The following is a 72,089-nucleotide window of genomic DNA, read 5'->3' as shown; positions in this document are numbered from 1 at the left end:
ACCCTCTCCTCACACTTGGTGGGCAGGAGTGGGTGGGGGGTGGCGTGGAGCAGCAAATGAAGTTGTTAGAGATGGGAAGGGACCCCAGTGTTTGCCTAAGAGGTTATCCTGCCTGAGGCAACTGGCAGGAAAAAACCTCTGTGCTGGGGTGATGTGCCGGCCCCGGCTGCGGGTGCACCCAGCATGGTGGCCATCTGTGTGTAAAAAAAAAAAAAGAAACACTGTGCAGGAGTGTGGAGCTGTGCACAGGCTAAGCACGGCCAGGTGTTTAAGTGGGAAAGCCAGTCTCGAAGATCAAAGGCAAGTCGATTGTAAAAGAGAACATCTTGCCCACCAAACCGAGGCCCGCCGAATGGGAGAGGGCGACATCTGAATAGACCAGATGTTAGCAGCCAAGGGCCCCAGAGAGCGTAGAATAGACTCATGTACACAGCTCTGTGGCATCAAAACCTCATTATCTGCCCGGCCAACTGCTAAACACAAACACAGGTTCTAGAAGCAGATGTGAAGAAGTCCTCGGAAGCCCCCAGCTGTCCCTGTGGTAAAGGGGCAGGAATTAATTAGAGGACAGACGCTGAAGCCCAAAAAACTAAGTTCTCTTTTGCGGATGAGAAGGGAGTGTAGTTTTCGGAAAAAGCTGTGTGAGCACTTTGTACCCACCAGTCTCTGGGGTCGGGAAAAGCGCTGTCCCCTGCAGGCCTGGGATGGACGGGCAGGTTATTTTTGTCCCAAAGACTGTCTGGTTCTGGCTCGGAAGCTCCCACCCCCTTGTGCCCGGACTTCAGATCAGGTACCAGGACCCTGTCCCTCCACCAGCAAGCCAGCGGCATCTCAGGGACGTGGGCATCTCAACAGCTTGTGAACTTCCTACAAGTACAAGCTGGTCTCCTCTTAATTGCCCCCATGGAGATTTTCATAAATACGTTTAAAGAGAATAATTATTATTGTTATTTTACTTTCTTCTTCTAGATGGCAACTTTCCTTCAAGCAGCTCAAGGAACTATTCTGAAATTATCCAATTAATCTTTGCAAAATTCCTGAGAGGAAGCAGGGTGGCGGTTTCTCTCCACTGTGGAGGAGGGGGGCACATAGGGAGGTCGAAGGGCCCAGGGTATACCAGGGGATGGCACAGGAATGGAAACGGGGCTCCCAAACCCCATTCTCCTAGACAGTGCTCTCAAGTCCAGCATCGTCAAAGACATCACTGCCCAGGCCAGGGCCCTCAGCATGAAGTTTATATCCCGGTCCTGGTGCCACCCCTCAGTAAGACACCTGGAAGCGTCCTCGTGCAAGTGACAACTTCCCTGGGCCTCAGCTGCCCCGTTTGTTCTAGTGCGTCAACGACACACCGCAGCGAGATGCTGTGTAGGGAGGACCGCTCGGTGCTCAGGGCAGGGCTCTACACAGCCGCTGGCCCCCTCTTTCTGTCCTGAGGAGCACAGCGTGTGGAGTCTGTCCCCCAATGGGCTCTTCGTCGTTTTATGCACTGCAGTGCAAACGGCTTCTTTTGGCATGAAATGGAGCAGAGGCTCCGAGATCAGACTTTGGAGATGGACAGCCTGGTTCAGATCTTGACTCCAATTCTTCGTAAGTCTTAGGACTTGGGCACTGAACCTCTGTTTTATCATCTATAAAATGGGGATGGTGACGAGTCCAGGAGATAGTGCAGAGATGTCTGGCATTACTGCGTGCTCAGTAAAGGTTACATGGAGAGAGGCGTTAGGAGGAGCCTGCCGTCCTGACTGCCTGGGTTTGAATCCTGCCTCACCACCTCTCACTAAGTGACCTGAGGCAGGCGAGTCACCTCACCTCACTGGATAAGGAAGATTTAACCAAGGTTAAACCTTGGTGAGGTTTAACCAAGTTCATCCATGTAATTTATAACAGATTCGGGCACAGAGCTTGATAAATGTTATGAATCCTATTATGATTATCACTTATCTTCTTGTTTCTATTTTATTTGGGGAGCTGTGAAGACTGGCCTCTACCCCAAGGAAAGAGATTCCTCCACAGTGGAGAGCCAGGTGGAGGGGCAAAGAGCTCAGGATTAGACCACTTTACCTCAGGAATGGGAGGAAGGGTCTCTGAGCTGGACAGCGCCCCTGTCTGGAATCAGAGGGGCCGCAGGCTGCCACTCACTGGCTAAGTGACACTAAGCAAGTCCTTGCATCTCTCTCTCAACTCATCTGCAAAATAATGGTAAGATGCTAGCCACCTTGATTTGTTAGAAAGTTGCCTGGAGCTCACGTCCACCAAAGCCCTTTGTTCACTCTTACATGCCGCATATATTTCAATGGTTATGAATTCAGAAACACACACTTATACTTGAAAAGCACACACAGGTCTGAATTTTCACTTGGACGAGGGGAAACGAAACACTTTTCTCTGTGTGCTTTTATTTTTCATTCCTTCGAATGATAAAAAAGAATTTTGTCTTTAAAGCTCCTGTCTCAGGTAGAAGAATGAAGACATTTTAATTTCCGGCAGTGCCAGCGCCTTGGATTCGGGCTACCCCCTCCAGCTGCTCTCAAGCCAAACCAAACCAACAATGTGTCCACCCACCCGGGAGACTCAGAGTAACTCTGGATTTGTCTGTGCCGAGTTTCCTGTGGGTACTTCAAAGCCTGGAGACTTTGCAGATGTCTTGCTGGTGATTTCCCTTTAGCAAACACATGGGAAATACTCCAGTAAGAGAGAGACCAGCTCCACGAGAGGAAATTTGGCGGCAGAAAGAGAGGGAGGACAGCTTGCAAGCCGAACTGATGAGCACGGTTGCCTACAATCATTTCTCAGACAAGCGTCTTCTGCAGCTACGTTGCAAACACGTATCTGTGGCGGGGGTCTAATCCCTCAGCTCACCTCCAGCAGGCACAGGAGGGTTGCCTTTCCCGCCTGTGAGCAGTCAAAACCCAACCTGACCAGAAAGAAACACGTTCAATGCCTCATCATTGGCAAGACCCTCCCTGCAAGCCGCCACCCCCATGGGAAGATGAGAACAGTAGCCTCTTCCACTTGGAAAGGGGGAGGGGGCGGCCGGCAGAGGGCGGGGCCCACGCCCCTTGTGCGATTTCCGAATTTGTGTTCGTCCGACATTTTTTATTCTCCTTCCAAAGCAAATTTCCCCTAACATAGAGTCAGGGCCATTTTTTACTTGGAGCAGCCCTAAAGCTTTAACCCAGAAAGTAAATCTTTACTTTCAGGAAAGTTCTTTTGTGGATTAAAATCTGCTTCTGGAATCAAGCAGCAGATCACCCTTTCCAAATAAGACCTGATTACAAAGGAGCACAGCCTGTAAACCTGGACACGGAGTGTTAAGCGTCTGCTCCCAGGCTACTGGCCGGGCCCCGGGCTTTGTTCCAACGTGGGGGTGCCGTGGGGGTGGAAGTGCCCACTCCGCGCCCAGCACTGTCCCTGGGCATCTGTAGGGTGCCGTGCAAGGCACATGGTCTAGATCTGGAGGGAAGACTGAAGCTACAGGTCAGAGTGAAGCCCCCTCATTTACCATCTCTTTCACCTGCCGGCCCAGTGTTCTCCCCTGGTTGTTCTATACACCAACACCTGTGATGAGCAAGGCATGGTGGCCTCCTGAGTGCCCATCATGCTCCCTGTCCTCATCGAGTCTAGTGAGTGGGATAGGCAGGCAATCTCCACAGAGCAGCTGTGAGCTCTGGGGAGAGGGGCTGCGGTGGCGGGGGGTAGGGGGGGGTGGTGCTCTAAGGCGAACACAGAGGAGGGGGCGGGGAGAGTGCCTCCAGGGCACGTGGGGAGGTCACTCACCCCCTGCGAGGCACTGCAGGGGTGGGGAGAGACAATGGGAGTGGATCCAGGAAGGGCTGGAGACTGAGCTCCCTGTGGGCTAATCAAGGACTCAGGATTTTATCCACATGGCAACTGGGAGCCACCACTTCACCCAGCCCCAGCCCCAGCCCCAGCCCCCTGGCTTCTTAGCTTGTGCTGTTGGCTAAAATTTACTGAGCCTGACAACATACCCGTTGCTGCGGTGAAGCCCTGGCAGTTCCGTCATCCAGTGTTCATACCCGCCTCCCGCCCCGTCTGGGGAACCACTGCCATGATTTCACTCCTGCTTTAGGGATGGGTGTGGGACTTCAGCCTGGCCTGCTACCGCATGGCTATGTCCTGTCCACAGTAACTGACTCAGGAATGAGGAGAACGAGTTAGAGTCAATGGTACACAAGCTTGAGATTTACTGGAACTCCCGAGAGGGAAAGAAAGGAGCCCAGTCTGTCTTTTTGGACGTAAAACTGGGAGGATGTAGGTTTAGAACTGGAGAATGAAGACAACAGAAAAATAAGAATTAAAGCATGCGTTCTCCTGGATCAAAGTCTGCCTGAAGCCATTGCTCCACAACTTTTCAATTATGTCATTCATAATTTTTTTTCCCTTAAGACAGTCTCAGGTGGCTTTTCTGTCACTTGCAGTGAAGTAGCCTTCATGCAATGGTGCTTATGGTGACCCTCTCTCATTGTACTGCTAAGGTTTTTAAGCTACTGAAATTCATGTGGTGTTTTGCTTAATTCTTATACTAAAAGAAGTTTTTCCCCCTCTGAAAATTTCAAGCATGAAATAAAAAGAATTCAAAACACAAAGGCAGAACAGGGAAGTGTTATTTAAACAACTGCAAAATTATAGTTGTACAGGGAAAAGGGAACTGATGTGGAGTGAGGGGGAGTGAGGTACACATCCTGCTCTGAGGTCACTAGCTCTGTGACCTTGGGCAAGGGACCCTTCCTCTCTAAACTTCAGTACCCTCAACTATGACATAAGGGAGTGTCACTAGAGGCGACCCTGACTCAGGTCAGTGACTGCTTTGGAGGCTGCTCTTGAATCATCAAGAGCACCAGCACAGGTTTAGGAAGCCCAGTTGTATCCAAATGTAAATGGCAGTTTATCTTCCTTCTAAGAAAATATTCGTCTCTGGCAGGTGCAGCTGAGAAAGGTGCATCACTGCGCTTGTACTCAGAGAAGTGGACCATGTAACTGACAACCCCCAGAGGACCTAACTTGTACCAGATCTTGGAAATGGCAAATGGCAGCCCTGGGAGACAGTTTCCAGCCTGGCTTGAGTCCTACTGGACTCAGGAGACAACACCTCATCACCTAGCTGGCTGAGAGAGAGGACTTACCCGAGCTACCTGTCCACCACCGTGAACTCTCTAGAGCAAACCCTTACGAGTCTCCAAGGCACAGCTGGTCTTGGTTGTCTCTTAATGACTCCAGCCAGTGAACCGGGAGGAGGCCGGCAGGGATCTCAAGGAAACCACACTGGTTAGCTCATAAAGCTTGACACTGGCGGGTTACACATGGGTAGTGACTTTGAATGACTGGGTGCTTTATTTACGTATCCTGCTAAAAATTAACCTTAGAATTTCTACAGCTTTTAAAAATAGACACTCTTCACCTATTACGAAATTCATACAATGAAGAAAGTATCTCTAAGAACTGGAGATACGAAGTCAGTCACTATAATCAACTTCAAACACAAACTGCATTCAAAACCTGTGTTCTGTCCCAGGTAAATACATTTTGTCCTCCAACAGTTCAATCTAGGAATTAATCAGGTGTTTCTGTCTGTAGTGTGAGATTTAAAATTTTGTTTTGTGAAAAATAAAATATACAAATGGATATGTGGAATGGCTACAGAGATGTGTTAGAACAAGGGTATGTTGTAACCAGGACTCTCTGAGGCCTTTTCACAGGCAGGAATCATCTCGGCTCAGACAACACCAAGGCGCACACTCATATTCAGTCCTGGTGAAGTCCTTACATGATTTTGACCTTTGCCGTCGCATTTGAATGACATTCTAGGGCTGCCCTATCTGGGGGCTCCCCGTGGGCAAAGAGACATCATAAACCGTTCAAAAGAACAAAAAAAGGAGAAGACCAACCTAACTTGCATTTTTATACTCTTGGAATTTGACACCTTCTCCAACTCTAGCCAAACATCCAGTAGATACAACGAACAGTGCACAACTCTTGTCACGGTGACTATGATTCAGCCACATTAACACATGAAGCATAAGCCCCTCCTGAAGACAAGATGATACAACACGGACAAGAAAAAGAATTAGATATAAACCCACAAACCTCCACTGAAGTTTCTTCAGGGCCAACCATTTCTGCCCCTTGATGGGAAGAGAATGCATACTTGTCGATCAAGGTGAGTGATGACTTCATTACTAAGGGGGAGCATTTTCTAAACTCTTGAAAAGTCCGAGGGGGCTCTTGTGGGTTTTTCCTGCCTTCAAGCACCACCGCCAGGAGCGGACTTAAGAGAGTCCTACAGGTGTGGGGCCCACACAAATGAAGCGTAATGGCTATGTTTCCTTTAAAGACTTTCTTAAACACGGGGAGGAGACAGGTGTTATTAATAAATTACTTTTTAGTACCACCTGGGGTAAGGCAGGTGCTTCTCCACAAGGCTCACGGCATTTCTTTGGTCCCTCCTTTTTCCTATTCAGAGTTCCTTACTTCCCTCACATCTCCTCTGCCACTCACCCCTCACCCCAACCCTAGCCCTACACAGCCCAATTTTCTTGCTTATCTTCAGATATCCACAAACACTGTTATTTCCCACTAATCATTTAGGAATAAAAAAATGATTTCGAGGGGGAGGGGACAGCCTGCTATTATTATGATTGTTCTCATTTGATAAAATGAGCGTGTATTAACTTTAATCCTAAAAAATGTTTTTTCATAAAATTAAAAGGTTTCTGAACATGACTTTAAAATGTGATTTTGAAGCAACCAGCCAAGTATCTAAAAAAGGCAAAAACCAGGCCTACCTTGCCCAAAACACTACAGTACCATGAGGCATTAACATCAAGATCTACCCAAGAATGGTGCTTAACAATTTGTCATGGGTCTTCATGCACCATTTTCTCATTTACTCCTTCCACCCAAATGATGGGGGCATTCATTCTTTCTGTTACCCAGAGGAGCCAAAGGAAACTCAGAGGAGTCAGGCAGCTCATTTAAGGTCACAAAACAAGCTGGTGGGGGTGCAGGGAGGTAGGAACCAGTCTTCTCACTCAAAACACAGTGCACTTTCCGTTTTGTAAGTAAGTTCATTTCTGCCATTGATTTAGATTCCACATATAAGCAATATCATATAGAAACAAACTTGTGGTTACCAGGGGGAAAAGGTGGGGGGGAGGGATAAATTAAGAGTTTGGGATTTGCACATTCTAACTGCTGAACACAAAGTAGATAACCAACAAGGTCCTCCTGCATAGCACAGGGAACTATATTCCACATCTTGTAATAACTTATAACGAAAAAGAATATAAATATATAGATGTATAACTGAATCATTATGCTGTACACCAGAAACTAACACAACATTGTAAATCAACTATACTTCAGTAAACCAACCAACCAACCAACTTCAGTGCTCTTTCCAGCCGCAAAAAAATCCCCTCCCCGCCCCCACCCCCGGAGTGGTGCATGGGTTTCTTAAGACAGGATCTCTCTGATGGGCTGGTGGCAATGTCGCTCCTCCGCTCAACCCACAGCAGAGTCTCTGTGTGAGACAGTGTGACAAGGCCAGGGAACCCCAAGTTAGTGCCACCCTTACAAATGAACGAACACACACACACAGACACACACACAGACACACACAGACACACACACACACACAGACACACACACAGACACACAGGAGAATGAGCCTAGGGCCGCAGGGAGTTCAAAGAAATTCAAGTGTCTCCTAGATTCCAAGGAAGGAGGGCGCCACGCAGGCTGGGAAGTTCAGAACAGGCTTCCCGGGGAAGGGGGCCTTGGCTTACCCGGAGAGCACAGGAAAGGGGTGAGCCGGCCGGGCTGGGGTCGCGAAGGCTCGGAGGCCGCGGCGGGAGCCCATGTGTCCGCGCAGGACGCCCGCGCCAGTTCTCGGGGCGGCAGAACTCTCGCGATAGTCTGCTCAGGGCCGGCCTCCCCAGTACAGCTTTACGGTACGAGGGGGGCCTGGAAGGCTACGCGCGTTTTGAAACTCCCTGTCAGGATCAGAAAGATACTTGGTTGGGACGCTTCAGACCGAGTGTCACAATTTGGGCCCGTGTGACCCCACTTCGCTCCACTCGGGTTGACCAGCCATCAGTCACGGATGGCTCCCAGCGTGCAGATAGATGTGTGCGTTTTGCCTACTTTATTAAAGGGGATGGTGGAGAGCCTTCTGGAACTTCTTTCCAAAATTGGCAGTCTCAAGGTATGAACCCTTCATCTCGTGAAGGCGTTTTGGGAAAAGCGTAAAGCTCGCCCGGGACAGTCAGGGGACCATGTTTCGTGCAACAGCAATTCTTCTAAATACAGAAGGGAGAGCCGTCACAAGAAGGATGCGAGCGGTGTCCTCGGATGCCCCACAGAACAGGCGGATGACAAAGATGCTAAGAGGGTTTTGCATTGAAATCCTGCGTTCCCCGATTTAGCAGAAGGCTTCCTTCGCTCAGTTCCCAGGAGTGGGTCGCCGGAGCAGACCCACAGCAATTGCATTTTGAAACCTATTACTTCACCTCGTTGTAGGCCTGCCTTAACAGGTACATAAATCCCCCAGACTCAGGGACTTTCCTTTAAACCAGGTAGAAGTCAATTTCCTCATCCAAACCCAGGGCTATCTCTAACGATTGCCAGATATCACAGACCGATTTCTTTTCTTTCTTTTAACATCATCTTCACAGCAGAAACATAAAAGGGGAGATCTATAAACATTTCAGATTCGTAATATACTACTTCCTCTCGGTCCTTCTAAGTGGAAACTTTGCTCTTGAGTAAAGGTGGGCACCTACTAAGAAGTAATTTTCTCTGTCAGGAGGGCTCGCCATGCACTCGGTCGCAGCTGAAATGTGTTTTAATGTGTTTCTCCTTTACATGCTGGGCTGGCTTTCAGCTCAGTCCCACAGCCGAGCAGGGAGGAAGATGGCTCTCAGATATCCTTTTGTTACTCTAATCAGAGCCAGAAGGGCCGTATTGACTTTCGGGCCTCAGGGAGTTGTAGTTCTTTTGTATCCATCTCATCCAAGAAATCAAGTTTGATTAATTTGTCATCAAGGAAAATGTGTGATCCGCTCAGAACCAGGCCTTTGAAGTGGGAGGATGAACTTGGGCTTGCAAAAGCTCAGGTCAGCGGCAGAATCAGCAGTGGTGCCGAATCCAGCGAGTTCCTCTCTGTAGAGCTGCCTGTTCTCATTTTAAAACACTTCAAAACAAAACAAAACAAAACAACAAACGTTTTCCACACAAGCGTTCGGGGTTGGATTGCTCCCTGTCCAGGGTCTCCTTTTGTTTACTTTAATTTTGAAAATAGAGTTATCAGGGCGACAAAGCAGGACCCAGGGAACAACATTTAGCCATGCCACAAAGCACGGGGGTGGGAGGATTTGACCTCCTGCCAATCTTAAGACCACTGAGAGTGGGAGAGGCGAGAGGGCTGAACTCGGTGTCAGCACGTGCTTCTGGAGTGAATAATCGGAGAGGTCTCCAGCTGGGTCACAGGACAGATGCTCATTTATGACGCTCTGGTCTTGTTAACCTGCACTTAGTGGAGTTCCCAAACTGCTGAAAATGCATAAGGTAGCAGCCCCCAGATATTATTTAATCCTAGACCTAGTGTCATATTTCTTGTTCAAATGCTATATATGCTGTATAAGGAATTGCAGGGCTTTCAAAAATGACAGAGTAAGCAATCTTTAGACATTCCACAGCGTAAGAATCCCCACATTTAACATGTTGGTGCACAGGCCGTTTTATGATGGTTACCCCTCAGGTAGAGAAACAAAGACACAGTGAATTACTGAGCAAAAGTCAAGGGCTCGCTTGGCTTTGAAAGATGTTTGAAAAGCACCAACAAATTATAAGCAGCCTTTGTGGTTACTGAATTCATTGTCAAAACTATTATTAGAGAATTTTAAAACAATCCTGAGATTAGTGAAAACACTCAGCTTTAGAAATCTAAGGTTATTTTGACTTAAAAAAAAAAAAAACACCCACCTCTGCTTACGATAACACTCAAGCATGCATTGGGTTTGCAGTATGTGTAGGCGTATGGAACTTAAAGATGTTTAAGATCTACTTCCTGTCTTTTTTTTACAGTCTAGTAGTTCAGAAGTTTTCATGATATTTACCAATCCCCGGAACTGTAAGCTCCATGAAGCAGGGATGTCTTATTTCTGTACCCCTAGTACCTAGCACCTCACAGTTGTTCAATGCTTACTTGCTGAATGTGAGTCGATAGCCCATATAATCCTTATCTCAACTGTATTAACGCCTATCAACCTTCCCTTCAGGTGTCCAGGATTAAAAGAATATGCCTGTAATTCAGGGAATTTTTGGGAGCCTCCTGGTCTTCATCCAGCATCACATCTGCTACAATCCACAGTGGACAGTACGGGACTCAGGCTTCGACATGAGTTTGCTCAGCCTGGAAAACATTTCCATCAGCAGAACTTCTTTCTTATGTTCCTGAGTAATGATGACAATCACATCCTTAGAAAATAATTAAATGGCAGGTTCATTCAGCTTTTAAACTGGTTCACGGCAAATGGACTCAGAAGTCAGATGCACAGAGCTCCAGGGAAGCAGGCCGATGTCTTTTGCCCAGTATGGTGTGTGATGGGGTAGAAAGATGAGTAAACACACAGTCAGGAGACGAGGGGGTGTGACCAGCGTCGCCACCAACAACTTCCAGGACCTCGAACAAGCCCCTCCAGGGGAAAGTGCGAAAGTTTCACTGGATTGATTTTTCTCTTTACCAGGCGTACTTCATGGACACAGCCAACACTGAGAGGACCATTTACTCACTCTCTACATGCGCCAAGCACTGAGCCAGGTGCCTAAATATGCCATTTGCCTTAAAGAAGCTCCGCCTTCTTCCCTTCTAAAGACGAGGAGACTGGGGCTCAGAGAAGTCGAGGGACTTGCTCAAGGCACAAACTAACAGGATTTCAACCCAATAACGAAAATTCCAAACTAAGCTCTCTGCATTATGGCAGTTCACTTCCCTTCTGACGGCTCACCCCCCAGGCTAAGCCAGGCATCCGTCAGGAGTTCAACCCAGAGAGAATCTCAGTCTCCCACCAAAACCTCCAAACCTCTCACCAGGGCACCTAATCCTCTGGTCAAGAAATCACATTCCACCTTCTCTGTTCTTCTCCTTTGCAATCTCTGGTAGCAGCATTTGCAAACAAATAGTTAAAGGTCACCAGGAAGATGTAGAAGGGGAATTTTGCATGAACCATCTGTGCTGCGATAATCCAGAATTGGCCGTGAATATGTTGAAGGGCCTACATGACACCAGGAATTCTTTTTCACCTGCCATCCACACCAGTCGAATGTGTTATTCTTGTACACTCTTCGGAGAAGAGTGTGAGGCACGTGCATCTACAGATTGGGCACTCAATAAGGGAGGTGGAAAATTTTTTTAATTCCCAGTTAAAACCTTGAGCAAATAAGCAAGGGAGTGGTGTGTCCTAGTTTATCCACTGGTTTCAAGTCAGATCTGCTCGTGTGGAAAGGATGCAAAGAAGCAGATTAGAAAATGAGTATTTTTTTTCCACCTAAGGTAAGGAATGAAGGGAAGATCACTGGTTTTAACAGCTGGCGGATTTGGGGATCTGCCTACAACTTTGCCACTGACTCTTGGTGTGACTTTAAGCACATTCTTTATGCCCTAGGGGTCATTTCGTCATTTGTAAAGTGAAAAGGTTGAATGAGGCCAGCAATTTTTCCATCTTTTTCTTAAAGCTGTAGACCCTTTCCTCTAGAAACAAACTCTTACAGGGAATCTCAAAATTCTTGTACATTGAAATCCTCAAATTCCTAGCATGGGGAGAACAGGCTGGAGCCATTACCAGGGATATAACTCAGCTCTGAGATTAACTGCCAGTAATTAACACATTACCATCACCTCTCTGAACCTCAGTATCCACATACAGAAAATGGAGCCAACAGTAAGAGGAGCTACAGTCCTAGGGTTTTGGAGAGAAGTAAATGAATTAATCCATGAGCTTGGAGGGCATGGAACTCCACATACAGTAGCTACTATTACTAATGATATTACTGCTACGACCAGAGCAGCGTAGCTCAGCAGAAGCACATCAAACTCTGTCCAACTGCTGATTTGTGGGGCCAGCAACTGTTTACAGAGTGTCATTGTGCACCGCTTATTCAAAAGGCTTTTCCGAACTCAACTTCTCTAAGTAGAGGAGCTTGTCCATAAAAAGATAACAGTGATGTTTATCACTTGAGTGATAAAACCAGAAAGAAATGCAAGGAAGAGCTTACTGTAAGTCAGGGTAATGGTTCTGTTAATGGGGAGCATGGGGGCTGAGATTGGTAGGAGACCCATGAATGGGGCTCCCGAGGTAGTTGGCACAGTCCTCGTCCTCGACCTGGGTGCTGTTATAAGAATGTTCTTATAATAATTTGTTTTGGGTGGTTTTCTATATCTTTGTTTTATTTCACAATTAAAAAAAAGTCTTAAAAGTGATGTTTCATAAAACAAAATCAATGAGTACATAAACTATGATTACTGGCTTCCAAAATGTTAACATTTTGCCACACAGTGCACATCAGTATGGATGTGTTATTGTTTCACTACACTTTTAAAAATATATTTTACAATAGGAGCTTTGCAGTATCTAAAACGATTTCTGTAGAACCAGCCACCTGGGGAACACTCTTTGAAAGCCACGGGACTTCTGTTAAAACTTTATTTATGATTCCATTATGTTGTTGTCGTTTTTTTAAAAAGGCACATTCTAAAAATCAAAGTCTTGTCCTTCAGAACTTGACTATCTTCATGAAACACCAATTATTGTTGCCTCCAGTAAGAGTGAGTCACAAAACCCCAAACTTCCCTAAGACCTGAAAACTTCCCCTTGGTCTGTGCTTTCTCGAATTCTACATGTGCAAAAAAACAAATGATTTAAGTTTCCTGAGTGCAAGAGGAAATTGGGGAGTAAGAGCTTGTCCACATCTCTGAGGCTGGGAGGAGAACACACATTTAACCATACCATCTGTACAAATGGTACCAGCGTTCAGCATGCTTACAACTAGAAGGGCTTATGATTTATGCTTGCTAGTTAAATGTGCTTATGATTTAAACGTATTTTCTCTGGCAAGAAATAAGCTAGTCAGCACCATAGCGTAGCCAGATGATGGGAAATAGATACATATTTCAATGATACACATTTTAACTTGAGGAGCCTTATAAATGCTACTGTTTTCTTTTTATAACAAAAGAGTTATCTTCCTGGAGGACTCCAGAGATTTTTCTTTTAATACATTCATTAGTAAAAGCAGTTAAAAGTTCTTTAACAGCAGTTATTATGCGAAAACGATCACTGATGTTGGCCTCGAAAAAAACTACATTTAGGCAGCACCTAATGCTATAAAACAACCAAGAACACATTCCAAAAGTGCATTGATAACCACCAGATGATAAAGTACACACAGAATACGTGGAAGCAGTAATCAGACTCAAATACGAGGAGACATTAGGAAATCTTACAGCCTCCAGAGTGTTATGCCCCATCCAGTAAAGATTTCATTAAATTCACTGAGTTAAAATTAATTAGGTATCATATACATAATCTTGAATTGCTTGAAGAGGGAGAGATGGGAAAGTCTGCAGACGAAGGGAAGAAGTAAGAGTTTGTTGGTATCTTGTTTGTTTGTAAAGGGATATATTAGCTAGAAAGGAAAAGTCAATCTCCTTGGCTTGGATAAATAAGGGGCAACTGAATCTTAGGGGCAAATTGGAGGACAAAAGAGAAACAAGCGTGAATGGCTTATTCTGAAATGAAATCATTCTTAGTGAGGGGTAAAGAGAATGAGTGAAAATAAGGAAAATGCGTTTTCTAAGACACCAGGATGGTTTGACATATCACCAAATATGTTCAACAGAGGAACAGAAGAAACAGAAATAGCTCCTTCCTGCCAGTGGACCACGGACAACCTACTAGGTGTCAGACACGGGGCAAGGAGCTTCACGCGCGTTCCAACAGGTGGACAGAAAGTTCAAGAGGTGCCAGAATAAACACGGTTTGATAATCACCACACATATCCCTGGACCCTCCTTAAGATGAAGCAATGCGGTTAATAAAATTGTATGAAATTCTAAAACTGAGGGAGTAGACCGACATTTCTGTACTACAGGACCCAATTACAGAGTGAGAATCAGTGGCAACAGATTAGGGAAGGTCTCAACATAAAGTCCTACAAATGAATAAACCCTTAAACAACCACCTCCCGATGTTATAACTTAAAAAAAAAAAAAGGAAGGAACACAAATTCATAGCAATCTAGTCCCAAACTAGAAAACAGCAAGAACTTTTGCATGAAAAGTCTAAACATGTGCACCAAACACATAAATCATATTTTCAAGTAAGAAAAGGACAGTCTAGTCTTACCTTATTGCTGCAAAAGGCTGGAATGAAAATTACTGACTTAGAGAAGCAACTTTCACGTGTATCTGAACATCAAACACAACACACAATATAAAATAAAAAATAACTAGAACCGAAAAGTTTTCAGTCCGACCTTAAAAATGCTGAGCAAATCACTAGATGAAGCCAGATCAAAAGGAAGGCCATTACCCCAGCTTGTAGCCATATGTGAAAGGGCCCCAAATGCACAGGGCACAGATGGTATACGATGGGGAGGAGGGGGCACAGGCCGATCCAAAACGTAAGGCAAATAAACCTGCTGCAACTTACACAGGTAGGTTAGTTCGAAAGAATGAAGAAGTCTAAATGCAACTAAGATTTTAAATTGGGGACAAATGGTGCTGGATGTCCCAAGCTACAGTGTGCTTACTGGTTTAAGCTCTGAAAGCCTTTTGTGGCACCAGCTCAATGAAACTGAAATGTCAGTGAGGAGACATACAAAGGGATGGTGACATTATTAGCCGATTACTGACAAGACAGTTAAAGTTTTTTAAAACCCATACAATGGCTATAAGCCATATTACCTGATTAAGGTCTAAGAAATTTGGGTGGGGGGGATTTCATATCTGCTTACAAAATTAATAGCTCTATTTGAAAGTAGAAAACCTATAACTTTACTAAGATGCTCCAAGTCCTTTAATATTCCCCATTCATCATTAATGTAAAGTGCTAAAATTAAAACTGTCACCTCCTGAAACCTTCATTAAAAGTCACTACTTCGTATGTAAAAAAAAAAAAAAAAAAATTCTATACAAAAGTCAGATATGCCCATATTTACTTCATGCTGTCCCTCTAATGCAAAGTTGTCAGTTTAATAAATCTCAAAACAATTGTTCCAAAGTAAAAGTTTAAGAAAAATTCTCTGGCTTCAACATTAGAAGCTGATATTGTCATACAGAAATCACACACTTCATTAAATGAGCTGATCACGTTTTTTCAGGCAGCAACCAAATCCAGAACAGTTTCAACAGAGATTTCTTCAACCTTATGATTTCGGAAGGACACAAGAGCATAGAATATCCAAAAGGCAATTTTATTGGATATTCTAATAAGGTACATTCAACACACACATATATGATGGGACTCTAAATTTTAGTAGCAATGATGAACAAAATAGTATCGACTGCACAATGACTTTTGCTTATCAGTCATCTGGTTTAGGGAATACTTACTTGATTTTTTGATACTTCTATGTATTAAGGAATCCTTCCAGTTTAGTAACAGCTTTGCTGAGCTACGTCTAGGAGTGACAATTAATTTTAGTGGAAATTCATTCCCAGGCTACTCAGATAGTCATTTGAACAGTTTTGCGTTATTTTACATCCAATTTTATAGGTCTATAACGTTCATTTAATCTTGTTCAATGAGGCTGAACCCCAGATGCCGTAAGACATTATAGAAAAGTAGTTACTGCACATATGGGGTAACTACTTTTTCTGAACATTAATTTCTTTTCTCTTAACAGGCTGAAATGGTATTTAGAAAAGAGAAAAGCCACCACTCTGTATTAAAGATTTTATATTATGCACTTCTGGAGATGGGCAAGCTATTACTGCTTGTGGTCCTGGCCATCAAGTTCTTACTTACGAGCATCATCTTCTCAAGTCTTAGAAATAATGGCTTTCTCCAGCCTTCAGAAGGTTGTGGGTATTACACATTCAAATCCGGTCACCTGAGAGAGCTTGGGGGGAGGTGGTGGGAGGGGCTCCTCGCTTGTCCTACCTGGGGATTGGAGATAATCAGGGGTTCTCAAAGTGGGGGGTCTGAGGAAAAACCACATCAAAGCCACTGGGGCACTTGCAGGGAGTAAAGAAGGCAGGTCTCTAGCCCTCCCACACCTACCAAATTGGAAACTCTAGGTTTGGGATGGAGAAATCTGCATATTAAGCAAGCACCCCGGTGATTCTCCTGCACTGGTGGATGATCTCGAAGGTCCCTTCCACTCTAAAACTCTCACGAGCCTGTGAGTTTTCTTTTAAAAGCCGTCATGTCAGCCAGATCTATAAAGCAAGAGTGCTTTGAGCCTGAATGGGTTCACCTAGATAAGATGTGTTCTTAGATTCTGACGCATATGTACAAGTAGATGGCAGAGACAGAACACTCTAATCAGATGTGTAAAGGACTATTTGGGGCTTTTTCCCCTCACAGGGAGATGTAGAGGGAGACCCCGCTCTAACCCAGGAGAATGGGTTCAAAGGGGTTTTTCACTGCACTCCCGTTCCCGTCTGTCCTCTTCGCTGTCTTGACTCCTCTCTGCTGCTACGCATTTACCATCCTGAGTCACCAAACTCTTAAATAACTTCCTATTAGTCTGCACATACTTTTAAGAAATAAAACTACCATCACTTCTTGGCCTTTTGGCTAAGATCAAGTGAAGAAATAAACTACTTACAGGCAGTCCTCTACTTTCATTTGTAATGAGTGAAATGTGACAGCAACATCGATACATGAAAGGTGAACAGGAGACTTAACATTTTTAAAAGGGAGTTTCATATTTAGAAAGCTAAAAAAAAAAAAGAAAAGAATCACACTCTAATTTTACATCTCCCTTTGGGCACAGTATTTGCCTAATTTGATGAAATATTTCTGGTATTTCCTATATGTTAGTTTATTTCATTCCTTCTTTTCATAAAGCGCTTGGAGGCTCAATGAGCGCCTAAGACTTGAGACTTTTTAAAGCACATCCAGAGTGTTCTCTCTTTGACACATTTTTATTAGGTAGGAGAACTAAACTCCTACTGGTGGTATCTCATCAAATTTTTATAAAACCGCAAGAGCAATATGCAGGAGAATCTTAAAGTAATTACACAAACATAACTGGATGAATTACACTGCTGAGTCAGAACCTTTGGCTGGAAGGCAGCGCCACCATGTGATGGCTCCACGTGCCGTCAGTTCTGTGTAAGTACAGAAGTTGGGGTCCTCTAAGAGTTGGGTACCTTATAGCAAAGACCCACTTCTTGTAATAAGGTGATTTTCAAACGCTAAACTGTGACACTGCTTCAGTCACTGAGGATGAGAGGGAGAAAATGGGAACTGTTTATAACAAGGACACCCAAGTATGTAGAGGTAGACCAGGGGCCAGATCGGATCAGACATTTCATGCTTGACTGGGGTGACCTATTCTGGGGTTAGAGTGACAGACTGAGTGTTCCCTGTTTAAGGGAGCCTGGGCTGGGCTGCAGCCTGCAGGCTTCAATGCCTGCCTCTGTCATGCTGCCTAGTCCCATGTCCTTTCACTAAAGACAGTCTCTCTGTTGGTGGAGTATACATTGTGTCTAGTGGACCCAATTACACGCAAAGTTTCTCTTAAGAACAAAGTCTTGTGACTGTGTGTATGACGCAGACATGAGCTAAATTCAAGAGAGTAGAGGAAGTTAGAGTTCAGTTAAAGTCACTTCAAGTTTACTAGAATTGTGTTTTCGTGTTTTTTCTCAGACCGCTGTATCATGAATTGAATACACACAGTCTATTCAATGGACATGTTCTCTGTAAAGTATGCCCTCACTGCAGAATGTGGAGAAGTGATGGGGGCAGAGGAGGAAATATTAAAATGGAATAAGTGAGCACTTCAGAAGGCACTTAGAAAACTGAAATACAGACAAGTTACTTTAAGTGGGTATTATCTGTCCTTATTTAAGGGGTATAACTTCCCTGATGTAAGCAAGCATGTGAGATCTGGCAGCCTGGAGACGAATGGGAGGAGAAAAAGCGTACTGAGTTCAGTCAGAGCCCTGGCTCTGCATCACAGACCTTGAGGAATGACAAAGCCCAGAAATGGAGCGCTCTGGCTTCCGGATGGCTCTCTGCAGAGTCTGGCTACACCTGCAAGGACTGGGCTGAAAGACACGTGCATTCCACTGCAAGGGCCCGCTCTCCCCAGCAGTGGCCGAGGCGGGGACGCTGCCCTAACACAGAAGTCACATGCTCCCACAAAATATTTCCTTGTATCTCGAAAGAGTATTAGCTTCTTTAATCCAAAAAGGTAATGAGAGGCTTTTAAACTGATTAAATCAGCTTAGTTCATACACTGTCTTATGAACTAAATATTCAATTAAAACAATTTCCAAACCAAAATCTGACAAAATCCTCTCTTAGAGTCATTTGGGTGATAGGTCCTTAACTGAGGCAACTTAAATCCTTCTCACAGTTGGTATTTTCCACAGGGTCATAAAGAGTTGCACAAGGTCTCTGGGACAAAAATCTTACTTTGTGTATTAAGCCATGTTTCATGATCATAAACAACAGAAACTAGAAAACATTACTGGGAGCCTAACATTCCTATTTCTTTCATTTTATTTTTTACTTCACAGGCTACATACATGCAAAAGTTGAACACGTCATCACAATCCTTTAAATAAAGTTCAAAAATAAAAATACTTCAAAATCCATTTACTTATGGAAATATATATGACAATCATAATGAAGATAAGTCAATTATATCCTTTTTTCTAATCTATCAGAAAAATACTTATATTATAAAAAAAGAATTTAAATTCATGTCCAGAATACTTTTTTAAAAATCCTTGATGAATAATTTAAAAACAAGCTGGGTGTTAGTACAATGTTTAAAGAGACACGTTCTAGGCTTTTGAAAAATGGATCTGATAGCCTTATATCTCATTATGAAATCACTGAAGAAACTCAAGTTTAGAAACAAAGCATTTTCAAAAAAAAAATAAAAAACTATGATCACTGTTATTATGGTTGATGTGGTTAGTAACACAAGTGAAGGGCACAACTTTTATAAACAGATATTGTTTGAAGTCCTTTAAAATATTTGAATGGAGAATTTTATATACAAACACAGGTTAGAGGCTGAAAGGAGCCCCACCTCTCTCTGCTGGTCCGTACTGCAAGAGGAATTAAAAATCCTGGGTACGATGAAGTTCTGAGCGCACCGCCCTTTTGTGAAGTGTGTAAGCATGCCCAAGCTCCCCTGACACCAGAAAAAAGCCAGCGGGAGGCAGTGTCTTCAACTGGCCCTGCCTTTTTCAGGTAAAAGCGGTAAGAGGCGTGGGCAGAATGGAGAGAGGGAAACTGGAACATTCGGAGCGTTCCAGAGGGTGGTCATTTCCTTCTACTAAAACCAGTATTTATTTGGTAACATAATACAACATAGCTCAACAATTCCAAAAATTAGTATGTACAGAATGCATTCAGAGTTCAACTTTGTGAACGTTCACATTCATCTTGAAATGAGATTTAACTTGGGTTCCTACACGGAAAAGGCAGGGGGGAAAGCTGGCCAGGCTGGAGGATGATCGAGAATTGGAAACGACATACAATGTGAGCAGGAAAAGGGGGTCATTTAACAAAACATGTCTGCATTGATTTGGAAAGCCCCGAGTGGTACGCACATCCAAAATTCAGAAGCAGCTTAATTCAAACAATTAAAATATCACTTCCACTTTAAATAGGAAATTATAAGGTTTCCTATTGAGACAAACACCTTGCTACTACTCTAAGTCTTCTTTTTGCAAAGGCCAAATTGAAATTCTGGTTAGAAAATATTTCCACGGAGGGTCCAAAGATCTAGGGTTTGATTTATATCCTCATACTCAACTGTGATTATAGTTTTCATGTTTGGCAACCCAACTATTATTTTCCTTTCATCTCTTAAAAAAAAAAAACACTTCTTAAAAAGGAGAGAAAAAAAAAAGATGTGTGTGCTGTCAGTACAAAATCAGATTAAGTGTGGTTTTTCTTTTCCCTGGGACAGAAAAAACAATGCCCGTTGCAGAGTGTGTAGAAATGTGTCACAACAAATAATCAAAAGACAGGTTTCACCAAGCTAGTATTCCTCCGAGTACAGTGTGGTTTTCAAAAGCAGTATTGTCAAGATTATGCATATACTCGTTAACTAGGTACAGCAGAGCTACTTAAAGGGAAACCCATTTCTTGTGCCTCAATGAAAGAGGAGTATAGAAAACAATAATTAGACTGAATGAGGAATTTAAAAGGGCAAAAAAAAAAAAAAAGGGAGCGAAAAGAACAGAGAATTCAGAAAGCCAAAAAAACCAAAAAAACAAAAAAAACCACCAAGTAATGTGACGGCAGAAACCCACACGACCCCCCCAACCCCACCTGCCACTTTGAGTCCTAATTGCTCAAACTGCAAGGACAGAAACCCACTCTAAATTGACCAGCATCGGGCTTCGGCAAGTCTTCTCTTCACTCTCCCTCCTGTTAAGACCGTTTCCAAAACCAATCAGCAAAGGACAAAGAATTCTTTACAGAGTGCAATTAGTGTTTTCCACGTCCACCTTCAAAAGCATGGTGCTCTTCATGGGCTAAAGGACAGAAAAAAAACAAAAAAGAAAAAAAGGAAAGAAAACTTTAAGCAAAGGATGGGGCAACCCTCCTCTAAGGCATCTCATTCAGTTTCCCCAAACGTTGGCAAGAACTCAAATACCTTTTTGTGCCAGTAACTGTTAGCTAAGGCGTGCATTTCCTGAGAAACGTAATAATGAAAATTAAAACAAGGAATAAACAAGCAATGGGCACGCTGCCTGTTTCTGCTTGCTGTGCCGGAGAGGATGAGTAATCCGGACAGGCTGTTGGGGGGTGGGTGGGGGGGAGCCGGGCTGCGAGCAAATGCTGCCGCAGGGAAAACGTGCCCCACGGGGTGCATGGGGGGAGGGGCCTCGCAGACGGAGACAGGACCATTCACAGGCCTAGCTTTATAAAAATCAAAGAAACAAAAGGAAAACAAAAGGAAGAACAACACAAGGGTGGTAGCAGTTCTCTTATGTCCCCCGACCTGTAAACACCCTCTGTGGGAAGTGACATTTCATGAAACGGATGGGTCTTTTATTTTTCCCAATCATGATTTTTTTTTTCTTTCTTTTTTCCAGCCCTACTGCCTGGCTTGCAAAATGACTCATTACAACTAGGAACCCTAGAATAAAAAATGATGCTACCAAAAATATTTTCGAAAGACTTAAATTTTTATAAAGTGGAAGTGGGAACTGGGAGACCTGTGAAATGCATACTATTTCCTCCAAGGCAAAAGGCCAAGTTTGAAAATCCACTTCCAGGACTTGGTGAACCCTCATCACTGAGCAAGGGCAGATCCTCTTCTTCCAAGTGGGAAAGTCATTGTGACTTGGGTCTGATAAAGCCGAGGGCCACTCAGGATCCCCGTGCTCTGTCCTCCCCACCCCTCACTGGCAGTGAAGGACGTCCTAGGAAAGCACACATGGGCTGGACCATTTCACCGCCGAAGCCCCTCCCAAGTCTGTATTTTTAAGATGAACTAAATTCCTCAGACTAGTATGGGCGTGGTACGGGGTTGGGTGGGGGAACAAAACCATTTTCCATTCAGGGTCATCCTGGATGCTCACCCAAACTTGCTCTCCACCTAGATAAAACCCTGGGAGAAGCACAGTTTATGGCTCTCGAGGTTTCCTTGAGTTGACCAAAGGCCTAAGGGTGGCCAGTCATCCGAATTGACTGAATCGAACATTTCTCACATGTGGAGCTTTAACCAATATTTCACTTATTATATGTATATTTAAAAAAAATCTTTTAAAGAAAGATTTTTAGAGCCAACATCAAAGAACATCGTGGCCAGCTCTGCAATAAAAAACACGGTGTGGCTGGGTCAAGCGGGGAGCCACAGACCTCTTGGTGACGCTGGGCTCGCGACTCTTAATCAGGAGATGGGAACTGGCCACAGAGTTTTATCACTTCTAAGGGTGAGGAGACAGTTTGGGGTGGTCACTGTTGAGACAGCACGATTCTGCTGGGTTATAGAGATACCACAGAACATTCAGAATTGGGAGAAACAAGAGAAAGTCCTGTTGGTCTTGGTCAGCCCCGGTTGAAGGGGAATACAGAAACGTTCAAAGCCAGGAGTCAGCAAACTTTTTTTCTGGGAAAGGGCATAGAATAAATATCTTAGGCTTTGTGGGCCACAGGGTCTCCTCCCAACTCTTAACTTTGCCCTTGCAACATTAAAGCCGCCCAGAGGAAGTGCACCCAAATGGGCATCGCTGGGGGCCAACACACCTTATATATATGTATACACTGAAATTTGGATTTCATACAACGTACGTGTATTACAAAATGTAGTTTTTCTTGTGATTTTTTTTCTAACTGTTTAAAAATGTGAAAGCATTCTTAGCTGCAGCCCCTACAAAAACAGGTGGGAAGGGGGCAGATTTGTCTTGACAGTGTAGTTTGCCAACCTCTGCTCGAAACAATTCTCACATCAAAGACATTTGTCATTCAGCTGCTCTGAAGAACCTAACAGAATTTGTGGGGGAGGGGGGGTCCCTGTTCATTTAAGTTTCTCAGTCAAAAAACCAATCTGTATCCAACTCACAGAGAACTTAACAGCCGGATGCTCATAACCCCCCCACAGCCCCCCTCCCCGGCTGGAGGCCCTGCTCAAATTCGCCAGGGCTCCTTCTACAAGGGAAAATCTGCCGGGCCCCGCGGCTCCTGTACACCTGTGAATACTTACACCAGGATCTTACTAACGAGACAGAGGAATAGCGTGAGGTTGGTGATCTCTAACCTAGCTCTCCCAGAAATTGTATTCAGGCTGTGAATACAATTTCTGCCCAAACCTCATTTTCCCAAATCAATTCTGTAGCATATGGTGTATAACCCTACTGAGTAAAGGACTGCCTGCTTTAAGGAAAATAAAGAGAATTGCTTGTTTTTTCCAATTCCAATTTTTATTTGAATGATCTTTATTTAAGTGCTCATGTATGCCATTCAAACAAGGATTTCCACTGAGACCCCTGGCTAGTTCTGCCTTGCTCACAGAGGTCACAATGGCATCACACTTCAGGGTATCCATTCTGTGAGCTGCAACCTTCCCCTGTCTCACTTTGGTGCTTTTCTCCCCCCCTCCCCTATCCCGCATCACAACAAGGCAATGACTCATCCCTGCTTGCTCTTACCTGATTATTGCCACACCGCCCTAGAAACTAGCCCCACTGCTCTGTGGCCTAATTATCTCTGTGGCTGCCACTCTCCTATTATGCTGAGGCTGCTGGTAACCAACGTGTTACCCAGAAATTTTAATCAGAGAATTTTGAAGCAGAAGGGACCTTGGAGATCATTTAAGACCAACCTCCTCAATATTTAGACAAGAAAGTGAAACTATGAGAAACTATCACTTGCTCGAGGTCACACTGTTGAAATGGGACCAAAATCCAGAGCGAGTGCCTGACTTAAAGAGATTCCAAATTGCTTTTGTCCTCTTTGGAGTCAAATGTGGAGCTGGGGCAAAGGCGATCAACGACGTGTGAGCCCCGTTTGTAAACGGCGGTGAAACACACTTCCTGTCGGAGAGCTTCTGCTGGAGTTAGTCTCGTACAGCAGAAAAAAGTAAAAGACCCTCAGCGACCTTTCAATTAATACCTGGGCTGAAAATACAATGAGGGTTCCCAAAGGAATCAAAATTGCATCTACAGACGTGCAATTTTCGCACTGCATGACCAGTAAGCGACCTCCTCCGCAGTGCCACCTTCCTGTCTCTTTTATTTAAACTTTCATTTAAAATTCAGAAGCTAAGCACCTCCTGCATATCTGTAGTAGCAGATCAGTCCCACTGCTTAAAATCTCAATCACTGGGCCTGGGGCTTTATGACTCCTTAGAGGGAGGCCTTAGTTTTCATATCATACTAAGACGATCGCATAACAAAGTTTGATTTTTTTTTTCCTTCTCCTCTTTGGCAAGGGGTTTGGAAAGTGAAGCTATAATGGGGTGTTATTTCAGCAATTCTAAGATGCGCTCCTGACTCCCCACTGCACGTCTGGAGACCCCTGGACTCAAGAATGTGTCACAGTTTAATTAGGAGCGTTTTTATCTTTCTTTCTTAGAAATCCTAAAATAATACTTATCGTCAAGGGCATCTTAGATTCAATGAAATACCGCAGTTAAAAAAAATTTGGTTATTGACTCTTGGGATGGTTTGGGAAATAGGAAATCTATCACCTATGTGTAGGGCTGTCAGTCCTTTCCTGGAACTCATTGTGAAAACTGTAACCTGCAGTTTGATCTACCAAACGTTCATTTTATGGCACTAAGCTGCTTTCATTATGAAAAAGATGACTTTTTCACAAGAGCACACAAAAGCAATGAACATGAATCATGATGGAAACAATGGGTCCACACACCTATTCATACTGTTAACACTTCACCACTATGCGTGAGTTCTCTTCTGTGCCACAGTCATCCGTAATGAGGACGTATTAGCGTTTCAGTAGAACATTCAATCGTGCCTGTGCTCAGACCGAGTTCCTCCACAAATACAGATGTTATACGTTATAAACTCCTGTTTATGAAGGGATGATTGAAAATCTACCTGCCAGCTCATATAATAACATTTTTGTTATTGTTGCTTCAAATGGAAGGTAATCTTTTCTGAGAATGACAAATTTGAGATCGGGTTTAAATTTTCGCAATAACAAAAACAATATGCAGTCTCCCTTTCTGATCCGGGTGTTTAAGGTGACAATAAAAATATCATTTTAATTTCTGAGACTAAAACTTTTTTTCTTTTTTTTTAGAAACTTCAAAGTGCTTTACTGAATTATTTACTGGATGAGAGAATTTCAAGTGATTCTCCCTTCACCTCATTTGCAACACAGTTTCTGTCTTTAAAAGTATGATAGAATAAGTAGTAACTGGAAATGAAGCACTTACGTTTATAAAATACTGCTTTAAAAGATATGTGGGGCAGGAGTTCATAGATCTTTTCTAAAACGGTGGCTTCACCCACTAACGCGGCATTTACATTCCAGACTTGGACGACGTCCTCTCGGTCCCGAACACTGACGCTAACTCCTATTACTTCGTCATCTGAGGGGAAAAAAGAAATGAGTGACCATTTCAAAGCCGCCGGAGTAGGTTTCTAAGCACTTATCACTTTATCAGTCAGTTATGGAGAAGATGGTCAAAAGAACTTGGCCCAGAGAACTCGTCATAAATTCTATTTCTAAGGGGAATCGCAAGTAAGCAAAAGCAAAGAAGCGGGCAAAAGCTGCAGCGGTCACATTACATTTGTCTGGGGACTGAGATAAACACAGTGTCCCGGCCAAACAAACTTTCCAGATAAGTAATTTACCCTTTTTAAGATGTTCCCAAAGCTTTTGACTATTTCTCATTTCTGTGTTGATGAGACTTTTTCTAAAACACATTGCATAATGCTCGGCCCTCTGAAAGCCAAGTGAACTCAAGTGAACTTTTCCTCGATGCTTAACTATCTTTGTTAAGAACATAGCAAGTATTTCGCCTGACTTCCTGACAGTCATTCAGAGATCTTGGGGTGGTTAGTGGTTCGTGCCCCAAAACTGACTTGGGCCCTGGCTGCGTGCTCCGAGTTGCTCATCCTGCTTTTTGTGGTTTGCCTGTCTGCTCCTTTCCTATTAATCCTTCCTGCTCCTCTAGTGCCTCTCCCTAGCCATCCCCCTTCCGGTTCAAACTGTGGGCTAGAGAACCAATGACCACCTGTCAGCACTGTGTACAAAGAGTAAGTATGTTCTAAGTGTGGCTCTGCTATTGCAGTGCTTCAGCGAATGGGTGGAAAGCATTTATCTGTTGATTAATGTAGGTCTTCAAAAAAAAAAAAAACCCAAAAAACTAAACTAAATTCTAGATGTGCAGCTCCTCTGCAGATATTCGAGAATGGTGGCTGGGTAAGTAAGATTTTGCACTGTCCTAAGGAGCCACTTTGTGTATATTAATGTGCGGCAAAATGAGAGGAGTAAAGAGTTCCAGTTCCTGGCTTCCATGTTCGTGGCATAAGACTGAAACAGGGTCACCTCTCTGCACCCACACACTCAGCATCAATGAGCAAAAGGTGAAAAGTGAGTGTTACTGAAGTTTGGAAATTCTACTTTAGTTACTATGTTTTGCCGAATTTCCCTTATTTACTGTCAATCTGTACATCTCAATATTTACGCCATCAGTTCTTCCAATTGCCTGCTGGAGGGTAAGCGGGTCCAGCATTTAGATACAATTTAAATGAGGACATGTCCAACTTACTAAAGGAGTTCACCGTCAGTAAAATAATTCCTTTCTTTCTTCCATCCTCCCCTTCCCGCCTTCATTCCTTCTTTCCTTCTCTTCCTCCTTTCCTTTTTAAATAAATTCAATTCTGGTTAAATGTGTATGACTTGATCACTAAATAACTCCATGTGTAGAAACATTTGAAAGCAGGCAGAATTCAGTCTCCGGCATCAGAACTTAGGTCGGTGGCCACCTTTGAGGGAAGGGAGGGTGAGGCGGGATTCTCGGGGGCTGGTAATGTTCTGTTCCTTCATCTGGATGCCAATTATAGGGCTCTGTTCACTTTGGGAATATTTATCAAGCTATATACATTGGCCCATTTGCGTCCTTTGCTGTATACATGTCACATTTAAACAAAAATTTCCCCCAAATATAAATAGTATCTGATCATGGCCATCCAGAGAAACTTATTTTTCCATCAAGAAATCTGTCTTATGTACAGCTTTCTGATTTTTTAATTGACCTTCAAAACATACTTTCTAGGGCTCAATGTTAAATTTCATGTGAACATAAAATCAAGTAAAGAGGGAAGCTTTGGGGTTTACCACTTTCAAGAAGAGTCGTCAAGACACTAGCGTGGCCTTTTAGGGAAAGATGGGCATTTTCCAGTCTCTTGGTTTTGCCCATGTCTACGTTCTTGGTCAGAGGGCACCGTAACTGATGGGTGCTGAAGATGCTAAACTGTCAATATTTCAGTTTGGCTTGGATTTTGGTACTCAAGGTGTAGCCTCCTAGCACAGCACATGCAGAAACAGCATGGTAAAAAGGCTGCAGCTCGTGTTTAAAGGAAGATCCAACCACAAACACGTAACATTCATAAGGGGAAAGAACCAGCAAAAGCCTGATCGGTTTAGGGTACTGGCAGCAGACGAGGTGAGAGCTCGGAGGAGCCGCTGTTTAAAGATGGGGGAAGTGAGGACCAGAGAGGTTGGCTGAAATGGTGCAGGTGCGAGAGCTAGGTTAATGGAAGAGCTAACGGTTAATAGTTAATGGCGCTCTCATTCCGAAGTCAACCCCAGAACAATAGGTCTTCTTTACTCAACCCTGGCTGTTTATTACGACTTAGGCTATTTTCCCAGGTTCTGGTTCTGGAAGCAGGAATAATTCATACAGAAAACTTCCTCCCCCAGGGATTCCTGTGTTTATAATTATACCGAAGACGTATTTTTGACTACATATTGTAAAGTTGCTAACTACTCCCTATGAAAACGGAAGGAATCTATACTTTTAAGACAGTTTCATCGTAACCCGGGTTTTGTCTTAAGTGAATAAAAAGAGGTGTCAGAATTAAGAAAAACAGGTGGGAGGGTATAGCTTAATGGTAGAGTGCAGGCCTAGCATGCACAAGGGCCTCGGTTCAATTCCCAGCACCTCCACTAGAAAAATAAATAAATAAATAAAGCCCCCCCCCCAAAAAAAATTAAAAAAAAAAAAGGAATTAAGAAAAACAAAAATAGAACTACTAGAACTGTTAGTGAGATAATTCTGAAACCTGCCGTGGCACTGGCTAGGCCTACAGGGGTTCGCCAAGGTAGCGCCATCTAAGAAGTGCGAGAGCAAATCAATCAATACCAATTAGTTAAAAAAAAAAAAAACTGTAACAGAAAGCTGAACAGAAAAAATGTTATTCTCAATGTTACCTCAGAAGCATCCAGAAGGAACTATCCCAACAGGAAACAGAACTTTAAACTAGAAATTCAGTTTTCCTCTTTGAGTGGCTTCATAACAGAAAAACAAAGCAAAATAAAACTGGGGTAGGGGATATTACAAGGTACAAACGATTAGGTGTAAAATATGCTCGGGGGATACAGTGAATACTGTGTGATGACTATGGATGTGGCACCGCCTTTGAAAACTGAATCGCTGTGCTGTGTACATGTAACTTACGTGGTTTTGTGCATCAACTATACTTTAACTAAAAAAACAAAACCAAGCAAAATAAAAACGCACTCACAGGGCTCTCAGAAATTCACGCAGTATTTGAAAATGGTCTTCAAAGCAAAGTCCTGAAGGCTTTACCTTTTAGCCTCGTTGTGGGATCACAGGTGATAATGGTGATTCCCCCTCACCTCCCCTTTATCACGGTCTGACTAGAAGGGACAGGAAGAAGGGGCAAGGATGAGAGGGACAAAAGGGATGGTGCTACCTAACGACAAACTTCACTCGACCACAAAGGCACTTGCCCCTTCTGGAAGAACTGAAACGGATAAAAGAAATCTACCCCAAATTGTGTTAAGAGCCCATTTATCTTTGGAATGAATATAATGTATGTCAATTATATTTCAATTAAAAAAAATTCTTTTCCTGCCCATTTATTTTAGACAGATAGTCATGGATACTATTAAGATGAGCTATAAGTGGTAAAAATACAGAAGCACATACACGTGTGTATAACGTACACACATGTAAGTATACATATGCACATATACATAAAACTCTAAATGCCACGATCCCATGAGAAAATCTAAGGAACTTCACAGGTACAAAATGAACAACTTCAAAATACATAAAAAGTCAAACCACAAAAGCATCAAGCACCAGCCAAGCGCGCGGCAGTGGGGGGGACCAGGGCTGTGGGCTTCATTACCTGCGGCCGCACAGTCTGTGAACTGCTCCCCGATAGTCGCTAACAACAACTCCTTCCAAACTGTGGACTGGTGTGGGAAAAGAATAACAAACAAACAAACAAAAAACAAAGAAAAAAACATTTATTTTTAAACAATTAACTTTAGGAGCTACACAAGTCACAGTTTCTTTAACATCACATGCCCTTCCGTGCCCTTATCTGGAGCCCGCAGACCTCTTTAAATCACAGGTGTAAACACTCACATGGTGGCACCTACTGTGTTTTAACTTTACACAGATAGACAAAAGGGATCCCAAGTCACAAACCCCGTGTCCGCACAACTCGGTGTCCAAAGTCACAAAGTTCATTGGGACACCTCTAAAGGTCAGAAGAAAGGGGGGAAAATACATTCAAATGACTTTCAGCTTTCCAGTATCTTTACCTCTGGCTGATTCAGAATGCATCACCTGGTTGTAAGTGAAGGTGATTAGTAAAATCCTTCTCTTTAAAACTCTTCCCTGTTTTTTTGTGCAGTTTATAAGGTACTTCCAAGGTTACCCAAGTGAAGAACATTTAAGGACATTTCTGGTTTATCTAACACCAGAGACTTGCAAGTTTCCATTCACTTGAAGGCATCCTGTTTCTGCTAAATGACTGAACTTGTGTGTGTGTGTGTATATGTGTGTGTGTGTGTCTCTATTTCCCTGAAGATCAGCGCATGTTCTGCTCCATCTCCTCCCAGGGAGAAACTCTGGCGTCTCATCTACTGAGGTCATCCAATCAGCAGCCAGCATCCATGCACAGGTAACTGGAGGCCCACAAGTTCTTCCAGCTACTCCTCCTCAAAAACTTCTGGGTCCCATTTCTCTTCCTTATTGTGGTCCACAGGCTCTGAGCTTTGCCAGCACTGGGTTTGAATCCTGACAGCCAGCTGGGTCTCCGTGAGCCAGGTGGGATATCAGTCTCTGAGCATCAGTCTCCTTTGGTGAATAGGGACTAATAATAGGACTGACCTCCCAGGGTTGCTGTGACCATGAAATTAGTCCACAAATGCGCTGGAAGGGCTCAGCATTGTGACTGCAACAACAGGACTCGCGAGTTCGGATCCATTCCATTGCATGAATAGCTGTGGGCCAGCTCTGGACCAGGTGCCCAGTATACATTAACCAGATTATGAGTGTGTACTATCATGTTCTAATGAGCTGAAAGCAGCCTAGCTGAATGTTTAACCAAGACAACAGCAGTGAGCCATTGTGACCTTTACTCTCAAGGAGGGTTGTCTTTTCTCTCTCCTAGAGCCTCCATTCTGGTCCACTTGTCTCCCATCTAGATACTGCCCCTTCCGTTTTCTGTCTGTCACAACTGTTGTCTCTTGTGCTGTGAGTGGTGAAGATGATGCTGCGGGGGGGTGGGCGGGGATGGAACGTTCCCTCTCCCGTGTGAATTGAGACCGGGTGACAATTAACACTGGACTGAGCTGCCTGGGATGAGGACACTGCTACAGACACGAAAGCGTTACCATTTGTGACTCAATGTGGTCAAGAGAGCTGACGAGGAGGGTGAGGACAAAAGTGTCTTTCAGATACCCTTCACCCAATGTTGACATCATGATTGTTTCTACTTGAATTCAAGGTCTAGTGTGAGTAAATAGAGAACACAACAAGGAAAACGTGTTCTTACTGAAATTAAAAACCACTTTCTCTCTTTCTGGGGTGGGCAGGAAGAGTTCACCAACCTTGCCCCGTTCGTGAATTGCTCCCCTGACATTTCTTCAATTACATATGTCAAATAATAGGAAACCCTGTAGCTACGCATCTTAATGAGAGTTTGCATCTTTAACAAACAAACGGGGTCATAGCTTCAGATTTGTGCTTCTAGAGAAAAGGGGCCAGGTCATGCCTATGGGTCTGTGGAGACGTTTCAATGCTTTGAGCTTATCCACATGAAAGAAACCACGAAAAAGGTGAGTAGCATCTGCCCTTTCATCCATTTTCAAAGATGCTTTGGGTTTCCCAAGGCTTAAGAATAGATGTGAAGGTTCCTTTTCAGCCAGTACAGTGAATCAGAGTCCACTCCTGGGAAACCCAGGTTTCTGGGGTTGGACCACAGCCCATGGGCACCACGCAGGCCGTCCCACCAACCCGGTTCTCATCAGCCCCAGAGGGAGACTGGGCACAGCCCTGTGGTGAAACCCCAAAGAACTGCGAGATGCAAGGCCTCCCACGCATGCCCACCCTGTGTGCCAGGGTCGTCCTCAGAAGTGCCCGTTCCCGCGGTGGGGAGAGGAGGAGCCTTTGCTGGGAAGGCTCCTGCCTCTCACTATGTAAACCAGCTTCCACGTGCTAATTACGCCTGGGGCGGAAATGACGGCCACAATCAGCTTTTCTGCAAACTTTACGAGCACGCAGCCGTCCCGACTACATGATGCAGTCACACGATTACAACCATTTCTATAGAGAATCACAACATATTTTCAAGGTGACCGTGGAAGGCAGAAAACCACCATGGGCAGAACAGAACTTCGTACCCCTGGTCCTGCTCTGAGTCTAGCGGGCAGGCTGTCTAAAACGCACAAGCGGTTCATCACATGCAGCCAGCTGCAACCCCAAACTTAGCTTCCAGGAAAGGGTCAGAACAAACCTACCGTGCTGTCCTTGGGGACTTTCATCTTCCACACGCCACCCTTTGCATTGCTCTCCTCTTCCCTGGATCAAAGACCAACGTTCAGAGTTACTCTCATGGGTTAAGTAGTTCCACATACATCCAGTTTAACGATGAGGTGACGTTAAAAACAAACAAAAAAACCACCATGGAGCATTCTTCAATAAACTCTCCTCCATTTGCTTTAATGGAAGCAGACGCAGATGAAAGAAAAAGGAAGGGGGTGGAGATAGGAAGGGAAGAAAGTGGCATTTGTGGCCACAAGGGCAGGGAAGGAGATGGGACACCAAGTTCTCGTCCTCAAGGAGGTGGTGATGAGAGGTGCCCTAGACTATCTGGGGATGGACAGACGAACTCAAGTGCTTCATGTGTGTGAAGGCCTTTACATTCTGATGTCATGTTCATGACACCGTCTCATCTGATTCTCATGTCAACCTTGTGTCCTATCCTAATAGGACACCCGCTGTTCCCCTGTTTAGGAACTGCCCCCTCTTCTGGCAAAAGCACCCTGATTTCCCTTTAAGGAGCTACTTGTCCCCTACTCTCATGTCAGACCCTCTTCGATATGGTTGATTCCTTATCCGAGCTTTAAAGATGGGCTTATGACCCAGGTTTGCCTTTTGAGAACACTGCCTCCTTCAAGTCTTTGCGATTGGCCAGGGATGGAAAGCTGGCCCACAGGGGACCAATGAGAGGCCGCCCTGGCATTTCACTGGGGCTGGTGAATGCCGACATGGATAGACTTGGAGGGTGTTAAGACTGGAGCTTATGAAGTGGCAGAGCTGCCTGAAAACTAAACCAATGGAGAGGAAAGCAAAGCAAATCTGATGGACAGGGTCAGCTTCCTAATAACAACGGAGCATCTAGATCTGCCAGAAATCAGCCCTCCCAGTAGCCTGCTCAGCTACAGGAGCCAAAAACTTCCATTTCTTGGCTCAGCTTCGGTTTCTGTCATTTGCTACTAAAGAGCTATTAGTAAGTAAACAGCTTAGAATAGTCGAGGGGCATGATACAAGGATTTACTACTAACTGAGACTCCAGCCTAGGCAAACTGGCTTATGGTCCACCACCCTCAACACTACACCAAACTATTAAAGAAAAAGACACCTTCCCCTCGACCCTGGGCCATGATCAGTATCCTACACTTTCCGTGTGGTCCACGTGAGATAACGTCTGAGGAGACAGGATCTGTGTTCAACCGGACAATAGGTGTGGGAACCAGATCTGTTCCTTTATCCAGCCTATTAGCTTTTTCACCCCGCTGTCCAGGTCATGACTGAACAAACGAAAGAACAAGTCCAAATGATGCCACACCCCATACAAAGACCTGCATCGCACTGTCCGTGAGCTAACGATGAGCCGTTTATGGGGAGACTGCAATGGGGCATTCAGTGCCGGGGTGCTGGGACAGCGGCTCATTGTCTCAGGGGCTTACTTCAAAATTAAGTCATAGCTAAACTAAAATGACTTTCCAACAACACTGGGAAAAAACCACTCTGGCATTCCCTTTTGGCATGAAGTAAGTCTTTTATTAAATTCACAACCATTTCCCTCCCACCTTCACCTCACATTACACGGGAGACACTTACCAAAGTGGTCGCCTCTCTCCTCTCATTAAATGGTAACTACATCTCAAAGGCAGGCTAGTCACAGGAGGGATATTATTGTACACACTCCAGAATATCTTTAAAAGAAAAACACTTTGTTTAATATACCAGTACTGACTTATTCAGCCACTAGATTATAAAATTAATGCATTAACGAAAACAAAATGAGATTCTCATTAGATTTTTCTCAGTAGTCTAATTTTCTGCTAGAACGTGTAACATAAAAGAATGTTCCTTTCTGGAGTCGGGCCAAGCTGTATGCTTCAGGAAGCTATGGTTATCAAGCGAACATTCCTATGCAGTGTGTCTCCACGTAAAACTGGGTAAGGATCCTGCTAATGATCTTTCTGGCAGGTAGACGGCACCTACTGAAGCCTGCAGAGCTGAATACATGTACTGAACCAGATTTCCTTACCACACAGACTCTGTCTTCTACCTAAGCCAAGGAGTCTGCTACACTTTGGATCAGAGGGTGGGGTAGAGAGAAGGCAGAGAGAGTTCAACCACCTTGTGTGTTCTGTCCTCCTCCCCCTCTTCCAGAAGGAGAAGGGAAGAGCTCAGTTGCCCAAGATACAGGGCATCATGGACCCCACGTTTGTGTCCTCCCCAAACTCACATATGAAACCTGAGCCCCCAGTGGGATGGTATTGGGAGGTGGGGTCTTTGGGAGATAATTAGGCCTTAAGAATGGAACCCAAGGTGGGATCTGTATCCCAATAAGGAAGGGATGGAGTCAGCCTCTCTCTCCACCCTGTGGGGCTACAACGAGAAGCTGCCTGCCTGTCTGTAAATCCAGGAAGAGGGCCTTTATCAGGACCTGCCCGTGCCAGCACCCTGGTCTCGGGACTTCCAGCCTCCAGAACTATGAGAAATCAATGTTTGTTGTTTAAGACCCCTGCTCTACGGTATCCTGTTATAGTAGCTGGAACTAAGACACAGAGTGGCTGGTAGACAGAAACATTACATAAAAATAAACAACAACAACAACAAAAACAAATGTAACAGCAGGAGTAACAGTAGCAGGAGAACTTTACAGGTTTATGTAATTCATCCTAATGACAGTATCACCGGGAGGTACAATTACTACCCCTGTTTTACAGATAAGGAAACTGAGGCACAGAGTAATCAATCTGCCCAAACATCCCTGTTTGGTATGACCATCAGGATTAGGACAAGGATTACGTTTCCGAAGAAGAAAACTCTCCCCAGTTTATACAGAATGGGCCCTAGAATCACTAACTCTATGCAGAGAATTACTACACAAATGAGAAATGTTCTGCATGGTGAGGTAAGTCAAGGGTGATCGTCTGGATCTCCTAGTGGATCTGAGACCAGAGCAAGAAATGAAACAATTAGAAAAGGGAATCCTAGGGCACCGTGAACAAAGAAGCATAGGTGGGACGAAATGTTACGTGTTAAACGATAACCCTTACAGAGTTGTCTGAGCCCACGTTGTGTAAAATGAAAGCCAAATGAATTGCAAGGGCAGGAACAATGAATGAGAAGATAAAACTGAAGGCAAAAACCACCTGACAACAGATTTTTTAAGAATATCTTGGGTCCCTTATACTAAAATGGTGCTCATGTAGGGAGTAGCTAAAAATGGATTTGCAGTAAGAGTAGATCCTGAAACAGACATCTGTCTTTGGAGAGATACCTACCTTACAAGTGGTCTGCTCTCAGTGCAAATAAGATTATTCCACTATTTCAGTTTTAGTCTGTGGTGTGAGTGTGGACACGTAGAGCTGGAATTTGAAGCTAGGCAGGTGGATTCCAAACCCTTGTGTTCTTAACCACTAAGCTGTTTCCTCTGAAGATACTACTACATGTTCTAGGCATAGCTTTCTTCAATCCTAGAAGCCATGGAACAGGCCGTGAGGCCACAGAATGAGGGACACCTGTTGAAGAGGTCCCACCAGCAAGCGCCCTTAATCACACTGACTCTGTCAGTAAATTGGCTCTAGCCTGGGACTTCTGCGAAGATGTGGCCATCACCTGGGCAGAATCCATAGACAAAATTATGCTAAAATAAAAATCCCTGCTTCCACCAAGAGGACTCTGGCGTTCGCAAATGTCAAGTCTCCTGAGAGGCATCCCAGAACAGAGGACCTGCCCTCACACCCCTGCCAAAGTTCCTGATTCCTAATTTTTCACCCAGTGTTTGAAGCATCTTGGGAAAAAAACCAGCAAAAATCTTCTCCCGTTTCAAAGGTAGGTAAGAAAAACACATTAAGGATCATACTACGGTGTATAGTTTTAGAAGCTTCTCTTGAAAACAAAAACAGACAGTTGATTTTGTGAGTCCTGGAAAGTCTGGTAGGAGGAGATGACAGCCCAAGAAGAGCTGGTGACAGCCTGCACTCTGATTTAATGGACTTTATTAAAGCCCATGCTTGCAGGTTTGTGAATGAATATAAAACGAGAGTGGAATATGTGGTGAGCTCATTGAAAAGAGAGAGCCCTGTAAAAGTCGGTGGCACTAAGTCGATCCGTTTCCTTGTTGTAAACCTCATACAACGTGCGGGATGCTTGTCAAGCATGAATGATGGTGAAACAGCTCAAGGAGGGAGCTATCACACAGCCCCTTAGAACTTCTTCCTCCCCTGGGGAAGGGAAAGGGCTGTTTCACTGGAAGAATGCTAGTTCCTGCTCATGGACTCTGTAACACACTTTTATTTTAGTTGATGAATCTCAATTTTACTATAAATAGAACCTTGCAAATAGATTTCAAAAGCCCTTAGACTTAAAATTAATTCTAAATGGTCTGCAAACAGGAGACTGCAGTAAAAGTAAGCACAATGTGTATTAATAATGATGAAGTGTTTTTTTCATAAGCCTTAATGATAACCCGAAGAGAGGGAGATACGTCGGGCAGCGTTCATTCAGTCCACAGATGTGGGCACTAGTGAGGGGCGGGCCACGGGGATGAGTCCTCGGTGTGGTTAAATTCACCAGACAACGGTGACCACTGGATAAATCCCCAGTCTACCTGTTCTGACTGAAGCGATTATGCTCCCCCTCAGTCTTTTGCCAAACAGATCATCAATCATGACCAGGAAAACTGGCAAATTTCCTCCTCAATTTTCTACTGAATGTTTTGAAGAAGGAAAAGAGAGAATATTCTTGAAAGTACTTGAGAAGAAAAAAAAAAATGCCATGTGGTGACAGACAACGCGGTGTAAAACGAAGAAAAACATCCAGCAAATATACCTTCAACCACCCCTCACCTCCCCCCCAACAACCTCAATCCAGGATTTCTTCCCAGGATCCTAGCACATGAATCACTGAAAGTATCTTTGAAATTTTAAACAAACATTTTTCTTCATCAGGTATTTGTAATTGGCTGGGAATTGCTCCTTACCAACTGAAATAACTGTATTTATGGGAAGGGCAGACAGAGCCCAGAAGAAAGAAGGCAACTAAAGAAATTAATGGATGTTTTTGATTCACAGCAGACACATCAGGATGAAGGCAAAAACCTCTGACTTCGAGAGCTGGGTACTTGAGAGAGAAATGGGGTTTTCTTTGAAATCCAGAAGGGCTTGACTTAAAGTGAGAACCAAAGGTTGGAGGATTGGGTGTAGACAAGACAGAAGGCTAGGATGTTAGGGCAATTCCCCACCACGCAGGAAGTCTATGAATGAAAAATAGAGACCGAGATGGGGAGCTAAGTGGGATTCACCCACTGAGAGAAGAGAAAAGTCTGGGGAAACAGAGCAGAACAGTGTATACTCAGCTCCCTGGGTACAGCCCACAGGTATACGTTTCTTGGTTGATGTTACTATTTTCAAGGGCACAGGGCCACTTTGATGAAAACCCAAAGACATAGTTGGACTCAGAAGCTTATACACCATTTTAGTAAAGGTTGGTGAATTGTGGAGAGTGACCAGACAAAGGAAAGGGGGTTTGGGGCCCTTGGAAAGTGACCAAGAAATATATGGTACATAATGGTTGTTTAATAGGTTATGCAGACTTCAGTGGTAAAAAACAAAGGGGGGGGGATACTTTCATGTATGTAAACTTATGTCACCTTTAAAAGGGAAAATTTATGCCCTGATTTCAGGCAGATAGAAGGAGGGCAGAGAGCTTCTCCAGGGTCTGCTGTTTCTCAATTGCCTTTATTTATTTTTTTTTATTTTTAAAAATTGAGGTATAATCAGTTTACAATGTTGTGTCAATTTCTGGTGTACAGCACAACTGCCTTTAGTTCAAAATAATTCTTATGATAAAGTGGCATTTTGGGGGTGGCATATTCTGATCCCCTTTGCGAGACCAAGTTTTCCATCTGGAGTGACTAAATTACTTTCACTTTGCAAGATTAACTCTCCCCCATCCGTCAACCCCCACCTGCACAACTGGCTTGTGACTATAAATGCTGACCCTATCATACACACTTATGAATAAATGACGTGGTAGTAATTAAAGAATCCTGTTACTCTGATATTAAGTCTGCGCTAGACAGAACTACGGAGCAAACCTGGCGGCACAGCCTTCCTTCTCTCTTTCCAGTATGGGGTTTCTCTCTTTCTTCCCTCCACCAGTTCCCTGCACCCTAGTGGTCTGCTCCAGGCCGTTCTGTTGCTGGATGGCCCCTGCTGTGGGCTGTGCCCCTCCAGGGCAGTGAGGACTCTCAGTCAACCTTGCCATCACTCTCCACTATCAATACTGACCTACCAAACCTCTCCTCCCGAAAGGGACAGCCCTCCTCTCCCAGCGATTCGGAAAGCAACCTGCTGTCTGACCTTAATGACACTCACAACAACTCCACGACTTTCTGATAAGGGGTAACGCCTTGATTATCACTGGCCATACACAGGCACAGAAGGAACATTCTATTCATTTTAAGAGACTGTGTATATATGTATGTATGTGTGTGTATACATACACATACACACACACACACACACACACATGAAGACCTTCCATTTGGGAAAAATGATGCTGGATATCCACTTACAGAAGAACTATGAAGTTACTGATTTTTGTAAATTTAAGTAAAAAGCTGGTCAATTTACGGGACATACTGGGTAGGACACAGAATAAGTGGGACACAGTGCGGCCAAATCCTGAAGGTGGTAACCGAGGGGGGTTAGAATGTCATAAAGGAGCAAGTTTTCAGGGGTGGAATTTTGGTCTCATGGGAACAAGGGAGGCCTCCCTGCAAGTCGCATATGGCCGGTAGCTCTTCTTTCTCCCACAGGTAAACTCAGGCTTGTTCGGAAGCTGTGTTCTATGCTCTATTCTGCACTGCATCCATTCAGGACATAAAAACACAGGAGAAATGTGGAAAATGTGCAAATGTTTACAAAAGAGTAAAATGAATCAATAAACGTCTGGAAAACATATCTAGATGAAAAATGGAATTTTCCAAGAAAGGCAAGAAAGTAGGAAGGAAATCAAACTCCAAGCAGAGAGCATTATTGTTGGCTGTGATGAGAGTGTCCTCAGCAGGGGTCACCGGGCCCCTCCACTCCTCAGTCAGGGCGGAGTAGAGAGCCAGAGGACTGACCTAGAAGAGGAGGGAGCTCCGGGCCCAGAGACACGGCATGACTGGCTGTTTGCACTGGGTGTTTTGGGCCACTTACTCCCAGCCTCATCTCTCCAGGTAATGCGAGGATAACAATTCCTCCCCCACCCCATCGACATCTCTGATGTGCTGAGAGCCTCAAAGCACAAGACACACTATGTCCTCACAGAAAGCAATCACTAATAATGCAGGATACTCACACTTCACGTCAACATGCGAGGGAAAAAGACACGATGAGGGATGTAGGTTTTTAGTGCTGACAGAGTGAGAGTTCAAGAATCAACATATAACCACAGAATAAAAAGACAGTGGGGCAAAAGCATGTCCTCAAATGACTTCAAAATCAGCACCCAGGCTAGTTCTTACATACTGAGGACGATTCACAGGTATTAAGGACGCTCAGGCTGGACTCCCCCAAGTTACTGACAAGTTACACATGCTTTCACAAGTAGACGTGTTAGCAGCGGTATATTCCAGGGAATAACTGCTTGAAATAAATAATCTGGAAGTAGCGGCACAGAGTTTTCGGATTTAAACCACGGCTGAGGAGAGAACAAAATGATGTTCTAACAGAAGCAGGCAAAGATGGCCGATGGATTTATTATGATCCTTGGGCACGTACTGTGTGCTTTTTACGTCCCTGTGCCGTTTCATTTTCACAACCTCAGGATACAATTGGTATTGTGATTATTCCTACCTTAGAGATGAGTAAACAGGTACAGAGAAGTTAAGCAACTTGCCCAGGCTACTGAGCAGCAGGTGTGAGATCCACACCCCGGCAGCGTGACTGCCCTCCGTCCCAGCCCACGCCATCCCCGGTAAACTGACGAAGTGGGAGGGAGGGATCCAACACTTAAGTAACAGCTGCCAACAGCTGAGGGCTCACCAAGCACCCAGCACTTCTGAGAACTATGCACCCTCACTGAACCCTCACTCAGCCTTAGGGAGTGGAAATTTCTATTATCTGAGTATTACAGACGAGGAAACAGAGAGGGACAGGGACACCAGACATAGGACAGAACTTCCTGACCCCTTGGAGCAGTGTTTCATTATCACCCGCTACGCGGCAGCAGGCCTTTCCCTAATCACTTTCTTGTGAGACTTTAATACCACGGCAAGGCTCTGTATCTGTGTATGTACTGTACGTGTATCTGTGCTTTACACGCAAACACAGTCAGGTTTTTCTTGCCCCCCTCACCCCCAAAAATCAGGTTTTGCTCCCACTGAGAACGTGTGGCTGCAGTTTAGGGCGTCCTTGTGTGAGCAGCCTGCTGTGACTCAGGAAAGTAGTTCATTTATTCATTCCTCATTCACTCATTCAATCCTTCAGTATTCATGGAGTGAAAGGAACCAAACACAATACAGCACTGTGTGAGTCCATTTATAAGAGGTTCCATAAAAGACAAAGCCAATATATGGTGACAGAAATGTGAAGAGTGGTTGCCTCTGGAAGAGAAAGGGAAGGTAAGGGGCACAAAGGAACTTTCCTGGCGTGATGGAAATTTTTTCTAATCTTGATCCAAAAGATGGTTACATGTTTGTGTATCTTTGTCAAAATGTATCAAACTATACACTTGAGAAATCTGCAATTACTGAATAAATGTTATCCCAATGAAGTTTTTAAGAATGTGCCAGCCTGGGTACCCTAAAGACCCTGTATCACTTGCTGTCAGATACCAAGTGTTGCTCTGTTGTCATCATGCAGGGTCAGGGACACAAACCACTCCCTCGGTCTGACTTTACCAACGTCTTCCTGGAATCCCAGGCACAGCTCTGATGACCCAATGTCATAAAAGAGAGGAAAACTTCTAATGAGTACCTTTAAAAATCAGTGGGATCCAAGACCTCCTGTATGAGGACAGGCTTTAGAAGCAAGTGCTCTGAGGTTTACACGGTGGCCGCTGGGAAGAGGTAACAAGGTCCGTAAAGGCCCTGGTTGGGGGAGGAGAAGTGAGGGGAGGCCTCTCCTGGACTCTGAGAGCATTTGTCCCTCTGGACCGAAGCCCACGTGTTGCCTTGTGACACGGCTTGTGCTTGGCACTGAGTGGTTATTTACAGCAGCACTGTTATTTTGCTTTCTACATGCTAATGTCTTTTTCTCAATGAGATCCGAAACGGCCTGTGGTCGGGACTGTGTTTTCACAGCCGGCTCGGAGCCCTCCGTGGCCACACATGGGACCTTCCAGTCAGGTTCCTGGGCTGTGTAACTGTGAATACTAAATTTTCTGAACCAGATACTGGGGGAAGTGTTTGAAAAAAGGATCTCTGTGTTACTTCTGTGCAAGTGAGAGGCTGCCTAAGAGAGACAATGTGGACACCAATCTACTGGAATTTCTAAGACATTAAAAGATTTAGGGGCAGAACACGTGAACGGTTTCAATCTGGCCCTTCTTCAAAATTCAGGACATACAGTCAAGGTAAGTAGGAAGCAGCCTTAACAGCCTTATTTTGTCTACAACTGTGTATTAAAACAGGGAGACACTTGATAGAATTTGCTTTTGAAGAAAACAGTAGTGTATCAACTAAATCAACTAGTTTTTTTTTTTTTAAAGAAATGTTCATCCTAGAAGTTGGACAGAGAAAGAACTAAGAGAACTAAGAGCTCACCTTTTCTGAGAACCTACGATGTATCAGGTATCGTGCTAAGCCTGGTATAAGCATTACCTTGCTCAGTCGTCACAAGCACCCGTGGAGGTAGATGCTACCATTACACCAATGTTACAGAAATTAAAGGGCTGATACCCCCCAACTTATGATGATGGAATGCGGACATGGAGTAGGAAACTGGTCTGAGCCCTTCCGCTTTCATGCTCATCCTGCCCTCCCTAAGTGACCTGTGATCTTCAATAGCCCTGCAGGTGGGTGCCGGTGCCTCTCACAGGTAGGAAACGGAGCTCAGAGAGGGAGAGGCTGAGCTGGTGTCTGAACCGGGACACTGACTGACAGCAGCAAAACCACAGCCTGCTACTTGTGAGGACCTGGGAAACATTCCGGTGGTAGGTAACATTCAATAGGTCACCAAGAAAAGTGCAGGCCACTTGGGGGTGTGCTCAGCTGGCCTCTGGGGTAGACATGGCCGAGGGCGGCTCTGTCAAAGTGGAGTAGAGAGCCAATGCCCGGGCCAGAGTGCTGGGTGGGGGCCGCCAGCACAGCGGCGGTTCTCAGGTTGGACGATTAAAGGTCCAACACACAGCCTCTGTCTTCTTACCTGTACTGTCTGGACTGTGTAGATTTTCTTCAGATTGGATGCACACTCAGCTGCCGTGGCACCAGGGAGGGATCTGAGCAAACACCAGCAAAAGAGCAAAGAAACAAGCAAAACAAGGAGTCAGTGTTCATGAAACATTCCACAATGTAGCTCTGCAGGTCTTCATACAAATCCGGTCTGAAACCACGGAAGTGGACATCTCTGGGGATGCTAGTTAGAACTGAAAATGTGAAGTTCCTACTTGGTGAAGTCATGTGTTTACATCTCCTGAAAATAAGCATACGAATTCTGTGGAAATTTAATAGGAAAAATGAAAATATAAGAAAGGTATTGGAAACCTTAAAATCACATTAAAAAAAAACCACTAAAATAACCATGTAATCACCACGCCTTTTGCCTAGGACATTGGACAGGAAACTGCGCCTGTGGTACAGATGATAATGACAATGCAGGGTCCTGACCTGGCTGTATGTTTGAAAAACACGTTAGTTCCTCGGTGGTAAATATTCACGAACTCTTGAGAAACAGAGTGACCTTTCGCCAACTTTAAGAAAATATGGTTACTAAAAGTCACTCCTCCTTTCACCTGAATTTGCACGTGTTTCCAAAACGCTTGCCTTTAGAAAACTTTCAGTTCTTTCCTCCAGCTGATTAAATCAGCTGGACTGAGCTCTGCGGCCAGAATACATTAATCTTTAGTTTGCCATATGTTCCACTAGATGGCAACATACTACAGGCTTATTCGCCAGAAAAGCCACCCACCAGGACTGGCTTCACCCAGCACCACTTCCTGGGTTTGGGGGTACCAGTGACATGGTCTCATCGATCTGCAGAAGTGCCGACTCTCCATCCCCGCCACCGTGTATCTCTCTGTGTGGAATGAGCAGTTTGAGCTTAGGAAGGTCCAGATACGCCAGGCCCAGGATGAAAATTCACTTCTCAAATAATGCTTGACAACCCCACATCTGGTTGTTGGTCAGAAATATGAGGCTCGCCGTGAAAAGCGTGCACTGGCTCACAGGTGACCCACCAGGATTTGGAACCCATGAATGGAATGCTCTTTACCATTCACAGACCCTCAGAGACACAGTCCCAGGGCACCTGAAGACGCTGAACTCCCTGGACAGAGACGGTACGGACAGCGCAGAGAGGGGTGCACGCAGGGCAAGGGCCGGGCCCAGGTGCGGGCGAGCCTGAGGCACGGGGGCAGCGCCCCACAGACCGCAGTCCTGGAACTACGGCCCAGTCAGTGCTCCCGGGCAGCCGAGCCCCCTCAACTAAAATGCACTTCTGCACGCAGCTCCCGAGCCCAAGGTCACTAAGGAAGCACAATCACGGACTGGTGTGCGGGCAAAGGAGGGGCCCAGCTGAGCGGGGGACGTCTGATAAGTAAATCCTCCCAGAACCATCAGCTTTACAACCCTTTTCTAATTGTTTATAAATGCCCCGGACAGTGTTTTTGATAAAAGCAAATCCACAATAACCACCATGATTGGACTTCAATGCCAGACCCGAAGCCTAAAATAACCACACTGAGGAGTGTGGTGAAGGGTGAGGGGCCCCGGCAGCACTCGCGACGCCGGGGCCGGGGCCGGGGCCGGGGCCAGGGCCAGGGCCACGCTGCCTCCGCTGGTCTGTCCGCACTGCCCGGGCTTGGGGCACTTTAGTAATGACCCACATGAATACTAATTTCGTATTTAATACAGGTTTTATGCTGTTTGGGGCTAAAATTACAAAAGGATGGGTGAAAAAATTTTTTAAAAAGAAAAACTTTTGAATAGTTTTTCACATGAATAACCTATTGCTTTTACATGAAAATCCACTGGCATTTATTCCAATACTGATTTTTCTTCCTTTAAAAAGTTTAGCCATGCTCTCCACCAAACATGCTCAGCACATTATCTCCCCAGCTGCCCAAAGCACATGGCAGAGGACATTCAGGGCTCCTTCCCTAACAGGGTGAGCTTCGGGGTTGGTGTGTGTCGGGGTTGGTGTGAGGGTCCAAAGGAAGGGAATGTCCTCTGCATTTTTTTTTCATTTTTAAAACTGTGTATTTCAAATTTTTTACCAATTTTTAAAGTTACCTTTCAATTTACCATGGTTTAGAATGAGTATAATTTGGGTGTTCACCTCACACAGAGTGATGTCCATTTAAGCAAATACAACATGACGACACTATTCAACCTAGAGAAAAAAATGACGGGTGAACCTTTGCTTTACATGTCTCTTCTTAAGCACCTCCGCCTCCACGTGTGTCTTTTACTCATATTCCAGTGTGGGAGACAATTATACAAAGTCATATAGGTCTGTTCAGTTCCACTGTTCAAGTTTTTTGAAGAAATCCAATTTCCAGAGTCCAAGAAAGGGCTGGAGAATGAAGCACCGTGGTAGGGCTTCTCCGAATAGGGCAATAGCGCCAGCAGCTAATGCGTGTGGACTGACCTCTTGCTCGTGTGCTAAGCACGTCCCCTTTGTTACAGCACCGAAGCCCTGTGAGCCCATGTATGCAGCTGTCACTACCACTCCGCACATTTTACAGGTGAGCAAGCTAGTGCTTACAGAGGTCTGGTAATGTGCCCCAGGCCACACAAGCCCGGTCTGGATACAGGTGCCCTGAGATTTCCTGCTCCTCATCCCTCGCTGCTAAACTGTCCAGTCAAGCTGTAGTCACACTTACATTTTTTAACGGGGTTTTGCTAAGTCCTATTTGTTAACACAAGATTGAGTCCCTATGACTTTCATAGAAGGGTCTTTCCAACAGAGCAGGGCAGAGACCGTCCTCACTAAAGACAACAGGATCACACTCAACAAAGGTTCTGTTCTGATTAACATCTCACGATGCTGACGTATTGGGGTTTGAAAGGAAATACGTCAAGTTCTATGGAAACTGGTTTTCCTGACTGCTTACTGAAGGAGGCTAGGTCATCTCATCTTCAGGGACTCTTCCAAGCTGCTAGACCGTTTTAGGAACACCCAGTTCTCAGGGTAACAAAATAACATGGACAAAGCTTCTGATGGTGGCGACCGGTTGGCCTGGTCAGCGCAAGGAAAGCCACTCCCCTGCGAGCCAAAGCTGGCAGGGACAGTTGCTAGAAAACACCAATAAGCCTCAAGCTCGTGCCTGAACCCCAGCCATCACTCACAAGCAAAACTGGGCCATTTCCACAGAATCAATTTGAAAATGGCAAACAAGCCAAGATTTATAAGTGCTCTGCCCTGTAGACAGGTCAGTCTGTACTGCACTTGCTGATTCAAAGTTGCCCTGGGAGCTGTCCCATCTACGGTCACTGTTTCTTTAAGCAGCAGCTCCTGGGGAAGCAGGCAGGCCACGCACTCTCTTCCCTGTTACTCTAACAGGGTGGGAACAACTGGAAGGGACGTGTTTATAATAGATTTCAATGGAAGAAACTTAAAAAAAAAACAAAACTATATACAGTCTATCCTCACATCTTACAAGAAAAAAATCTTCACTTCATTCATGTGACAAACCCAAACCTCCCAGCAGAACCCTAACCCAGCCCTCACTCTGCAGACCAAGGGTGCCCATCTGGGAGTGACATGGCCATCTGGCAATATCGGGGGACATTTTTGGTTATCACAACTGAGGGGGTGCTGCTGGAATCGAGTGGGCAGAAGCCAGGGCTGCTGTGGACTCCCCCCCCACCTTGGTGGACAGGAAAGCTCCCATCACCAAGAATTAGCAGGTCCAAAATGTCGGGTCAACACTGAGAAAACCATGCTATAGACATGTAACTGGAAGATTTAGTAGTTATTTAATCAACAGAGATTCACTGCACATCTCAGTGAGTTGATGGGGATACACGAGGGACCATTCTGTCCTCATGGGTGTGTGTTCTAGAGCTGGCACCCCGCCTCTCTGAATCCCCCAGACTCTTGAAGGCAAAGAAACAAGGTTTAGATCCTCTTTTGTTCCAATCTCTCTCTTTTTTTTTTTTAATTTTGGCTTTTCCCTGCTTCCATCTATTGTCACTCCCAGCCTATAAGGTCCTTGGCAGTGGCAACTGGGACTCTTCCTCCTGATACACAAAGAACCCTTCCGTGCATGGAGGTGGGGTGGCAGAGGAGCATCACTGAGTTAGAGACGACAACGGGACGAAGGAAGCCCGGGAGGAGGTAGGAGAGAAAGCTGAGAGGGGGATGTACAGCCAAAGTCCTGCAAAATCCTAGACCGAGAAATCAGGACCTGGTCTCACATTCTCTGAATTAGATGCCACCCTCCCACCCTATAAAGCTGAAGCTGCGAACACAGCAATGAAACAATAAAAGCCCCTGGGATGGAGCAGCTTGAGGAGTCTGAGTTGTTCCGCTAGGAGTTTCACCTCTGATTTAACGGTGTTCATGTGATAACAGCTTCCTTTTACAGAGAATGTATTCTACAAGAGGGGCTTGCACACAGGTCTCTAAGCCTCACCGCAATCCGGCCAGGTTGACGTCACTCTCCACATTTACAGATTAGGAAACTGAGGCTCAGGGAGCCTGTTTTTAAGCAGCAGATCTGGGTTATTCTCCTGGTCTGTCTGGCTCCGATGCCCACGATCTTCCTCTTGGATGAGGACACCTCGCAGGAACAACCAAGCAGTCGTTGTCACACAGGTGGCCAAAGAGAGCACATCTTACAGCAAGTCCCTGTCTCAGCCCTGCTTAGATTATCTTGTCCCTCCGTGGGCCCACCCACTGCTCCTGCCTGTCATTCTCTCCTCCGGCTCCATCCCCTAGTCACACTGCGGGGAGGGGGAAGCCAGAGATGCAGAGCAGGGTGAGATGCCACCAGAATACCTGGCGATAATGACACCCCAAAATGTGACACACAGAACGCAATTCTGGGAGAACACTTCTACAGGTCATCATTTTCCGAGGCTGGATATGAGAGGCGCAGCATTTACCAGACAAAAGCCACAGGTGGGCTGTAGTGGAAAGACAGGAAAGCAGAGGGGTCGAGAGGATGGTCTTTGAAATCGACAGATCTGAGTTCAAATTTTAGCTGCACCCCTACCAGCTGTGTGACACCAGCCACGTGCTTGACTCTTCCAACCCTCACTCTCCCTTCCTGAGAACGGGGTCTCTGCCCCTATCACTTTGCTACCTAGACTTCATGAGCTAATACACATGAAGCATTCACACAGCACGTGGCATCTAATGAGCAACTGTTGCTGTCGGTGGCGGCAGCAACAGCAGAACAGGAGCAGAGGAGAAGGCAATTAGAACTAAGAGACACCAGGCATGTTTCTAATCTGTGGGACAGAGAGTAAAAATCCCAAGCAGTCTGTGAGAGTTACACGCAGCTGAGAAACTCCTACATCCATCCTCAGAAGAGAAAGCCCCTCCAGTGCCGATCTCTCTGGGCTTAAGGCCATAGCTTCCGTGAGCTGCTTCCACTCACACTTGAATCCAGAAGCTGTGATGGCTAATGCAGAAGTGGGAAGGGATCCTTCCAGGTCCGCCAAGCAGATGATTAGCATAAGATGTCAGGGGAACTCTTAATGGTACTTAAGCCCCAAACTCCCAAATCCAGCTTCATATTACTCCTGTGTGTCTTCAGCTTAACAACGGAATAACAGGAAATGTGTCTTACATTGTAAAATTGGTTAAAATCCCTTTTCATTTGGGGAGTTAGGAGAAGGCAGGAAGTCTAATAAGTTGGACCAACTGTTTTACTTAAATGGCTTCCTGGCACATAACCACCACTTAACATGCAGAAATTTAATGTGCTATTTACAATTCATTGTTATGGACTCATTAACACAGGTCCCTGAGAAACTCCACAAGACAGAACTCTTTTAGCTCAATTTAAGTCTGAGATGCTTCAAAGCATTTTACCCTCTCTCTTATTTAAGAAACACTTATTGTGCCCCCAATAGTTGAAAAGACTACATATCATGTACTACATGCATCATGACTTAATCACCATGCAGTGAATAATGGTAGCAACCCCACCCTACAGATGAACAAACTAAGTCTGAGTTGGCTAGTGGCAGAGGTGATTCTTGAGTCAAGGGTCACCTGGCAACCTTGCCCCTTGTCACTAGCCTAAACCAGTCACTTCTGGCATGACCCATCCACACTCTGCCTGGTGTTGGGAACACAACTCTGACAAACACATTCTCAACTCTCCTGTATCTTGCAGTCCTTCACCCGGACTTTCCAGCAGTCCAAATGTGCCTTCTGCTTTAAATCCCACCCTTAAAGAGAGGGTGGCTGCAGGGTAAGCGCAGGAATAAGATTCACGGGGATGGATCCCTTTGTATAAGAACAGAAGGAAGTTATCTTAACCATTACCTGGCTAGCTCTTAGCAGGCCACAGAACCACGTACCAGCAGCCTGGATACCTGGAGATGCTCCTTACAGAGCAAAGAAGCTGGAAAGTTTTCCCCAAACCCTGCCTGCATCCACGCCACTTAAACTGTAGTCTGTCAACTGGCAGCGTCACCTGGGAGCTTCCTGGAGATGCAGCCGCCCCAGGCCCCACTTGACACCTGCTGCATCTCTGGTGATTTGTCTGTACGTGAAAGTCTGAGGCTTGCTGACTTACATCATCTAAAGCAAATCACCATAAGGAATGTTAACAACTTGGGGGATACAAGCTAATGAACTACAGACAGCATCATCAGAAAAATGTACAATCACTATTCTCACAGATGCATCCTTTCTTCCCCGAAAGAGATGATCAATTATATGTGAATGACAGTTCTATGAAGGCACTTAAATACGGGTTTTACGTGGGGCTCCCTTCTTTTCCTCTGCCAGTTCTGAAGCAGGGAGTCTGTGGCTTAATTATCTCCATGACACTGGCTCCCGCTTTCCTCATTTGAGAAATGAGGTGGTGAGCCCAGATGACCTCTCCAGTCCTATCCGGCTCCTGTGTTTTAGGAAATGAGATGTGGGAGAACTGTGTCCCATTCATTGTTCACATTCACAGGGAAAGTGTTCAGTGGGGTGAGAGACGCCGGTGCTTGGGGTTTCATGGTCCTTACTTCACTCCTGTCTCTGTTCTGTGTTAGCTGTGTGTCCTCGGGTAAGTCATGTCTCCTCAAGTTTCTCGTCTGCACATGTTCCTGGTATACCCTACTTCAGTAATGTGAGGACTCTGCGGACAAGTGTGTACGGCTCCCGGCCTACTGCCTAGCACGCCGAACTAGACAGTGGTGAGTATTAACAGGTTCAAGTGGGAAAAGACATTTAAAATTTTGTATCTGGTACAGGATAGCCAAGTCATGGATGCACACGCCCAGTGCACATGCACACGATAAAAGTCTGGTGGAAAAGAGTCTGATGACAATACGTCACCTTATATGAAAGGTCGTTTCATTTCAGCTAGGAGAGTAACCTAAATGGGCAAAACTTTAAAGCCAGGGGCCCATCTCCTAAAAGCCAGTCTTCTTGCTGAACTGGCTAACATGAGGCTCAGCTGTCAGAGAGGAAACCCGCCCAAGCCCAGGCACCTGACAAAGGGTGTCCCTTGCACAGCACGCACGCCGCTAAAGACGATTTCATTTTCATCACTTTTAGACACATCTGTGGTTTGCGGTTAGGCCGGCTTCCTGTTTGAGAGAGTCACCTGCAAAAATGGGCCAGGGCCTATTATTAATGCTTAATAATGCATCTACTGAAGCTATCTACATAATCTAAATGCTTTCTTTTCGCATGTTTATTTGACTTTGGTTTTTCTCTGCTCCCATCTATTGTCACTCCCAGCCTATTAGGTCCTTGGCACTGGCAACTGGGACTCTTCCTCCTGATACACAAAGAGCCCTTCCGTGCGTGGAGGTGGGGTGGCAGAGGAGCATCACTGAGTTAGAGACAACAATGGGACGAAGGAAGCCCAGGTTCTGAGCTGCCACCTGAACTGAACTGCCGGCTCACTGAAGCCTTGCCAGCTGTCTTGGGTTTGGAAATAAGGGAAGGGCATCTGTAATACCGACAGCGGGAAAACGGAGTTTTGAGCAGCGACTACCAGGAGAGGACTAGTAACTTTCCTGAGTGAGGATGTCGAGGGCCCTCAGGCCTCTCTGCAGGAAGCAACTACTGACCCACAGCTGGACAGGCTGTGAGCCCCTAGGTCAGGGCCTTTATCTGCCTGATCTACCCAGCAACACTTCGCCTCTTACAGAAACTAAAATCCAGGCCAGTAAGAGAGCCTGTGGGTGCAGAAAGGCAAGAATGGGGAAAAGGGATAGGAAAAGTCGAGGTGCCAGCCACTCTCTCCCTGTCACCTGTGGCCTTCCGTCCTCACCGAGTCCCAGGAGGCCACTCTGGGATGAATAAGGATGATTTGGGGAACTTCTCTGTCAAGCCTCGTCCCCCCACCCCATCAGATTTCTGATTATCGAGCCATCTCTGGAACGTATTTGAATGCATTCCACCCTGAAAGGCGGGTCCCCCTAGAACTCAGTACTTCTTGGACTCATCACTGACGCTGCTGAAGCAGTGTGTGACACACCCCTCCTGGGAGGTCCAGCCCCAAGCCATCACCTTTGCGATCTCAGCACCTACAACAGTGACTGGCAACTAACATGCTTGATTCATTGGATCAATAAACAGAGCAGTAACTCTCAAGTTTTGGCACCTAAGGCATTTGTTACAAACGCACATTCTACCCAGAGGTCTGACAGCGTTGTCTGGGGCAGGATCAGGAAGGAGGCTGAGTTTTAACGTTGGCTGGGTGGACCTGATGGGGAAGGGTTGCTGGGAGATCCAGTGAGGGCCCACCTCTATGATTAAAACCACCAGGACACAAGTACTGAGTACCTACTATACACACTGTAAAATGCACTTCTGGGGGTCAGATATGAGACAGTTGGAGTCTTGCGGTCAAAAGGGAGGCACAGAGGAGAAATAAATGGTCCTTAATACAAACACAGGCTATAAAAAATGCCATAGGAAGACAAAGGGGGCCGGCTTAATCCTGCCTGGGCCAAGGGCCATTTCAGGACAATCACAGAGTTGGCATGCCAAGAAGGCCTTGAAGGATGCATGGCAGCTTTTTAGGTAGACAAAGCGGGGAAGGGCATCTCAAGCAGAAGAAACATCACGAGACAAATCTCAGGGGCTGGAAAGCCCACGGTTTATCCAGGAAAACGGCCAGCAGTCCGCTGTTACCAGAGAGAATGGACAGACTGACTGGTACAACGGAGCTGGGGAGACAGAGGTGATGGGTCTTAAAAGAGGCGGGTTTCTCACTTAAAAAGAGCAATACAGAAGTTTGTACCATAATCTATATAAGTCTATGGTTTTCATTTTTTCTTTTTTAAGCCAAGGAAAACTTTTTTTCAAATTAATGTGGCCCATTTCTGAAAATAAATGACAAAACCAATCAGAGGTGCTCTGGTACAAGCGGAGGTGGAGACCCACAAGGCCAGGTGTCTGGGGCACACAACCCACCACACCCTCAGGTGGTGGGACACACGGAGTCAAAACTCACTGCTGGGGTCGAGGAGGGGGCAGGGGAGTTTTGGAATGACAGGATCGGGTGTAGCTTAGAAGGTGAACCCTGCCAGCCCAAGCGGAGAACGCTTGGAGAAGGCACAAGCTTGGGAGCAGAGAGGCTAGTGTGTGACTGCGGCGACAGAGGACCAGCGCCTGCAGAGGGAGGGACACGGAGAGGAGGGGACGGCTAGACTTGGAGCAGGCCTTCCTAGGGCAAACCCACAACGTGCAGTGCAGGACTGGACGGGGAAGAGGACTTGAGAGAGAAGAGGATTCAAGGAACAACTGGAAATTCCAGCACTGAAAAACTCCTAAGATGGTGGTGTTGTTAACGGTAACATGGTAGGTAGTGTGTGTCCAGAGCAGGAGAGAGGTCAGGGCTGGGGCGGATTCACAAATGAGCCGCCAGGACAAGGGAAAGTCACTGTGGGTAGAATTCAACAGCCCCCCAAATGTTTAGTGTGGGCCGGCTTGTGCCAGGCTCTGATCTGGGAGCTGAGGACAGAGCCATGGGGAAAAGAACCCTGCGATGTGTACGTTCTAGAGCAGACAAATGGTGCTAGTCCTACAGAGAAAACAAAGCAGGGGCAGGGGGCACGGGGAGTGCATCCAGATGCGCTTGTTACCTCGTATCGGTGGTCAGGGAAGAGCATCCCAGGCTGGAAGGACCCTCGGTGGCAAAGGCTCAGGCTGGGGACAATGGAGAAAGGGTCTGGGGGGCAGTGAGCGAGAAGGGCCCGTGCAGGAGGGAGAGGGAGGGCGAGGCAGAACAAGAAAGGTGCACTAGGCGGGGGCAGGAAATGCCGCAGAGCCTCACTGGCTATTATAAGCCCTCTGGGTTCTGCCCTGAGTGACGTGGGCAGCAGAGAAGCGACAGCTTTGACTGAGGTACGTAAAGGGACCACTTGGGCTGCTGTGATGGGAATGAACTGTAGGGGCGAGAGAAGAAGCAGGGCGAGTGGTCAGAATGCTTTGCCTTCCTCCAGGTGACAGAGGTGTTGTGGCCCAGGGCCTGGGATGCAGATGGTGAGAATAAATTGGATTCTGGATATGTTTTGAGGGTAGAATCAACAGCGTTTGTTGACAATGGATGTAGAGGGGGAGGGAGGAGGATGGGGAAGAAGAGGGGGGAGGTAAGGAGGAAGAGGAGAAGGAGAGGCACAGATGACTCCAAGGTTTGGGGGTGCTGAGCAAATGGAAGGACAGAGCTGCTGTTAACTGCTCTCATGTGAGATGCCGCGGACAAGGGAGGCGAGACCGGGAGGGCAGTCGAGGAAGTGGTCTGGCGTGTGTATTAGACACAAACAGGGACACAGAGAGGAGGAGCTGGATGCCCAAGTGCCAAGCCTGGGAATCACTAGCATACAGCTGGAGCCGAAAGCCTTGTGACTAGATGAGATCACGGGTGCGCACGGCAACGAGGAGAGGCCTCAGCACTGAGTTCTGTGGGTAACACTCCGAGGAAGGGGATTACCATGAGATGAAAATCAAGCACATAGAGGCACACAGTCAAGAGTGGCCTCCAAGAATCACGACAGGACAGAGCTTTAAACATCCAGAAAAGGGAAGGAAAACTCTTCATCCAAAACCCCCAACCAAAATTAGTCCCCAGATGCCTAGATCCTTGGCCACACAGTCTTATTTATTTATTCATTTACTTACTTCCTTCCTAATTTATTTATTTTTTAATGGAGCTACCGGGGAATGAACCCAGGACCTCGTGCATGCTAAGCATACGCTCTACCTCTGAACTACACCCATTTCCCAGTCTAAAAAAAAAAAAAATCAAATTAAGGTCTTACTGGACTATTGAAAGTGCAAAGAAAGAAGGTCTTTCTAATTTATCCATGGAGGAGTGAATTAGGATGCTGGCTTCCTAACACTGATTCAGACAAGCTGCTCTAGGGACTGCTGATGGGGGATGGGTGGTAATTTGGGAACAGCAAATAATGTTGGTAGTTGGCATTTACTAAACAGTATTCTATGCTAGGCACCATTGTTTGTGTTTTACATTCTCTGCTTTCACGTAATCCTCAGAACAGCCCTAGGAGATATATAGCCTAGGATTATCCTCATTTTGCAAACAATGCAAGTGAGGCTTAGAGGCACAAGATCACTTGTCCATCATCACACAATAGACTGAAAGGAAGCACAGGCCAGGAGGTGTGTGCCAAAGAAGACTTTTAAGTAGCAGACCTTTGGATGGTGTGGTTCTCAAAACTGATGTCATTCATCAGTGGCAGACATCAGTTATGCTGGGGTGAAGGCTGCCTTCGAGGGCTCTCCTTAGAACTTTACCACTCTCTCTAGAATCCTGTTTCTCTTGGGGGGAAAAGTTACAAGTGAAACTCCAGAACACAATGTGTTCATAATGCAGGGGGGAAAGGGGCACCCTATATCTCCAGAGAAGTGGAGAAAGTTCAGTAAAAGCTATGGCTGACTGATCAGGCAAAATAAATTCATATGTGCAGTGTTGGAACTAATTATTAATTCTAAATTTGTATAGCCATTTTTATTGAAGATTTGGACACTATGGCAATAACATTTCATTTAATTACTGACTTCCAGGGAACAAAAATGTGCAAATATGTGGTAGAAAAGCTATACTTTGTCTTCACTGAAGTTACTGTAGTCTTATCTTAAAAGATATCAGATATTCTTTAAAAGTTGTGTTAAACTAGAAAGATATATTGTACAACAAAGGAAATATAGCTAATATTTTACAATAACTATAAATAGAGTAAAACCTTTAAAATTTATGAATCACTATATTGTACACCTTTAACTTACATAGTATTGTACATCAACTGTACTTCAAAAAAAGATGCCAGTCTTTAAAGGTTGTGTTGCTATGTAGTATCAACATCTTATGCCATTCTTAAAATGTTGTGCCTGCAAGTAGACTGTTTGACCTGTTCAAAGAGAAACTCTCTTGATACTGTTTCCAGCAGTCAGCAGTATCCAATGGAGACCAGAGGTCCAGTTTTAACAGCTTGAAAAGATACCAGGTAACAGCAATTATAACATACCTTTGAAAACAAAGACACCTGATTTCATTCTGCTAAAAGTTTGCCAAAACCACTCGTTATGACAGTAAAATGCCCTCTTAGCATCTCATAATGAAAGTGAAAATGTTTTGAAAAATGAGACTCACTATATTTCCCCCACCCCTAACTTCTCTGTGTCCCCAGAAAAGACAATGACTCCAACTTTCAGTTCTTATCAATGGGTGCTAATTCCAAGGGGAAGAAAGGAATGGGCTGGCCTTCCTAAGAAAAGATGAACACCACTTTTTAAAAACCTTGCAGGTATTTTATGCAAGGTTTTTAAAAACCAGATGTGGGTCTATTAAGTAAATTTCACAGAAAACTGTCACATCTATGCCTTCCTAACACTTAAATCATAGTAGATCCAGTGTCATCAAAACTTCCATAAACTCTTGGGACAACCTTGAAGGCTCTTCCTTGGATACCAGCTTCATGACAGATACCAAGAGGGTGCTTTGCAATTCATCCATTTATTCATTTGTCAAAAATGTCTTGTGCTCCTACTACGTGCCAGGCACAGAGTTCCTGCCCCAAAAGGAAGGGAAAGTGTTGAGGGCTTAAGACGCTGAACATAACCAGATTTCCTACATAATACAATTCAGCAGCATTAAGCATTATGAAGAGAAACAGGGAGAGCAGAAGAGATGGGGGGGGAGAGGTGCCAATTCGGATGCGGTAGTCCCGGAGGCATTTCTGAGAAGGTACCCGAGCTGTCCCCTGAGAAAGCTGTCATTGTCTACACTTTACTAACAAGGTGAAGGGCACTGCTCACCACTGAATCCTCAGTGCCTAGCAGGCGTGTGTCCACAGTAAGTGCTCAAGAAATACCTGCCCAGAGGACAAGAAAGAATTCACAGGGGCGTCCCAGGCAGCACCGGTGGGCACAGGGTGGAGGCGCCCGCTGTGCCACGGTAATACCGCCGCCGCACACTTCCCAGGGGCCGGTCAACTTTCGCGGGCGCTGTCACGGCGAAGGTCGTGTCCTGAGTTCCCGTGGGGGCAACCAGGACAGCATCACGCTCCCCACTTTACAGCGAGGACCTACCACCCCTCCAGGCCCAGCATCTCCCACCGCCCAACAAGGACGCCCGCCTGCCGGCATCTCTTCTTGGGAAGGGAATGCAGAGGGAAAGTGCTGCCGAAACTTTTGGGACTGCGTGCTTTTCTCTCGGCCCGGAGGCGAGGCCTCCCGACAGCCGCTCGGGCCGGCCCGAACCTGCGCTTGCGAGCCGGCTCTACGCGAGCCCGCGCGGCGGGGCCGGGGGCCGGGGCGGGCGCGGGGGCCTGGGCCGCCGGAGCGCACCCGGCGCAGTGCGGGGGGAGGCGGGCACCGAGACAAAGCGGCGGCGCAGGCCCGGCGGGCGCACGGCGGCGGCGGCGGCCGGACGCGGCGGGCCCCGCGCCCCCTCACCTGTCGAGCCAGAAGGTCCAGGGCGAGTGCAGCGGGACCCCGCCCGGCTCGGGCCGCAGTCCCGACAGCTGCTGCAGGCCGAGCGGCGGCGCGGCGGTGGCGGCTGGTGGCGGCGGCGGCGGCGGCGGCGCGGGGCCCCGGCGGCTCCCGGGCCCCGGCGGGGGGCGCGGCGGCCGGGGGCATCGCCATTTTCTCCGCCCCGCCTGCGCGGCCGGCGGACGGGCGGACCTCGGGGCGAGCGGCGGCTGAGTCACCCCGGCCCCCGCCCGCCCCGCCGCGGCCGCCCCGCCCCGCCCCGCGCGCGCCCCGCCCCGCCCCGGCCCGGCCCTACGCCCGCCCGCCCGCCGGGGAGCTGCGCCGCGAGGCCGCTGGGGCCCGGCCCGGGCCCGGCCGCCGAACAAAAGCACGGCCCGCGCGAGTCGGGGCTCGGTTCCGCACAGGCACCGACCCCGCGACCTGGGAGCGACGGGCGCGCGGGAGGGAGGGAGGGAGGACAGAGCAGCGGCGGGGAGGATTCCAGGCTACGGGGGTGGGGGGGAACAGAGGAAGGGTCAACCTGTAGGTTCTGCCGCCAGAAGGAAGGTGGGCCACATGGATGGGTGGGCTACAGGCAGAGGGAGGGAGGGAGGGTCCAGTGGATGGAGTCTCAGACCCACAAGGTGGGAGGGAAGGGGAGGTGGACAGACATACCGGCAGTCTGAAGGAAGGGTGGGAAAGCTGGCAGATGGCTGGAGGAGGGATGGAGGGATGGAAGGGCAGATGGAAGCACAGTTGGCTGTGTCAGATAGATGCCAGGGGAACCGCTGGTCAAATGAATAGAGACTGGAATGCCCAAGAAGGCAGAAAGAATGGGTCACACAGACAAACCAGGACCATTGACTGGACTGGGGCATGAAGTGGTTACGGGTCAGCTTTGCACGTTTCCTAACTCAGCTGATTTGAAGGGACCATCATGTGATGTGCCCAGATTGTGACCAGCTTTAAATGATGGTTCCCAAAGTCATCCCAAGTTCCCCACACTTGCCCCAAAGTACCCACAAGGGAGGAGGAGGAAACCTGGCAGTCTTGAACACAGCCCTCCACTTCTACACCTCTGAATACAGAGGAAGTCCCTATGGCCATAAGATTCTTGAGCCCAAAGAGGGATCCTCCCAGCACAGCCCCTTGCCAGGTGTCCATCATTCCCTCTTTCAAAAGAAAGGAGAGGCAGGAGGGTATGTGAGCCCATGTGTCATAACTGGGCATAGACACCCTCTTTAAGCTTGAATGTCTGGATAGTCCGTCTCTGGCCTTTACCAGCTGTAGATGTACAGTTCCATCCCCTCAAAGATTTTCTACCAGACCTAGCACACACTCTGCTCTTAGCTTAAGCATTCTCCAGGATGGACTAGAACAGAAGCTGCAAGACCAGATGGGTTCAGGGGCTTCACAGGCATGGTAAACACCTATTATGAATCCTAGGGTAGGTGCCTTCCCTAAAACGTATTCAAGTTCAGATAAAATGACAACCAACAATGAAAACAAGACCGCTGCCTTGGTACCCCTGTTTCAAACATAATTTTTATACAACATTTGATGCTGGAAGTAGTAACATATTTAAAAGTCCTTCCATCTCTGATACATGGGGCTCTTTTGGTTAGATGCATTTTTGTTTAATTTCTCTGTTTCTTTCTCTTTTTTTCAAGAAAATGCATATATAGCATTGTTTAGGGTACTCTGAGCACTTTATAGTTATTAACTCATTTAATCCTCACAAAATCTAGTGAGGAAGATCATTAGCACATTTAATGAATAAAAAATGAAGAAGTTAAATTAACCCCAAGGTCATATAGCTAGTAAGTGATAAAGCCAGGAATTGAACACAGGTATTCAGACTTCAGAGTCTATGCTTCCAATTGCTGGTCTTGACTGCCTCTCTAACAGAAAAACGAACAGGTCCCCAAAGTTAAAAATAAGAAAATGAATAGTAAGTCTCCCTCCCTTCCAAGGCTGCTATCAGTCTTCTTGCCCAGAGGAAACCACTGTTAACAGTTTACTTCCGGAAAAATGTAAGCATGCATATAAAAGCATATATCTAGATATATAAATTGTACACCTACCAATATCTTTATAAAGAAATAGAAGCATTTTATATCATTGCTGCACCTCCTTATCTTAATTAACATTACATATTTCAAGATTTTTTTTCATATCAAAACATAAAAATCTACTTCATTTTTAGGACTGCAAAGTAATCCATTCTAAAGAAGTAATATAATTTAATTCACTAACCCTCAAGATTTACTTGGTTTGCAGTCATTTTCTTTGGTAAATAATGCTACCATAAGCATTTTTATACTTAATATCATTCCTCATTGCACAAGTTTATTTCACAACAAGTTTAGAGAAGTAGAATTTTTGCCTGTGTCTAAAATTTTGATACACATTGCTAACTTACTGTGCAAAATGGTTACAGACATTTACACATAACTGATTTATTAAAAAAATGGCTGATTCTTAAATTTTATATTTACTTAGGGACATCTTTAATCTTTATAAAATTCTAAGGCATTGGTAGAAAGGGAGTTTTTGCTTTCTCCTGATTAGAACTACTCAAACTGTCAAGATTAGCTTCTCCCTTATGTCTTGTAACAATACTCTCAGCAAGAATGGGTTATTTTAAAAGTTTTATCTGCAGTTTCTAAAAGAGAGTGTGCCCCTCATGATAAATTACTTTCAGAATTTAGAACTAGGAACAGTCTGACAATTTTTCTTTATGGAATAACAGTTACGTACCTCTCTCTCTTTTTGCTTTGGCTTCCAGGATGCTCAAAATTAATTTGATGTTCAGTTACAACATCAATATTCGCCAATGAAAAAGCATCACTATTTTATATTGATATATTCCTATTTTTATTTTAATGATCCAATTGCATATATGCATCTTATATTGTGAAAAATCTATTTTGGAAGGAGGCGATATACAAAAATATAAAATTTAAATGACCTTAAGATTAATAAAAGAGATCAGGCAACATGACTAAGTTAAGAAGCAAGATGCGAACAATGGTCATTACTTTCATTCCCTTCCTATTTGAAATGTGTAAGAGATTTAATTATTATTGCTCTTCAGAATCATCTTTAGAAGATAACAAATTAGGAAAATTCCCCTCATCTTTCCCAGTTTGCAAATGGACAGCAAGAATTAGAATTTCAGGGTAGAAAGGGAACTTGGAGATTATCTAACTAAGCACACCCATCATTTTACAAATGAGGAAACTGAGGCCCAGAGAGGTGAGGTGACTTACCCGAGGCCACAGATCTAGGAAATGACAGAGGCAGGACTAGAACGTGGGCAGCTTGAGATCCAGGCCAACGTGCTCTCCCACTGTATAACACGCAACTCAGACGACTTGGGGTGGCAGGAGAGAGGAAAAGAAGGTGACCCCACAGCCCCTAGCAACGAAAACAACAAAAAAGACTTGAGGCACTCATAAATAATTAAGCAATTAGCTGCAGCAGCTATTCCCTTCCCTTCCAGCATCCAGTCACCAAGGCAACTTGGGCAGGGTGCCTGCTGGTTGCCTAGTAACAGTGTGGTCTGCTCCCCTGACATGCTCCCTAGGCATCAAAGGATTTGAGAGCCGGGAAGCGCCTTAGACAGGGATCACTATTTCAACACCTTCATTTTCTAAATGGGCAAATGGAGGCCCAGAGAAGCCAGGTAACCTGCCCAAGGTCACACAGCTACTCAGAGGCACAACCAGGCTCCATTTCCAGTTGTTTTCCATTGCACTGTGGCTCTCTCAAGGACACTGCAGATGGAGGAGAAGAGATGTCTCCACAGTTTCTAGAAGAATAAGAAAGTAAGATGGAGAGAGCAAGCAAGAAAGAGACAGAGACCTTAAGCTCTCATATGCAATTAGCAGGAGCTGGTAATCCCATCAGCCCAACTTTCATCATCACCATGGCAACATGGGTGAGGTGGGTACTGGTTGCCTAGTAACAAGTGGTCCTCTCTCTTCCACTCACATCCGGCTCCCTGGGAGTCACAGGAACAGGAAAAATGTTGGAGCTGGAAGGGAAGGCAGGGATCCTAACTCAGCCTCTTCCTTTGACCAATGTGGGACCTGAGGTCTGGGGATGCTGTACAAGGTGATACAGCCAGAGAGCTAGCTAGTGACAGGAACTCACTGTTGGTCACTGTTGGTCAACCAGCCTTTCCTGAATTCCCTCAATAAACTGCCTCTGTCACGGCACTGTGGGAAGGGAAACTTCATTCAATAGAGTCACTGCATGGTAGTGGAATAGCCAGTGATCTCCAGGGGGTGCGAATGGTGACAACACTGTAGTGAGGCCTGGCACACAGATGTACACAAGAAGCACTCCGCACAGGACTAAACACAGGGTCTCTAAAGTCAGAAAACCTGAGTCAAAAGCCAGCTCTCCTCAAACCCGGGTCCTTATCTCTCTGTGCCTCTGTCTCCACGTCGGAGAAATGGGCGTCCTGACAGCCCCTAGGTCCAAAATTGTCACTAGAATTAAATGAGGAAACGCGCATGTCAAGTGCCTGGTATAGTAAAGATGTAGTAAGTGCGAAGTATTCATTTATTCGACTTTCAATAAACACCTGTCGCATGTCGACTATGCAAATGCCACTGTTCTAGACTCTTGAGATTCATTAACAAGCAATACAGACAAAAGAAATCCTTATCTCAGGAAGCATACTTTCCAGTGGAATGAATATATTATTATATATGTGCATGTGTGTGTACATATATACACACATTTAAGTGTTTGTTGAATGGGTGGAGGAACTCATTGGCAATATGTTGTGTTTATGTTACTGGGCTCCTTCTCTAAGGCTGAGAAGTTTCCTGTTTACAGAGTGTGATGCTGTAAATATGCAGGCCTGTCTTGTAGGTGGAGACTCCCCTTTTCCTTTCTTTTAAAAGCTCTGAAGAAAAAGGAAGGCAGTGGCCACTAGATGGCAGACCTCAGTCTCCCCAGATACAGGGCACCAGGAGCCACAGGCCAGGGGCTAAGGCCCTAACGGATGCTTCCAACAAAGGCAAGTGGTTAGTCTGAAGGAGAGGCTAGGAGGGGTGGGGGCGACTGGAAAGGCCTCTGGGACCCTGTTGGGAGGGGATGGTGTCAGGGGAGGCTGAAGTATGGTGGAAGAGAGATTGCTTTAGAAAGATTGAATCCTGCCTTAACCAAGACCCTGCCCTAGGGAAGCTGTGTGACCTGGAGAAGTTTTATTCACCTTGCTGAGCTCCAGATGCTTCATGTGGAGTACAGAGATAGTAACAAGAGCTCCCTCTGGGGATGCTCTGAGGCACACATGACAAAACACGTCTAAGGCACCTTGTGAGCTGCACATCGAAAAAGCTCAAGCGGTGTTACTGATCTAGGATCTAAGAGACCCCTGAAGGTTTGGGTCAGGGTTGCAAATGGAGGGGAGAGCGGTGAGGGAAAGAGTACTTGTCCAAGCTTTGCAATCAGGAGACTGAGGTCCTCCCAGTCACTGGGCCTGGAAATTGTGGCATCGAGTTTCGGTGGCCCCACCCTCCACTTCCCTATCCACCTGTCAGCCCCAGCCAGTCCTTGTTCTGTTCTTCCTGCCCCTTGGACGGGTCCTCCTTCTTTGTTCCCAGTGGTGGCACCCACTCCCAGTCCTCACCTCCTGAGGTCCAGCCAAGCACACCAGGCTCCCCGCTTCTAGCACCTGCCCCTCCAAAGCCCTCCGGGACAGCAGTCTGAGCAACTGTCCCCAAACACCCATTTGGGCATGCCTAAAGCGCTCCCCTGGCTTCCTACAGCTCTCAGGAGACAGCTCAGACTCTTCCTGGTGGCCGCCAGGGCTCAGCAGCTCCTGGACCCTTCCTGCTTTTCCGACCACATGTCTGTGCACTCTCACTTCCTCAGAGCTTCTCTGCAGCCTCGAGGCATCTGTCCATGCTGGTTCCTCTCCTAAACCTCCAGTCCCTCTGCTCCTCATGGATGGCCCCTTCTCCCACTCAGGCCTCCTGGGCAGTATCATTCTTGCCCTCCCGCTTCAGGGCAGGTCCTCTCCGTCCCTGATTACTTCCTTCCCAGCACGCGTCATGGCCTCACTGATCTACTGCCGCCCACACAGAATATCCAGTCCCAGAGGGCCAGGCCCCTCTTCTTCACCGCTGTCCCCCTGGGACCAGCCCAGGGCCAGCCACAGGGATGTTACACCACCAAGATCTGTTAAGTAAATGAAGTGGGTATACAACAGCTACTGATTGAAGGGAACAGTCTGTGAATTCACCTCCCAGTTTCTAGACTTTCCCCCTGTCAGTGCATCCTTTGTGTGGATGACATATCAGCCTTCCTGAAAAGCACTCTTCCCTGTTAGTTCTTTGCTCAAAAGCCCAAGCAAATGGTGCAATGGCTGTCTGTCTCTCATGGGCTGAGGTCTGAGACCTCCAGTCTAGCATTTGAGATCCTCCCAGTCCAATCCACCTTTCCAAATGCATGTGCAAGTATAGCTCTCAAAAGATTTGGCTATAATTATGCATATGTATCTACATTTACATCCACTTGGAAATACAGAAATATGTAGGAAATGTGTTTGGAAATACACATACTTGGACATGCCCTCTTCCCCTTGGTGAACCCTCAGCTCTGCCTTACATGAGCTCCCGGGGCAGGCTGATGACCCCCCCACCCCATTCCCCTTCTCCAGTTCCCAGTGCAGCATCCAGCATATGGGAGATTCAACCTTACTGAATCGATGATCCATCTCCTCCCCACTTGGTAAACACACTGTTTGCACTCATATCCCGGCACTTTTGCCTGAGATCTTTCCTCTCTTCCTTGCTCATCCAAACCCTCTAACCATCCTTCAGGGGCCAGAGCAAGTTCCACTGCAGGAGATCAGTCACCAGACACACTCCAGAAAGGGGCAGGAGATCCAGGGTCCCGGAGCCGTGGCTAAGCAAGTGCCCAAACTACTTTCCTAAGGAAACTTCTGGCAGCGGGAACACTGGAAAGTAACCACGCTTTTCCTTGGTTAGGAAAAAAAAAGTCCCAGTGACTTGAGAAACATTGGTTCTGTGGCCAGCCTAAGAATTCAGATTAAGGACTTTTGTTCTGGCCACACAGTATTTCACTGATTGGAGGAACAATGATACATAAAAGCAACTCCTACTGTTGGGCATTTAGTTTGTTACCAAGATTCATGCCCACTGTGTGCCCCCTTGCAGTTAAAACACTACAAATCACTGGCTTCTTATCAGAGACTAGTTATTAATCCCCCTGCCCCGCAAGCCTGATTAATCAGTCAGAGAGGTGAGGATGGCTCAGATCAGAAACCGGACCTGCAGAGGAAGACCAGCAAGTCTCTGCTTGGTCTTCGGAAGTTTTTAAGGGAGAAGAAAAGAGGGACAGGGGAGAGACAATGGGATCTGACGAAGATCCCAGAGTGTGTCTCTGAGTCCACACTTAACAGCTGTGTCATCTGGGGCCAATCAGTCAACCTCTTTGCAGCTCCTTCCTTCTCACCTGGAACATGAGTGCCCCCCAGGACCTGCTTCGCAGTGCTGCGCAAGCTGAGGCTCTGCACAAGCCATACCGAGCTGGGTGCTGCCTCCTTCTGGCCGTTCCTGGTGGGGAGAGCCCCGCAGCTTCTCTGCTGTTTGAACATGGGTGTTCTCCTTTGCACTCTGGAGACTGAGAGAAGAGTGTGTAGAGCAACCAACCATCCTGGTTTGCCTGAGACTGTCGGAGACTGGACGCCGAAAGTCCTGGAAAACCCCTCCTTGGTCCTGGGCAAACTGGGACAGCTGGTCATGCCAGGAGCTCGGCCACAGAGCACGCCTGCTGCACGTGATTTTCTGCACCCGCCGTGGAGGACGCTGAGGACTGCTGGTCTAGTGGACTAAGTCAGCAGCACGCTCGTCCCTTCTTCGAAGAGGCTAACTGCTTTACGGGGAAGGTTTTGTCTGAGCTTTCAGTTACAGGCCAGATAGCACTACGAGGAGTATTCTGCAAGCCAGTACTCTGAGGACGGGCACTGGGCTCTCTAAAGCTTTATGCTTAAGCTCCAATAATCACATCGTATTATGACCTGAGAAATCCTGACATTGAAAAGATCAACTTACGCTACAGAACATTAGGAGGTGATGACTCACGTTACAAAGTGACGACTGGTGCCTTATTTTCTAGATGAGCCGAAGTTCCTTGAGGGCGGGAAGCTCAAGTGCGCCGTCACAGAACAGACTGCCCATGTAGTGGATACTCCGCAAATACTGGGGTAAGGAATCCCTATATGATCAAAATATTCATTAAAGTGTTTACCGAAATACTTTATAAGTCATTTACTTAAGAGCTGAGTAGTCTAAAATCTGAGACGCTACTATCAGTTGATGGGCAATTAGAAAAGGAAAATAAAGCCATTATTGAAATGAAACCACATTATTTGTTTTCTTAAAAAAACTGCAACTGCATATAAGTTCTAGAACTATAACTACCACACAAAGTGTTACATTAGGAATCATGAAGATGCTTTCAAACAGCATTTTAGGCCACAAAACCTCGCAGTTAACAAATCTCTTACCATCAGTAGAAATGGCATATTCCCAATACAGAAAGACACTATCATTTTTTTTTACTTCTTTCCTATTGATTTTCATTTGTTACATATTATGTACATAATGTTAAATTGCAGGCTATGAGAGTTCTTTAAATATTTCTTAGTTTTTATGGTAAGACGGTGTCTTTCTCGGGGAAGTGAAGAATACAGTACAAAGTCTGATACAAAATGTGGTCTCTAACGGAAGTTATGATGAAGTTGGTACCCCACGGGTCACCCTGCATGTGTGTTTTGTGTAATAAATATTTACTACCATTGACAATGATCTTGGAGATAATTAAGAATCATTTTTGCCCTTTCAAAACCTTCCAGATCCCTCAGAATTAAACTCTGAATTATCCTAACTTTGAGCTGTTTCTCTATCATTCCTAAAATGCCCAAGGGTCATGTTTTTTGGTCTTAGACTAAAATGTTTTATACTGTATGAAACATGATCTTGTCAATAATAGAGTACTATCTTTTTCATATTTTGCAAAAGCACAGTTAATGATGCAAATAATTTCCTATCTTTCATTCTGAGGGAAAACCATTAATAAAACCATACTCCTCGCAAGAATCAAAATTCGGCAGTAAGAGGACACAAACCACCCATAAAGGCAAGACATAAATTAGCAGTGAGGAAACAAGCCTAATGATTATAATGCCCAGATGGAAATGAATAACTGAATCATCCTCTGTCAAATCAAATAGCATCTTAATAAGTTGTTGCATCATCTCTGTTGATTTAATTTAACTGGAAGATATGAGAAAATGATTACGACCTGCAAAAATATCTTCCTTTCCCATGCTCATTAGCATTTGGCCTGTGAATCCTCTCCTTTTATTCTGAAGGTAAAGTTGCCTCCCAAATGGTCCCTGGGCTTCTTTCTCTCAAAAGCAGCAGCCCACGTTAAAAAGAGAAATAGCCCCAAACTGGAATGAAATGACTAGAATTTAAAAAAAAACTGGAACCCCAGCATTTGGTCAAATCTTTTATCAAAGAAAGAACTCAAACACTTCTTTTACCAGGCGAGCCGGTAAGAAGAAGTTGTCATGGAAACAGGATGTATTCAAATTATACTAGGAATGACGTTCTTCATCCAACTAGGTGCTCATCTCCTCTAAATGGGGAGAAATTATTGTAGCTGAAATCTGTTCTATTTCTTTCAAACCTGCATTAAAAACAATCACTTCCTTTATTTTCTACAGAAATACACAGACACGGAGCTTCACTCTTCTAAAAGGGGGGATTAAAATTACTTGCAAAAGAACTGGTGCGTAAATAAAAGGCATAAGATGAAAATGAATCCCGTGATGTAAACCTACTGACGCACAGTGAAGGGGCGAAGAATGGAAATCAGATAATGTAATACCACCTTCACTTATAATGGGACGTATTTTTCTTCGGTAGCATTAGTAACTGTTTTTTACAGAACGATCTAGGCCAGAACAGTCCCCTAGAAGGTGAGGGGACTCGTGAGCAGGTGTACTGTCACCACTGCTGATTACAGCACAGGCCCTTGTTAATTCACACACATCCAAGACAGACACAGAAGAAAGGCAATGCTGGGATGAGAAGACTTCTCCCACTACTAAGTAAGGCAAATATTAAGAAACACATGCTAGAGGCTAATTCTGTGGGGAGAGACTTAAAGCATGGAAGGCCCATGAATTCACAGTGTTATCTAAGAGGTGGCCTGAAATTCTTTTTGGATCAAAGTAATCCCATGAAAACATCTTTTAATTTTTTTCAGGTGATGATAATTTCTCTACCTCCCTCCAAAAACATGAGAAAAAAGATTTTCCATGTTTTGCAGCCTAGAATGCTGAAGTCTCAACAAAGCCCTTGTCCAAAGACTTAAGACAATGATAATTCAAAATGCAACAATTCCAAAATATACAAAGAATTCTTAAAATGCAACAATAAGAAAATGAAAGACCTGATTTAAAAATGGGCAAGGACCTGAACAGACATCCCGTCAAAGAAAATGTACAAATGGCAAATTAACCTCCGAAAAGATGCTCAACGTCACGTCATTAGGGAACTGCAAATTAAAACAACAAGATATCACTGCACACTGATTAGAATGGCCAATATCTAAAATACTGACAACACCAAACGCTGATGAAGATGTGGAGTGATGGGAACTCTCACTCCTGATGGGAATGGTAAAGCCATGTTGGAAGACAGTGGCAATTTCTTACAAAACTAAACATACTCTTACCATATAATCCAGCAAACATACTACTTGCTATTTAGCCGAAGTAGGTGAAAACACGTTCACACAAAAATCTGCACATAAATGTTTATAGGAACTTTATTCATAATTGCCAAAACTTGGAAGCACCCAAGATGTCCTTCAGTAGGTGAATGGATAAACAAACTGTGGTACATCCACTAACTGGAATATCATTCATGGATAAAAAGAAATGAATTATCAACCCATGAAAAGACATGAGGAAGCTTAAGTGCATATTATAAGTGAAAGAAATCAATGTGAAAAGACTGCATATCATACGATTCCAACTGTATGATTCTCCGGAAAAGACAAAACTATGGAGACAGTTAAAGGATCAGTGTTTACCAGAAGTTAGCAGGGAGGGAGGGATGAACAGACCAAGAAAAGAGGATTTCTAGAGCAGTGAAACTATTCCATATGAGACTGCAATGGTGGATATATATTATTATACACATGTCAAAACCCATAGAATGTACAACATCAAGAGTGAACCCTAATGTAAACCATGGACTTTGGGCGATAATGATGTGTTAACGTAGGTTCACTGACTGTAACAAACGCACCACTCTGGTGTGGGATTTTGATAGTAGCGGAGGCAGTGCATATATAGGGTAGTGGGGAGAAGTGAAATCTCTATACCTTCTGCTCAATTTTGCTGTGAACCTAAAACTGCACTAAAAAATAAAGACTATTTAAAAAAAAAAAAACAGCAACAGCGCTAATAGCTACCATTTCATGAATGCTTACCTATGTGCCACATTCACTTATCTTTTCTATCCCACATATCAGACAGAATTATCATCCCCATTTTATACACTGGAGGCTCAAAATGGTTAAATAACCTTCTTACGGTCACATAGCAAGAGGTACAAAGTTCAAACCCAAGTCAGCCTGGTTCCAAGTCTGTGCTCCTAACATCAGCAAATTATCCTCTCAAGGACAAGTTTCACCTCTCTGAAGACAGCTCTGTCATTTGAAAAGTGGGGAAGGCTTTTGACTCAAGGAAGTATTCGAATCATGCTCCAAAATGCTAAAATCAGAACACCATGGGAAAAGTGTACAAAGCATATGTACACCTAGTAAATAAATAAGGGGCTAGGAAACATCAGAGTGCAACTACAAATTAACAGCCATTTAGCGTTTGCCATAAGTTTAGTTGAACCATCTGCTTTTGGAGAGGGATTTTTAAGAGATACAACTGTAGATCCAAGAATCTCAATGAACTCCAAACACAAAAAACATAAAGAAAATCACACCAAGGCACAGCATGATCAAATGGCTCAATACCAGGAAAAAGATATGTTATGAACAGAGAAAAATAAGAATTAGAAAAGATTTTTCACAGGAAATAATACAAGCAAGAAGACAATGGAGCAATCTCTATAAAGCACTGAAAGAAAAAAAAAAGGGTCAACCTAGAATTCTATATCCAGTGATACATCTTTTCAGAGACAATGGAAAAGAAATGTACTTCCTGAAAGATCGAGTAGACATGCTTTTCTCAATTTTTCTCACAAGTACATGACAAACCCTGAACGCTATATATGAAATAAACATAAGGTGGCAATAAGGTGGCACACCAGCTAGTGACCTTGGGAACCAAGGAATGACATGGTGGTAAGCTCCCTGGCTTTTCTTTTTGCCACATGTATCCCACATTTGGTGCTAGAAAAGCTGGCAACCTGAAAATGCCAATGGGCACAGACAAGAAAAACCCCAATGAAAGCCTTTCTCCCACCAAAAGGACAAGACAAGGAGCAGCCTAGCAAGACAAAACTTTTTAGACAATAACTACTCTACAGCAGCCAAACACCATGGGAAAGACTGTGACCCCACCTCCACCCACGCCAGCAGGGCCAAGAGGGGCGCTTTGGCTTCTACCTTCACCAGGTAGAGTGGATTAAACAAAAAGCAAATAGTGACAAGAGCAAACCCCCCTGATCCCACAACATGCTATCTACAAACAATTCACTTCAAATACAACATGGTTAAACTGAAAGGAAAAGGATGGGGAACGATAAATCATGTAAACATTAATCTAAAAATATAAGAGTGGCTATATTAATATCAGATAAAATAGACTTCAGAGCAAAGTTTACTAGAGACAAAGGACATTACATAATGATGAAAGGATCAACCCACCAGGAAGACATAATGATTCCAAATACGTGTGCACCAAACAACAGAGCCTCAAAATATACAAAGCAAACTCTGAAAGAGTAGAGAAGAGATAGGCAATCCACAATTACAGCTGCAAACTTCAACACTCCACTCTGAGTAATTGATAGAACTATGAGACAGAAAATCAGCAAGGGATGGAAGAAATGAAAGGCAAAATCAGTCAGCAATATCTAACTGAGATACATAGCACTTTAGCAGAATACACATTTTTTTTAATGCACTGGAATGTTTACTAATATAGGTTACATCCTGGACATAAAACAAATCTTAATAAATTTAAAAAAATAACAGAAAGGCAACAGGAAAATTTCCAAACACTTGAAAATTGAACAGTACACATATAATAATCTGTGGGCTATTACATGTTAAGAGGGGTCTCAAAGAAAATTTAAATATGCATACAACTGAATGAAAATGAAAATACAACACATTAAAATATGTCAGATGCAACCAATGCACTGCTGAGAGGGAAAATTTATAGCACTAAATGCTTACATTAGGAAGGAAGACAGGTCTCAAATCAGTAATATAAATTCCTACATTAATGAACTAAAAAGAGAAGAGCAAAGTAAACTGAAAGCAAGAGAAGGAAGTGGAAAAAGCAAAGATAAGAGTAGAAGTCAATGAAATAGAAAACAAAAAAAAATACTGAAAATTAATAAAATAAAAAATAGGAGAAATAAAGATGCTTTCAACATGTAAAAGCTAATGTTGTCACTATCAGACTCATGCTACAAGAAATGTCACATAAAGTTCTTCAGTAAGAAGGAAAATTATACCAGAAGGGAATTTAGATCTACAGAAAGGAGTGAAGGGTACTGGAAATGGTAATCACATGGGTCAATATATGAGGATATTATTTTATGTTATAATTTAAGTATGATATATTTAAGTAAAAACAATGTAGTGTGAGGTTAATAACATAAGTAAAAGAAAAATGTGACAAGCATAACACAAAGGTTGGGAGGAAGAAATGAAAAGTATGCTATTATAAGTTTTTATACTATATATGAAGAAGCATAGTATCCCTTGGAGGTAGATGGCAGTAAGTTAAAGATTATGCTATATACCCTGAATAAAGCACTGAAATAATACAGCAAACAATTACAGCAAATAATCAAATCAAAGAGATAAGAAATTCTAAGAAACATTTAATCCAAAAGAAGGCACAAAAACTGGGGGAGGGCACAAAGGGCAGATAGGACAAATAGCGAGATGATAAGACTTAAATCTTATCCTATCAGTATTCACATTAAATGTGGAAGGTATAAATACTCTCATTGAAAGTTAGGGATTGTCAGACTGGATAAAAGAACGATACCCAATAAAAATGCTCCCAACAAGAAATATGCTTTAAATATGAAGACAGAAACAGGTTAAAAGTAAAATGATAGAAAGTCTATTTTTCTTTCTGAAAGTAATGTACAAAACCTTTCAATTTAACAAATATTTACTTAGCACCTCCTATGAACCAGGAATATACGAGAAAACACTCTTACAAGAACAAAAGAATTTTAAGAATTCATTCAAAAACACACACAAGCAGACACCCTGAAACGCCAGGCATAGGCTGTATGCAAAATTACACGTTACTTTGATGTTTAGCTTGATTTTATGAGCATATTTTACTATAAAATAATTTTTTAAGTAAAGAACTAAGAGTAGATAAAAGATAAACTAAGATTCTAATCAAAAGAAAACTGGAGTAGTTACATTATTATCATACCAATTAAACTTCAGAGAAAGGATATTACCAGGAATGACAAAGGTCAATTAATAACATAAAGGAGTAACTTCACCAGGAGGACACAGCAATTCTCAACATGTTACTCCTGATAACAACAGATCGCCAAAATACATGAAGAAAAACTTAGAAGTGCAAGGAGAAATATACAAATCCGTAATTACAGTCTGAGATTTCAACACTCCTCTCTCAGTAATTGACAGAACAAGTAGACAGAAAATCGATAAGAGTATAAAATATTCCGACAACATTATCGACTGACTTGACCTGATTGACATTTATAGAACATTCTATTTAACAAGCACATAATACACATTCTTTTCAAGCAAACATGGAGCGTTTAAGCAAGACAGCCCATATTCTGGGCCATAAAACAACTCTCAATAAATTTAACAGAATTCAAGTCATACAAGTATGTTCTCTGGTACAATGGAATTAAATTAAAAATTAGTAACAGCAATATCTCTGGGAACCTCCATGTATTTATAAGGACACACTTCTATATAACCCATGGGTCAAAAAGCAATCAAAAAGGAAATTAGAAAGTATTTTGAAATGAATAAATATGAAAACACACACATCAAATTTGTGGGAGTCTGCTTAAATAGTACCAAGGGAAAATTTTATACAAGATTGCTCGAATAATGGTCTGAAATCAATGAACTCAGCCTCATGTTAAGAAACTGGAAAGAGCAAATTGGACTCAAGTAGAAGAAAGGAAATAATACATCAGAGCAGAAACTAATGAAGTAGAAAATTTTAAAAAAATACAGAAAATCAACAAAATAAAAATATAATTCTTTGAGATTAAAAAAAAATTATTAATCTCAAGCCAGACTGTCCAGGAAAAAACTAAGAAGAAACAAATTACCCAGAATCAGGGATGAGATGAATGATATCTACACAGATTTTATAGATAGCAAGGAACTTCTAAAGATAACACAGGATTGATTAATAAGTTTATGAGAATGAATTAATAACATTGATGAGATGGAAAAGTTCCTTGAAAGACACAAACCACCAAAGTTTACTCAAGAAGCAGATAATAACCTGAGCAGCCATATATCTATAAAAGAAATGGGTTATATAGTTAAATACCTTCCCACAAAGAAATCTCAAGGCTTAAATGGCTTCACTGGTGAATTCTACCAAACACTTAAGGAAAGAATAATAGCAATTACACAAATTCTTCTACACAACTACACAAAAATACTGAAAAAGAGAGAATATTTTTTAACTCATTCTATTAGGCCAGCCTCACTATAAAACAAAACCAGCACAAGAAAACTAGAGATCAACAACTTCCATGAATATAGATGCAAAAATCCCAAAGAAAATTTTAGCACGTAGAATATAAGAATATATAAAAAAAAGGATGATTC

General features: G+C 44.7%; 1 protein-coding gene and 1 long non-coding RNA gene across 2 annotated transcripts; one reads left to right on the top strand and one right to left on the bottom strand.

Annotated features, from left to right (window-relative positions):
* Positions 1-18,724: 18,724 nt before the first annotated feature.
* EIF4E3 (eukaryotic translation initiation factor 4E family member 3) lies at positions 18,725-56,221 on the bottom strand. The gene is given in 8 exon segments (XM_032458011.1): positions 18,725-20,752; positions 25,126-25,281; positions 29,078-29,144; positions 31,701-31,761; positions 33,307-33,401; positions 42,060-42,132; positions 55,962-56,062; positions 56,064-56,221. Coding segments are annotated over 8 exon segments (687 nt in total). The 5' UTR covers positions 56,151-56,221; the 3' UTR covers positions 18,725-20,705.
* On the top strand, positions 41,098-49,363 carry LOC116657033. The gene is made up of 3 exons (XR_004311958.1): positions 41,098-41,268; positions 44,540-44,598; positions 49,079-49,363. It is a non-coding gene; the product is annotated as an uncharacterized LOC116657033 (long non-coding RNA).
* Positions 56,222-72,089: the final 15,868 nt, after the last annotated feature.

The sequence above is a fragment of the Camelus ferus genome, chromosome 17 (assembly GCF_009834535.1).
Source record: "Camelus ferus isolate YT-003-E chromosome 17, BCGSAC_Cfer_1.0, whole genome shotgun sequence".
In the NCBI taxonomy this organism is placed as follows: Eukaryota; Metazoa; Chordata; class Mammalia; order Artiodactyla; family Camelidae; genus Camelus; species Camelus ferus.
This window is presented reverse-complemented; position numbering and strand designations above follow the sequence as displayed.